A 72,089-nucleotide genomic window follows, 5' to 3' on the forward strand; every position below is an offset into this window, starting at 1 on the left:
TCCCATGGAAAGCAAAGAGCATTTATTTTGTTAACAGGGGGCGGCAAGAGTTGGTGTTGAATTTAAACTCTGATGTTGGAGGGATCCCACATCGGGAAGCTAACATAAGAGTGGATACAAAGCTGGCTTTAAATAGAGGGAACCATGAGGAGAGTAAAGGTACATTTTTTGGCTGATCCCTTTCGCTGTATGGATTAACTCCAGTCTCCTATCAGGTGTGTATTTCTCACTACTCTAGCTGTAGGATGGCTACTTCGGGCCGCGATGGGCCGAAAGGGGCCATGTGGGCCCAATGGGCCTACGGGCCCAATTGGATAAGTTGTTTGATTGTGTAGTAAATATTAGACTAGGCTAGGTGAATCTCATATCTGTGGCTAGATTTGGGCTAAAAGGGCCACACGAGTGTGTGGGCCCATTTGGGCCAAGAATAGGCTTTAGGCCCATTCGTATTGTTATCCCTGTTTAGAATACTTTAGTTTACTAAAATTACCGAAATACCCTTAGTTTGTAAAAATACTGAAATACCTTTGACTTGTAAAATTACCAAAGTACCCCGATTTACAGAATTACTGTTTTACTCCCGATTTACATAATTACTGTTTTACCCCTAATTTACATAATTATCGTTTTACCCTTGACTTATAGAATTACCGTTTTACCCTCGATTTATAGAATTATCGTTTTACCCTCGATTTATAGAATTACTGTTTTACCCTTGATTTACAAAATTACTAAAATACCATTGGTTTGTAAAATTACCAAAACACCCCTAGTTTGTAAAATTACCAAAATACCATTGGTTTGTGAAATTACCGAAATACCCTCAATTTGTAAATTTACCAAAATACCCCTGATTTACAAAGTTACAGAAATACCCTTCACTTTCTAAAAATTATAGAAATACCATTGGTTTACAAAATTACTAAAATACCCTTAGTTTGTAGATTTACCAAAACACCCTTGTAGGATGAAATGACTAAAATACCCCTATTAGGTAAAAAGACCGTAATTCCCCTGTATAGTAAAATGACAAATATGCCCTTATGTTCTGTATGACTAATGTGCTTAGGATTTACATATATTGATATTGGATTAGTTAAGTTTGAGTGACAGGTGGTGGTTATCGTAGGCGATTGATTTTGGAAATGTTTCAACTTCAACCCGTAATAGATGTGTACTAACCCTCGTAATAGCTTAGATTAATATTTGCTGAGAAGCCGAAATGCTAAAATACCGGTATTTCAGGAACTTGTAATGTTGCGTTTGGGTATAGATGTGATAAATACGATAAGATCAGTGTTTGGATCGATAGAACAGGTAAGAACTCAATTTTGTGCACGATAGTAAGTTGGACCTCAATGGGTTGAAATTGGGCCCAATGGGCTTTCGGACCCATTTGGGTAGAACTGATAGAAAATGGAATTTGGAAAAGTTGCACGTTAACACGGTTAGTATTGTTGCAAAAATTTGGGTTAAGTAGGTTAAATCAGCATTCGTAGGGCCCATTAGGGGTTTTAGGCCCAAAAGCCCGAATTTGATAAAGTGGGTTAAAGATCATTGTTTAAACACTTGAAAATATTGATAATTGTAATGAACATGGAAAACCCTGATATTTGGTAAAATTATGACAATACCCTTATAATGTGAAAAATGACTATTGTGCCCTTGTGGGCAAGTGACTGACTTGGACTGTGTGGTTGACGGATTTGATTGTGAATATATGTTGGTGATATGAATGACTTGACTATGATTGTTTAATTCAAATATGGGCATGACATTCTGCATACATGACATGTTGCATTGGGTTGGGTTTTTATATGGATGGAGGAAGTGCAAAAGGGCTTATGCCCCAGTTTATTGAAAAGGGCTTATGCCCCAGTTTACCGAAAAGGGCTTATGCCCCAGTTTATTGAAAAGGGCTTATGCCCCAGTTTACTGAAAAGGGCTTTGCCCCAATTATTAAAGAGGCTAGGCCGCCAGATATATGATAAAGCAGCTATGCTGCCAGTGGTGTGTTGGTTGGGTGGGTTGAGTTATTCCCCACATGGTGTGTTGGTTGGTACAGGTGGAGAGTAGCGAATAGTGGGTTGAGTAGTCTCCCCAAATGGGCTTGCATACATTCATTGGTATTTCATGTGATATTGAAATGGGCTTGCATACATCCATTGACATTACATGTGATATTGAAATGGGCCTATGGGCCATACCGTTTACAGTAAAGGCTTCGGCCCAGTGAAATGATTTATGAAAAGGATTTGGCCCAGTGATATGATTTATGAAAAGGCTTCGGCCCAGTAATCGTTAAACGAAAGGCTTCGGCCCAGTATATGTCAAGACTAAATAGGGCTTTGACCCAGATTGTACTGATACTGTGTTTTCACTGTTTGTTTGTTATTGGGATTACACACTGAGTTTTCGTAAACTCACCCCGTTTCTAACTGTGCAGGTAATCCATAAGCTTAGATGGTTTGGAGCTACGAGGGACTCGGAGATGGCCACACTACTGTTTCTGTTTCTTTTAATTGCAATAAGTAGCCGATTTATTTCTTTATAAGTTTTATCTTATTAATATTATTGTTTGGTCTTGGGTTGTAATAAGGCCATTTTAATTATTTTTCTGGGATTAATTTATTTTTAATAACTTTAATCTGTTTGTTAATAAATGGGCTAGACTTAGGACGTGTTTTCAAAATGTTAATTGTTTTCAAAATAACACCACGCCACGATTATCCAATTTATCAAAGATTTCAACTTAAATAAATTACAACTCAATTTAACCAAATGTGGCAATGGTTGTGGGCATGTCTAGGATTGGATCCATTAGAAGAGCTTGGTACTTAAGCAGCCTTCATGGCTCACTTCCTCTGTTACGGATTCCTACCTGGTGCCCAGCTCCCATTCACTTTGTTAGCTTAACAAAAGTCGGTTTTTAAAGAACTAAAACGAAAAATGGGTTTTTAACTTCAATGTGGCACATCAAATTCGGCCATAACGTCTGGGCCGGGTTTGGGGTGTTACAATGTAGATTTTTGGTGACTCATCCATGGAAAAATTAGAAAAGAGTAGAGACAAAATTGGAAATTGAAATAATTAATTAATTAAAGATGATAAAAGATATCATCTTATTATTTTGTCATCTTCAACCCCAAAATTATATGGACACCCTAGGAGAGAGAGAAAAAACTTTCAAGGCTTAATTAGGTAAGTTTCCTTGTCTCGTTTTTAATAATTTTGATATTTTTGAAACCGGGATAGTTTAATCTATCTATTTGGAGGATTAATTTGAAAAGTTATCATGGTATGAAATTTGGGTCATGGATGAATATGTTGAAAATTAGAAATTTATGGTAGAAAATGAAAGGTTGTTGATAGATAAACAACTTTTACAAAGTGATTTTTGATGAAAATATGATTTAAGGACTAAAATTTAAAGTTGTGAAATTTGATGAAAAATATTGAATTTTTATGAATACATGTGCTGTAAATTTTGTAATGGGATTTTGGTTAGTCTTGGAATAGGTAGTAAATTGCACAAGTTTTATTTTCTAAGCCTAGGGACGAAATTGGAATTTATGGAAAAAGTTAAGGGCAAAATGGTAATTTTGCCTAGGACATAAATTGAGTCCAAGTGAGTATGAAATGTACGAAATTGATGATTAAAGTTATTTATATAAATCCAAACAACACAAATTTGAGGTTAGATCGAGGAAAAATAAAAGTTTCGGATTAGTAGATTATATACGTGAACAAGTGTCGAGGTAAGTTTGTGTAACTTAATCGAGCATGTAAATATGTTTAATTGAATGTTGTGTTTGCATAGAATGTGACTTATATTGATGTACATTATTTGAATGCTATAATGAAAATTTTAATACATGCTTGAATGGTGAAAAAGGGTTAAGTCCCGATTGAATATTGAATTCCGATGAATATATGTGCTTTCCCTAAATGGATGAGGTCTTGCATTTTTTGCTGACGGGATTTAGCTCGGACGATTAATCCTATTGACCTCAATATAGAAAGGATTTAGCCCAAACGGGTAATCCTGATATAATACCTCTCGAGTATACATTATAATTGGGGTTTAGCCTGGACTGATAATCCTAATTGAGCTTTTTTGAGCATACGTTATATACAGGAGCCTGGACTGGTAATCCTGTTATACGATATGTGACTTGAGAGTGTGTTCCTTGATTGAGTGCCCTACTTGAGTATCCATCGAAATTTCAATGATTCAATGGACATAAAACTCTTGACATGGCATGAGAATTATGAGATGAAATGATAATGACTTGAAAGAATATTGCATGATGAGCTCATCTATGTTTACTTGATTGATATGAAGATTTTGATGACTAACATGTTTGATTGAATGCATGTGTTTAGGCAATTTTTCTAATGGATGGAAAGTATGATATTATATGCTTAGATTTAATAAACAGATTGGTAAGTTTAGTTTCTGTTATATGAACTTACTAAGCATGTAATACTTACTCTGTTTTATTTTCCCTATTTTATAGTGCTCAAAAGCTTGTGAATGGTGGAGATCATTGGAGTATTGTCACACTATCAACTAGTTTATTTCGGGTATACATAGTAAAATCATTTTGGTATAACGGCATATATAGGGCAATTTGACCATTAGTGGCTTGATAATGATGCTTGTAACCTAGCCATTGGAATGACTAGTAATTGCTTATTTTGGTATGATTAAGTAGGCTATTATGATATATTAATATGTGTTATGTTAAGTATATGTGATCAAATGATTTTAATGCCTAAGTTAATCTAAAGTAAGTTTATAAACACATATGCATAAGTTAATCTAAAGTAATTTATAAACACATATGCATGTAATGGTATGCCATGATGAATGATGGAATTTGTTTAATTTGAATGCTTGGGATGGTTGGTATTGGATGTGTGTTTCAAGTGCAGGCCTTTGGTGTGATTTTGGGTGAGAAATGAAGCTAGAAATGGCTTTATTTTGTCCACAAATGCAGACACACGACGTGTATCTAGACCGTGTGTGACACACAACCGAGTATATAAGTGTGTAGTTAGGCCGTGTGTCTCTTGCACCTTAATTTCGAGAAACAGAATGCTCAAAATTGAGCACATGGGCAGAGACACAGGCACGTGTCTTGGCTGCATGAAACCTACACCTAATTTGAACTAATTAACCACACGGCCTAGCACACAGGCGTGTGGCATGGCCGTGTGCACAAGTCAGAGAGTTACATAGGGTCGAACACGGACTCTAGCACGGGCATGTCCTAGGGTCACACGGGCGTGTGGGCCTTGCACCTGGAAAACTTTTGCAATTTCTTGAAAAATTCTTAGAGTTCCCTATTAAGTCTCGACTTGATTCTAAAGCTCATATTGGACCTCGAGGGTCTAATTAGGGGACGTTTTGAATGATCTCGTTTATGAATAGTAATTTACATAAATTATTGGTAAAATGTTCTAAAAGATCCGGTAATGCTCCGAAACATTATTTCGACGACGAATACTAGTTAGGGGTATTACACATTTCCCAACAGTTAGATATATATATTTCAAGCTCAAAATTCTTCCCCGCCTTTAAGTCGAGACTTTCTTTCTAATTCTTGGCAGAAGCTTGTTAACTTTGACGCTTTGATTGAAAGCCAATTATGTAGATTTAGTTGATACAAAAATGATCTCAATTTCGATGACACAAATTTGACCATTGTAATAAAAAAACAATTGTAGTTCATCTACTCATCTTCGTAAAAAACTTGTTTTGTAACACCCCTCACTCGTATGCAACTTCGGAAAAGGGTTCGAGGCGTTACCGGACTTAAACATTCACAAACATACAAAACCGGGTTACCAAATTTTGCCCAAAATTAAAACTTTTCAAACACATGCATATTGTCCCTTATACAGGCCTTCGAAGCCTATAACATACATCGGGGTGATTCGAGACTAAACCGAGAAGTTTGAAAATCTTTGGGCAACTTAACCAATTTTCTAGCTTTAGAGAGTCATAGCCCTTGTGGGTTAGGCCATGTGGTCGCACACGTCCGTGTGGCTTGGGACACGCCCGTGTCCTCAGCCCGTGTAACTCTCTGTTTATGATGTCAGCAACCGTTTAAGGGTACACGGCCAAGGCACACACCCGTAGCCAGAGGCTGTGTCCTCCACACGGCTGAGACACACGGTCGTGTCTCTACCCGTGTGGTCAAGACTTAGGCTAATTTCCAAGCCTTTTTTCGTCTTTACATACACACTCATACACGATTTCAATGGCATTCATCATGTACATATGTCATATACTTCTCATACATAGTGAACAAGTACAATCACATAACCACATCACAAGACATTAACACATATCATGGATAAATAGGCTTACAAGACAAAATCTTTATAAGCCACATATCATGGCTATAAACAACAAATCAATATAAAACAATACCTTTGGCTAATCACAACAATAGTCATCATAGAAAAACTAAGTCCCTATACATGCCACTCACATAAAAACATTTCACGTACACATGGCAGTACTCCAAGGATAATGGCTCGATAGTGTGATGCTGCCTTCGACGATCTCCAACCCTGAGCTGACCTGACAAAACTAAAAGAAATGGAAAGGAGGGAGTAAGCTTTACACTTAGTAAGCTCACATGAAAATAATAAGTAATGCGATAACATGCTATATTTCATATTCTTTCTATTTAGTCAAATTCTAGCTAAGTTATTTTTCTCAAGTCACAGTCATTACATTATTTATATCTAGAGCTATGGAACTCCAAATTAAGATCCATTAATTTTCCCAAAAACTAGACTCATATCACTTCTTATCTTAAAATTTTCAAAAATTTTGGTCTAGCCAATAAGTACAGTTTCTTATTCAAAGTCTCTCATGTTTTGCTGTTTGACAGCTTCGACCTTTCTTCACTAAAATTTATTTATCTCCTAGTAAAAGACTCGGATAATGTTGTCGTCTCTTTCTCCTGAAAGTATACTCATTAAATATTTAATTCATATGAATTTTAACTCATAATTATTTTTTTAAAAATTTCTAGTGATTTTCCAAATTTGAGACAGGGGAGTCTAGGAATCACTCCGACTCTGTCTCACAAGAATTCAAATATCTCATGATAAAAAATTCTTTTGCTTTCACCGTTTCCTTTATGTGAAACTAGACTCATTAATATTTACTTTCATATTTTATTAAGCTTCTAACTAAATTTCCACTATTTTTAGTGGATTTTCAAAGTTGGACCAATGTTGTTGTCTAAATTTGTTTTGGTACAATATAATGATCACTATCATAAGATCATTTCCAACTATCATGAACTTACCATTTCATGGATCCCTTACTCATTTTTCACAATGGAGCTCAATATAAAAGTTATTATTTCTCATGGGCACACTTAGTCATACATTCCAAGTATAGGATAATTCCCTATCACATGCACTCAATCATCAAATTAGTCTCATGACAATACACCATGTAAATTTGTCTTAGAAGAGCTCATCCGAACTTACTTGTCGAAATCTCGTCAAGTAAAATCGTGTAGCAATTCATACAACCCAGGTAATAGTAATTTAACACTCAATTCATGTAAGAATAATTTGCCATTCAATTTAACATGACACAAAAAGCATTACATTTTTCCATATCATACACACCATCCACCAACTTCTCTTAAACATATTAAATCATACAATTTATGTCATATCAATAGAGAATTACAATTCATGAATGGTATTGCATTATTATTAACACACGAACTTACCTCGATCCAGAAATGACAATTTACCATTTTAGTCTATAACCTTGTATTTTCCCGATTTAAGCCCGAATCACGATTTCCTTGATCTATAATATCACATTTAGCCTACTAATTAGTCACATTATTCATACGGGTCCAAAAATCACATTTTTACAAATTTGCATTTTGACCCCTAAACTTTTGCATATTTGTACTTTTTCCCCAAGGCTCGGAAATTAAAATTCATCCTATTTTCTTATGTTTTATGACATGCTGGTCATTTTTCCCTTCTATGGAAACATCAAATTCTCACTCTAACATGTGCTTATGAACATTAGGTATTTTTACCGATTATGCCGTTTTGCTCGTTTTCACGTAAAATCACTTAGCAAAAGTTGTTTAACACAATTTCAAGCTTCATATTCTACCATTAAACATCAAAATACATGCATATCATTCATGGGTAAATTTTTAAACACAAACCCTAGCTCAAAATAATGGTAGTAATGAGTAGATCATGTTACCGAGATTTCAAAAATGTAAAGAACATTAAAAAGGGGCTCGAGATCACTTACAAATGAGCTTGGCATGCTTGAAAACCCTAGCCATGGTGTTTTTCATGAGACATTCGGGCATGAGGAAGAAGATTATCAAATTTGGCTTATTTTTGGCTTTTTAATTCATTTAATTACCAATTTACTAAAATGCCCTTAAAGAAAAACTTTTAAAAACCTATCATACCATGTCCATTATTGTCCAAAAACTTCAAAATGTTCTAATTACCATTTAAGGACCTTTAATTTAAAAACTCATAACAATTAGACACTTCTAACATGTAGAACTCAACTTTTGGACTTACAATTTAGTCCTTTTGACCAAATTGAGTGCCCAAACGTCAAAATTTTTGAATGAATTTTTACGAAATCATTTCGTGAAATTTTAGACCATTAAAATATAATAAAAATGAAATTTTCCTCATCGGATTTGTGGTCTCGAAGCCACTTTTCTGACTATGCCCAAAATCAAGATGTTACATTTCTCCCCCATTTAAGGATTTTCGTCCTCGAAAATCTTACCAGGAAAGTGGTTTTGGTTTTCATTTAGATTCTTCAATCCTATAAGTGATGTCATAGAACTTTCACTCAAGCCGAGCTTTTACTGCCTATCTCTTTAAATTCCCCATACAAAAATCATAAATGGTATTCATTTTACAATACTTTCGGCGAAACTTAATCTATACTAGAAAGCTCATGTACTCAAAAGTCTGATCCATACCATCATGTTACATATACATTCGCACCCGAATCTTTTCGGATTCAAATAGTGAAACTAGTCAGTTCATCTCGGCCTCATACTCTTTATAATTCCACACAGTCCAATTCAACTCTTAGTTACCTTTCATTTCAAAGCCTCCTCTGGCTTTCCCAAGAAATCATGCTATGAACCCTGGATCTCAATTCGATTAGTGGATATTAAAATTCTATGATATCCAACATTTATAAAGACACGAAATCCTATGAATCTAGTGAGTAGACATTTGGGTATACCAGCATAATTTGCACATCTCATAACGTTTAACAACACTACATATTACTTTCCTCTTTCAAGGACAGGAACGATCCAGACAAGAAAATCCATATTAACCTTTTCTACTTCCATTCTAATTCCCAAACGACAAAAATAATTCTGATGATTCTTGCTATACATTTTTAAACTTTCAACATTTCAAGAATTTGTACTCAAAGATAAACAATGATCGTTTCAGCATTTTTAAATACCCAGATTATCTTCACATTATCAATATCAGATCTTTACACTTCTTAATTAGACTATTTTTCTTTTTACCCGTGAAGAAATAAAATCTTATTCTCAAGCATGAACATTTCATTAGATTCTAAACATATATTTCATACAGATTGAACAATCAAGTCGACCTTATTCACCCGTAATTGATATTTCAAGAAATTCTCTCTTCTAGTCAACAGAACGATTCAACATGCATCATTCCAAATTCACTCATCATGCCAATCGAAGACCATAACAAATGCATTAGCATAAGTAATATTGATATCTCAACTGAATACATTAACTCTGATTAACTTACTTGAGAAAGGAAATCCACCATACACATTGGGACTTGAAATTGCACCACATTATCAGGATCAATTCAGAGGTATAGTCATATTTGTTCTTTATACACATCAATCACAAGCTGGAGGTCATGCTCTAAATGCAAGCCATGATGAACAAGTTACAAGATAATATATTCAGAAAATCCAAGATAGAGAAATCTGAAACGGAGAAGCCCAGAATAAAGAAATCCAAGATAAAGAAATCCATGATAAGGAAATCCAATTTACAGAACTGCATTAGAAGACCGAGAACCAGACTCATAAAAATATGAAAGACCCCAATGGTTTTTCAAAGAAAAGAAATCCAGAATAACATCATTCCAAACCACTGACAACAAATACGACTGGAACTATATGCTTCTCATATATATATAAAATTAGAGCAATGATCGGTAGAAATAGAATCATGGCACCATACACAATTTCTCATTGATTCCCAACAGGAATAATATAACAAAATACCAGAGAAAAATAGGACCACGCAGATTATAATCCAATCAGACTGACAACACATTCGTCTAACGTTAAGATCAGGGAACATTTTCATAATATAAGAATTCATCAAGGATTAGATAGCGCTAATATTATTTTCGGTGTCAGATAATCTCATACCATATTTTAATAGAGATAATCACAAATTGTTCAATGTAATTACCATGCCTAGTGGTTTAGTGGTTAAGTTTTTGTATTCCTTTGGTCTTGTGTTCGAATCCTCGTGTGTGCAAAGCGGAATTTACTTTGATAGGTTAAAGTTTCTTAAGTTTTGATTGATTATATAGTTATTTAATGTAATTTTCTTTTATTTTATTCAAAAGGGAAGTTACATCCAAAATTTTGCTCACAGTTCCCTTTTGTTTTTATTTTTGTTGTCTGTTTTATTTTATTTTTCTGCACGTTTATCTTTTTCGTTTTGTTTTTCTTCTATCACTCAATTTGAAGTTTTGGAACCTCTTTCCTATTCTATTTGATTCCTCCATTAGCATCTTCTTATTTTCTTCTTTGTTCTCTTGTTCGGTGTCCAAGCAAGTTTCGAATCGAGTAAGTAAAAATACCATTTTCTCTTTGAGATTTACATTGGTTTCCTTGATTCTTATACATATGGGTTGAGATTGAAATTCTTAAGGATTTAGTACGATTGTGCAATTGGGTTATAGGACGGTAGAGTATAAGGAAATCAATCGATTGTTAGTGCATGGTGTCATCTCTCAAGTGTGTTCTTGTACATTTGTAATTAGGGGTAATTTTGTGTTGAATTTTCATGATTTGCAGCAGTTTCGGGGAGATTTTTGGACCACACGGGCTGGCAAATAGGCGGTTCACATGGTCGTGTGCCATTTAGAAAATTGGGTAAAATTGGTCAACGGGCTGGTCACACTGTTGTGTGACTCCTGATAGGAAAATTGACAGCGGGTTGCACATATGGACGTGTGTCTCTACCATAAGAACGTATGCCTTGACCACATGTTCGTGTCTTCGCTGCATTTAAATTTGACAATGAGCTACACAATTTTCCCAAACAAGTGTGTCCCTCAATCACACAGGCATGTGTTCTGTCACATGGCTCGGACCCTTCCATACGGTTGTGTGGCCCTATTTTTTCAATTTTTACACCTTTTTGGAAATTGTTCCGTTTTGGTTCCCAAGTGAATCCTAACTCATTTAATCCTTTGTAAAAATGGATAGGACACTAATTATGTTTGTGGAAGGTTTATTTAGGGGTGTGTTACCCCTCGAATGTTAATAAGAATGTGTATTTATAAGATTCAATCTATTGTTTGCATCAGTGTGTGGTGCTGTGATATACCAAATTTGGAGTATGTAAATGTATGGGTGTTTTAATTGGAAATTGTGTACAATTTCATTCCATTATTTTGTATCCAAAAACGAGTATGTCTGATTTTGTATATCTGTATTGATTAATTTGTTCAGAATAATTATGTTTGATTCTGAATATCCATACTAATTCTGTTACCTGAAAATGATTGTAATTTGTTCGTATTGATTGTAACATTTGCATTTGGGTATGGGTTTGGGATGTGAATGATATGAATACGAAGTGTGGGAAGTGCGATTTGGCAGTTTTAACTGCATTATTTGATTTGGCAGTAAAACCGCAATAATTCAAGCCGAAAATGACCACAAAATAGTGTGAATTGGTTGGATAGGTCCACCATAACCCAAAACTGGTGTATAAGGGATGGAAGGGTCTAATGAACCCTATTTAGTGTAATGGGATAGACAGAAATGGTGTGTAGCGGTTGGATAGGAGGAATTTCATTGCATTTGTTCTACATCTGAAGATGTATTATGTATACGTCTGATTTTAATATTTGCGTACTGATTCGCTTATTCATTGTGTATAGATATTATAAATTATCTAAGATCTCCGTGTGTAAGGATGTTCATTTGACATCATTTATTTACAATTGTTGTAGAGTCGCACTGGGATTTTGTAGCTCACTCCCTTAGTTTTCTCTTTTCAGGTAGAACGTGAGGTTAGGTTTAGGACTCAACAAATTGGAGAATCTCAGTATATTTCCATTATGGTTTGTTTAAATAAGTTTTCTATAGCACTTGTTCCGATTCAGTTGGTTTGTAAAAAACTTTAAGTAAACTACGATATGGGATTTTTTGTTTAAGTTAACTTAATGATTTTAGTACTTTTATGTTGTATTACTTCAATAATATGATTACCAAATCCTTTTTTTTTCAAAGCTATTATACAATTATTTTATCTGGTTTTAAGATAATTGAATGACATTTGTTTTGAGCCATCTCGGTGGCCAATGTGACATTTAGAATCAGGTCGAAACTTCTAGGCCAAATTTTGGGGTATTACAAGAACCTTCAGTGCATCCCACATTTTTCTAGAACGTCCTCAACATGCCCAATAGCCAACTCTTGGTATACTAGTCCACACACTCATTCATCTACTAAAGATGCCATTTGTTGAGAAACTGTTCGAATGGTCTCAAGATAGGCCACTTTATAACTTATCTCTTGATCAAATAGGGCAATTATTATACCCCTCCTCGGTGATGGCACATGGCAAGACATGAGATGGCCAATGAAGAACCCTTTGCTAGATACGACACATGGATGACTCCACGAGTGGCCTCCCACCTCGTATCCTTCATAGCGGACCCCCGTCCTATGTCACTTGTGACCAGCCACCCGTGAACCACCATTCAAGCCAACTAAAGAAGCCACCCACTAAAAGCAACCCGGTATAGGCCCTCCTTAAGGACCATTAAGGAACTTCTAAGGCATAACAACCAATAAGGAGAATGTCAGAGAGGAACACACAATATTATACATGGTGACAACTAACATGCAAAAAACCTGCCACTTAGTCGACCACCTAGTCAGGCCTATCATCGTATTATCAATGACATAGCACTACCAGATAGGAACCCTCCTCTATATATACCTTAGAGCATGAAGGATCAATCCTTTTTCCTCTTTAAAATGAAAACCTGGAATTCTCCTTCCATGTTTTCCTCTCCCTTCCTCTTCCCTTAGCTTTCTACTCTAGCTCTCTACCTATCATAAGTGAAGCGGCCCTCCAGTCACAACCACCTCCTCCTTGTTGATTCCTTGTATCAATAGTACAAACTCATTACCACTCCACCTATATTCATTATTAAATAAAATTTTTAAAAAATATTTTTACCATAAAATATTTTCTTCTACCCATATCGTAAGTGTAACAAAATGTAGTTTATTTAAAGTAATATATATTTCATTTTTATAAAAATATCAAAATCTTTTTAAATACAATAATATTATCTATTTGGATGGAAACAACTTAGGTTTTTCTTTTTAGCCAAATTAATTGCATCTTTATCTATTTACAACACTTCTTCCATGAATTTTTCCCTACAGAAAGTGTTTTTTGCTAGAGTGGTAAGAGACGCACTTTCCCCCATCTTGGCATGCCAACAAAAATACTATCTATATCCATCCAATTCAACTTCAAAGAAAAATATAAGAAAAATTAATTGTTGGATGGAATTTTGAAAATTCAAGAATCTAATGATGATAAAAATTTGAAGTAGAAAAATCAACCCAACAAAGTAAATTAATTCAAGTAAATTTGATGTCGTTGCTTGAATATGGTTAAGGAGTATTTATTTTTTTGTATAATATTTTTCGTTTTAATTTTATATTAAACATGTGAAACATGTAACATCCTAATTTTGGGCCTAGTTAGAACAGTGGCTTTGAGACCACAAATTCGATGAGGAAAATTTTATTTTATTATATTTTTATGGTCTACGATTTCACGGAATGATTTCGTGAAAATTTCATTCGAAAATTTTGACGTTTGTGCACTCAATTTGGTCAAAAGGACTAAATTGTAAAAAGTCCAAAAGTTGAATTCTACATGTTAGAAGTGTCTAATTGTTATGACTTTTTAAATTAAAGGTTCTTAAATGGTAATTAGACCATTTTGAAGTTTTTGGACAAAAATAGACATGGAATGATAGGTTTTTAAAGTTTTTCATTAAGGGCATTTTAGTAAATTGGTAATTAAATGAATTAAAAAGCCAAAAATAAGCCAAATTTGATCATCTTCTTCCTCATGGCCGAATGTCTCATGAAAAACACCATGGCTAGGGATTTCAAGCTTTCCAAGCTCATTTGTAAGTGATCCCGAGCCTCGTTTTTAATGTTCTTTACATTTTTGAAATCCCGGTAACATGATCTACTCATTTCTACCATTATTTTGAGCTAGGGTTTGTGTTTAAAAATTTACCCATGAATTATATGCATGTATTTTTATGTTTAATGGTAGAATATGAAGCTTGAAATTGTGTTAAATAACTTTTGCTAAGCGATTTTACGTGAAAACGAGTAAAACGGCATAATCGGTAAAAATACCTAATGTTCATAGAATGAGAATTTGATGTTTCCATAGAAGGGAAAAATTATCATCATGTCATAAAACATAAGAAAATAGGATGAAGTTTAATTTTCGAGCCTTGGGGAAAAAGTGCAAATACGCAAAAGTTTAGGGGTCAAAATGAAAATTTGTAAAAATATGATTTTTAGACCCGTATGAATAATGTGACTAATTAGTAGGCTAAATGTGATATTATAGATCAAGAAAATTGTGATTCAGGCTTAAATCAGGAAAATACAAGGTTATGGACTAAAATGGTAAATTGCCATTTCTGGATTGAGATAAGTTCGTGTGCTAATAATAATGCAATATCATGCATGAATTGTAATTCTCTATTGATATGGCATAAATTGTATGATTTAATATGTTTAAGAGAAGTTGATGGATGGTGTGTATGATATGGAAAAATGTAATGCTTGTTGTGTCATGTGAAATTGAATGGCAAATTATTCTTACATGAATTGAGTGTTAAATTACTATTACCTGGTTTGTATGAATTGCTACATGGTTGTACTTGACGAGATTTCGACAAGTAAGTTCGGATGAGCTCTTTTAAGACAAATTTACATGGTGCATTGTCATGAGACTAATTTGATGATTGAGTGCATGTGATAGGGAATTATCCTATACTTGGAATGTATAACTAAGTGTGCCCATGAGAAATAATAACTTTTACATTGAGCTCCATTGCGGAAAATGAGTAAGGGATCCATGAAATGGTAAGTTCATGATAGTTGAAAATGATCTTATGATAGTGATCATTATATTGTACCAAAACAGATTTAGACAGCAGCATTGGTTCAATTTTGAAAATCCACTAAAAATAGTGGAAATTGATTTATAAGTTTAATAAAATATGAAATTAAATCTTAATTAGTCTAGTTTCACATTAAGGAAACATTGAAAGCAAAATAATTCTGTATCATGAGATATTTGAATTCTTGTGAGACAGAGTCGGAGTGATTCCAGACTCCCTTGTCTCAAATTTGGAAAATCACTAGAAATTGTAAAAAAATAATTATGAGTTAAAATTAATATTAATGAAATCCTTAATGAGTCTACTTTCAAGAGAAAGAGACAAGAACATTATCCGAGTCTTGTACTAGGAGATAAATAAAGTTTAGTGAAGAAACGTTGAAGCTATTAAACAGCAAAACAGGGGAGACTTTGAATAATAAACTGTACTTATTGGCTAGACCAAAACTTCTGAAAATTTTATGATAATAAGATATATGAGTATCGTTTATGGGAAAATTAACGGATCTTAATTTAGAGTTCCGTAGCTCCAGATATAAATAATGTAATGACTGTGACTCAGGAAAAATAGCGTAGCAGGAATTTGACTAAATAGAAAGAATATGAAATATAGCATGTTATCGCATTACTTATTATTTTCATGCGAGCTTACTAAGCGTAAAGCTTACTCCCTACTTTCCATTTCTTTTAGTTTTGTCAGGTCAGCTCGGGGTTGGAGATCGTCGGAAGCAGCATCACACTATCGAGCCATTATCCTTGGAGTATTGGCATGTGTACGTGAAATGTTTTTATGCGAGTGGCATGTATAGGGACTTAGTTTTTCTATGATGACTATTGTTGTGATTAGCCAAAGGTATTGGTTTATATTGATTTTTTGTTTATAGCCATGAGAAATGGCTTATAAAGATTTTGGCTTGTAAGCTTATTTATCTATGATATGTGTTAATGTCTTGTGATGTGGTTATGTGATTGTACTTGTTCACTATGTGTGAGAAGTATATGACATATGTACATGATGAATGCCATTGAAATCGTGTATGAGTGTGTATGTAAAGATGAAAAAAAGGCTTGGAAATTATCCAAGTCTTGACCACACGGGTAGAGACACGGCCGTGTGTCTTAGTCGTGTGGAGGACACGGCCTCTGGCCACGGGTGTGTGTCTTGGCCGTGTGCCCTTAAACGGTTGCTGATGTCATAAATAGAGAGTTACAGGGCTGAGGACACGGGTGTATCCCAAGCCACATGGATGTGTGTGACCACACGGCCCAACCCACACGGGCATGTGACTCTCCAAAGCTAGAAAATTGGTTAAGTTGCCCAAAGATTTTCAAAGTTCTCGGTTTAGTCCCAAACCACCCTAATGTATGTTATAGGCTTCGAAGGCCTGTATAAGGGACAATATGCATGTGTTTGAAAAGTTTTAATTTTGGGCAAAATTTGGTAACCCGGTTTTGTATGTTTGTGAATATTTAAGTCCAGTAATGCCTCGAACCCTTTCCCGGAGTTGGATACGAGTAATGGGTGTTACATTTTGTGATATTAGAGCTATAGTTTAGTCGATTCTCAAACTAACCTAACATATGTATGAGAGTCCAGCTATACATGCCACCGATCCGTGATAGTGTGATGTCTCCCAACGTGTATGAGAGCCACTTTGTTTAGACAAAGGTACTCTCCAACCGAGCTACACCGACCATGTTGAATGTGATGCTAAAATATTCGAGTAAAGTATAGTCATGACAAACTGAAACTTGGAAAGGTACGAATGAGGATTCATGAAATGTGTACATGGTGAAATGAGCTTCTCTATGATTAATAGATAATTCTATGATGTAAATGGTTGATTTGCTTGAGTGAATGCATGTGTTCAGATAACTTACCAAAGATATAGATGGAATGAAGATTCATGTACGCTTATATAAAAAATCATGGTTGATAAGCTCGTATAGCTTAAGTAAATGTGTTAAATTGCTTGGACTGATTCATATGATTGTAACGATATGTCTAAATGAAAGTGTACGAGGTAAAAGTATGGATTGTGATAAGCTTATCTGTGTTTGTTGGCCCATGTATGATATCATGTGCATGACTTATATGATTAAATGAATAGATAAGTAAAGTTATCCAGAAAACATGGAATGCATGCATAATTATATTTGACAAAATGAGATAATTGGAAAGTGGGCATTAAATCAATATGAATGTTAGTTACTCGAAATGAATGATATGATTGAGATATGATTGCTATGATGAAAACTGTGTTACATGTATATGTATATGAGAGTTGAGTCAGAGGCCCTACGACCCCTTCCCCCTTACCAAAGTGGTGTTTTATAATGGAAATTCCTGAGATTTATGTTGAATGAGTTTCCAGGTGAGAAACCAAAGAGTTCAATGATGGAATGGTTATAAGCATGATTAGAGACTGAGAATGGGTTGATAAGTACAGACATGAGCTAGAAAGATGTCGGATTGACCGAAAGATTGTTTAACTTTCACAACATCGTAGTTAGTGAAAAAGGTTAATTTTGGTAAAACGATCTATCCTGGTATGATGTCGAGAAATGTATTGATTGAAATTCCCTCATGAACTGGTTTTCTTAGTGAGGGGAATATTATGGAATTTGGGACGGTAGAAATAGTTAAAGGAATAATGTTCGAAATATAAAATGTCCAAGCTCATCATTAACTCTAATTTGCAAAGAAAATCATAAAAGTCTAAAAGTAACCATTGAATCATCCCATAAACCTTAATTCTTCTAACCCCAAACTCCAAGGTGTTACAATTCTAGAATGGTTATATTAATGATAAAGCCTTACAACTGTTCATGGGGAAACGACACTAATGATAGGTTCGACTTGGTGTCCTTTTGTGAGACATGTGTCTAGACAGGGTTGGTGGTGAAAATACTTATATATATTTATATTTTATATTTTTTTAAGTTTATATATTATATATTATGAACTTTTATATATATTTCAAAATATTATAGGTTTTTATATATTTTTAATTGTACATATTTTATATATTTTTAAAATAATAACCTAAATTTGATATTTTATAAAAAAATTTAAAATATATAAACTTACTAAAAGTACATATAGAATGAATTTGAATATATAGTCGTCTAGATTCAAATGTATCTAGACAACCATGTGTCTAGATTCAAATGTATCTAGACATTCTTGAAGTGAGAAAAAGTATACTTCTTTAATTAATTTATATATTTTTAAACTTTTTAATTTATATCCACCACGTATCATACTAAGAAGCTACAAAGTGTTACCACCAAATTAACCATCAATGTCATATCAACACGAACTAACGATGTTAGTGTCGTCAAGGTACTAACGTAGATGATGAAATATATATTTAGATACCAATTAGGTACTTTTGGACTAATAAAAAGGTTAAATAATGTATTAACACAATTAAAACAGATTAATGTAATTTTATAAAATATTATTATACACTCATTTTAATCATTTTATAAGTTTTTTTATTTTGATCATTCATTTGTTTTTAAAATTAGTTTTATTTATTTCAAAAAGATGAATTTTTACAAGAAATTAAGTTATTCAAATGTGGTGATGATATTCAAGTTTTTTTACTTAAATCTTTTTTTTTTTACCAAATGCTGCATCCATTTATATTTAAGGAAAAAAATTACAAAATCCTTGTGCTTACTGGCAACTCATCCAATCAATCTAGTTTTAACCTCAAAATCTAAAACCAAACCTTATTACACAACTAAGAGAGCACAGCCATTACATCAGATGCTCTCAGAGCAATATAGTTACTACCATCATTGCCCTTGAAGTCATTCCCAGCATACTTTGAATACAGGACGGTGTTTCCAGGCGAGACCGATAGTGGCTTTAGGTTACCTTCCTCATCTAAAGTACCAGGTCCAACAGCTATCACCTATTTCATTTAATTCATGTATTTAAGTAAATACATTTTGCAACACCACAGCACAAAGTTCTATGCCCTCCTCCAAAATACTTGATTAACTGTTACTCACCGTTCCAATGGAAGGTTTTTCTTTGCTTGCCTCGGCCAGCAACAAACCTCCAGTGGTTTTCTCCTCAGCTTCCGAAACCTGCAACGGTATTCAAACACACCACCGGGTGCCTTCATAAGTCAATATCAATATCCAGACCCTTTTTTATTTTTTCATCAATTACTTCTCAATACACTATATCATCACCATTCACACGTGTGAGACTCAATGTCTTGTGATGGTGATCAAAACTTCAACAGAACATTGCAATGGCAGCTGAATATACAGATTTCGGAAGGATACGAACCTTAATTAAAACTCTGTCGTTCAGAGGTTTAAGATCTTTTATGTCATCGGTTTCAAGAAGTCCAACAATGTCATCCTCTTTTAGGAGAAGATGATTTGCACCATTGAACTCGACCTCCATCCCAGTATACTTGGAATATATGACCTGAGCACCAGTCTACATAACCATGGCATTGTTGAAGTATAATAGTGGAGCAACAAATGGAAAAGAACTGAGAAGAATATCTAGTCCATGAAAATTCACCTTCACAGAACTTTCCGATTTCGTATTCCCAATTGTCTTCCCTTCACCAACAGCAACCACCTCACCTCCTTGAGGCTTTGATTGAGCAGTTGTTGGAAGCAAAATGCCACCCTCAGTCTTCTCCTCTGTTTCTTTGATCTTCACCAACACTCTGTCACCCAAGGGCTTAACTGAAGTGTACTGCATAGGGCAATAAGATCGTTTTATGTAAGCAGAAGCAGTGTACATACAAGGAGATGAATCCACGGAAACGATTGGCTTTGCTACACTAATTGTAGCAAATTGATATTATTTTTGGAGTTCCAATAAGCCAACAGCAACCAATTTATGTCAGGTTTCATAAATTTAAAACATGTTTAAAACAGAAAAAGCATTCAGAGTCGCCCCAAAAGGTCAAGTTTCGACAAGTGAAAATATTCAGCAAACAGGTAAACATGAATTGAAAACAATACCGAAAAAAGCTAGTTTACTCAACAACAAAGCAGCGATAGCACCAATAATTATTAAAAAGAATAAAGTAATAAGAAGAAATACCTTAGGGGCAACAACGGTAGCTGCTTTAACAACCAAACCTTTGAAGGACCTGCTGGTCAAAGCCCCAGGCTTTAATGTTCCAATGGAAGAGAATTTGATAGTGGACAGCTTAAGCCCTTGTAATGAAGCCAAGTTCCTAGCTGATGCTGTCACTGGCGACGCTGTTAGCTGAGATGTAGCCATTTCTGTATTCAAATTTCACAAAAATCATTCCTGCAAATCAACGATTCTTAGGAATAAAAACCAATATATGTAAAAAGAAAACACCTTTGAGAAAGATGTAAAAGGATAAGGGGTTGTTTGGTTTGGTTGCTTGAAACTAGAGAAGTCTTAAAAGGAAGATAAAACCCTAGCATGTTAAAATGGGTTTTATTTATTTGATAAGAGACTTCTAGAAAATTGAAAATCACGCGCCTCACTCTCTAGTGAGTGGATTAGGAGTGAAACGGGTTAAACCCAACAAGACACCAGGTTAAGGATATCCTACGCGCTTTCGAGGAACAAGATGAACAACACACAAAGAGCACCTAAAAACACAGACTTCTGGAAGGAGGAAATGAAAATTAAAATTCCATAATTTTAAATTTGCAGTTTTATCGTAAGTAGAGGCTGTAAAAACTATTGTGTTCTTTGATTATATTTTAATTTGATGTTGGGGGTAAATTACATTCATCAACAGGTAAAAAAAACTTACATTTTTTAACCTCAAAATAATTACATAATCATAATTATTGGAATTATTAAGTAAGACATTTATAAAATTATTGATGAATATTTCTTTTTAACAATCATATTAACTCTTTTTTACACAATATTTAAAATTAAGTATAGCCCCTCTCTAATCATAATCATTAACATCGCTAGCTTTACTAGTCTGCTAATTTAACATGTCTTTGTTTGCTCTCTTTGACAGTTTTAGGGTTTTCTTGTTTCTATTGGTATTGGCGTGACGGCAGTGATTTTTCTTCAGTTTTCTTTCTTGTTTTAGGAAATTGATTCAAACAATTACTTTATGTACTATTATGGAGGTAGATTTCGCAGGGTTAACACTCAATGAGGAGGAAGAAACAGTTCTACAAGTACAAGTTGGAGCGAATACAGATGGAGAAGTGGGAGGTTTTCAATTTGTGAGGTGTTTCTTAACAGCTAGTATTATACACTTCCCAGCAATGAAAAACACCATGGCAAATCTGTAGAAGCCTGTTTGGGGGGTTCAAATTAGAGATCTAGGAGAGAAAAGGTATTTATTTCAATTTTTTCATGTTATGGATTTGGAAAGAGTTATAAAGGGTTCACCATGGACTTTTAATAACCACTTATTGGTTTTCCATGAGTTGCAATAGGGGGAGGACCCTTTGAAAGTCCCATTAATTTATTCTTGTTTTTGAGTTCAATTACATGATGTTCCTGTTGGTTTTTTCTCGAAAAATCTGGCTATTCAAATGGGTAATTTTTAGGCAATTTCATGGAGTATAATGGTTCAAATCTGGGAAAAGAAAATAGAAATTTTATGAGAATAAGAGTCAAAATTGATATACGGTGACCTTTGAAGAGGAAAAAACAAATAGTGTTACGGAAAGTGCTTATACATTAGATTTAAATATGAAAGGTTATCACTTTTTTGCTTTTATTGTGGTCGTTTGGGTCATAGTGATTTTTTTGTGAAGCGAGGATGACATTAGGAGTGGAAGTTATCGAGATAGGATGGGACTTATCATTAAGGGCACAATCTCACCGAGCTTTAACGATGACTAGCGTGTGGCTTCGGGATGAAGGAGAGGGGGAGTGGGGGGAAATGGCGAGGGAAGGTAAATTTTGGGTAATAATCTGAGGGGTTTAGCAAAAAACATGGGCAATAGGAATAATCTAGATCTTATATTAAGGATTAATTTGGAAGGGAGGGTATCTATTCCATGGAAAAATGGTGGAAATTTGAGTGGGAGTCTAATTCATACTTTAATGGAACATGATCTTGAAGATAAGGTGCTAATTGGTGAGGAGGGTAAAAAGAGGAATAAAGGAGAGATTGAAGACATACTGGCCAAGGAAGAGACTAACACTTTAGTGGTAAAGAATAGGAGGATAGTGGAAGTTAGATATTTATTATCGGCGGCCGCCAAGAGGCAAGCCGACAGAGTGCAATAAAAATCTTAAGCTGGAATGTCCATGGATTGGGGAGTCCATGAACAATTCGAAAACTTCAGCATGTGCCAAAGTTATATAATCCCCAAGTGGTCTTCATTAAGGAGACGAAAATTTGTAGGAGTCAGATGGAACGAGTTTGAAAAAGCTATGGGTTCTTGAACGGTATTAATGTTGACTCAAACGGATCTAGAGGTGGACTATGTCTGGCTTGGCATGGAGATAACAATATCCAGCTTCAAGTTTTTTGCAAAGACATATTGATGTGATTATAGATGAAGCAGAGGAAGGGCACAAATGGAGATTTATTGGTTTTTATGGGCCCCTTACTCACAAGATAGACCTGATGCATGGAATTTTTTACGTCATCTAGGTATTATTAGAGAGTTACCATGGATGGTTTGTGGGGACTTTAACGAAATTTTATATGGCTTCGAAAAAAAGGTGGTCTACCATGAGAAGGAAGAACGGAAGCTTTTCGTAAAGTATTGGAATAGTGTAATTTGTTGGATATAAGTTTTACTAGAAACTGATGTACTTAAGAAAGGGGAAATATGCCAGGAACTAATATTCAAGAACGATTAGACAGGGGTGTGGCGACTGAAGAATGGTTTCATTTATTTTTTGAATTTCAGCTTCAGCATCTTCCACATACATTTTCATATCATTACCCATTACTAGTTAACACAAAGAAAAAGGATAGGAAGAGAATTCATAAAAGTTTTAAATTTAAAGCATGGTGGGTTTTGGAGGAGTCGTTCTTTATTGAGGTAAAAAATATCTGGGAAAATTCTACAAGAGATTTATTAAGCTAGAAAGTGCGAAAAAAGCGATTGGCTAGTCAGATCTGATATAACAAAGAAGAGAAGAAAAAGATGTTAACTTCTAAATTGGTTCAGTTGCTAGAAGCTGAGAGAAATAAGGATAATTTGGCAGATCTTATTGATACAAGAATTCAACTCAATTTTAAGATCGAAAAGGATGAGCGTTATTGGAAACAAAGGGCGCGAGTTAACTAGCTAAAACTTGGGGATAAAAATAGCACTTTCTTCCACAAACAAGTAACATAGAAACGACAGAGAAATCTAATTCTTAAGATGCAATATGATGATGAGAGGGAAACGAATGAAATACGTGAAATGGAGTTGATAGCCAAATCATATTTTCAACAATTACTTTTTGCTAGAAGAAGAGGAAATTATGAGCATATTTTATCAGGAATTACTCTTTGTATTTCAGACGAGGATAATTCAAAGTTAAAGGCAAGATATACAAAGAAGGATATTGAAAAGGCTTTGACAAAATTGGGTCCCATAAAAGCACCAGGAGAGGATGAATTTTCGGTGGTATTTTATCAAAAGTGTTGGGCAATTATTGGGGAAAATGTTACTACTTTTTGCCTCGCTCATCTGAATGGAGGTATGGATATCAGCTCAATCAATAAAACTAATAGTGTTAATTCCGATGAATTCAAATCCAATGGATATAACGCCTTTCAGGCCTATCAGCTTGTGTAACATCATCTATAAATTGATGGCCAACGCTATGGCAAATCGCATTTGAAACGTATTAGACAAATGCATTGATCTAGCACAAAGTGCTTTTGTCCCCGGGAGATTGATTTCGGATAACATTTTGCTTGCTTATGAACTACTTCACACTTTGAGACATAAGAGGCGGGGAAAAAATGATTTATGGCAATTAATCAGGATATGAGTAAGGCATGTGATAGGATTGAATGGAATTTTGTGGAAGAAATAATGAAGAAATTGGGATTTGATTTAGAATAGGTGGCCTTACTAATGAAATGTGTTACTACAGTATCTTATTCGATGGTTTTAAATGAGTATAATAAGGAAATCTTTTTCCCTTCTAGAGGATTAAGACAAGGGTGGTTGAGCCCGTTCTTATTCTTATTCTTATTCTTATTCTATGGAGAAGGTCTCTCTAGTCTTATGAAGCTAGGAATGCAGGAAAAAAAAGTGAGAGGAGTTAAGGCAAGTAGAAGTGGGCCGTAAGTTTCTCACTTACTTTTTGCAGATGACTGTATGTTGTTTGGGGAAGCTACCGAAAGGAGCGCAATTTCCTTGAAACAGATTCTACATGAATATGAAGTCTGCTCGGGCCAAAAAGTTAATTATTCAAAATCTACAATTTTTTTCAGCAATAATACGCAGGAGGACAATAGAAGAACAATTACTAGAGTGCTCAAGGTACGAAGCTCAAACAATCTGGAAAGATATCTAGGGTTACCTAATTTGGTGGGTAGAAGAAAGAATGAATCTTTTCAGAATTTGAAAGATAGACTACAACAACGAATAGATAATTAGAGTATCAAATATCTCTTACAAAGAGGTAAGGAGGTTTTTATCAAAGCTGATTTACAGTCTATACCAACCTGTTCAATGGTGTGTGTTTTGCTTCCTAAATATTTATGCACGAAATTAGAGGGTATAATTGCAAAATTTAGGTGGCAAACAAATAGGGGAAAAAGGGGATTCATTGGTGTGCTTGGAAGGATATTTGCTCGCTAAAAGAAGTGGGTGGTCTAGGTTTTCGAAGTCTTGATAAATTTAATATCGCATTATTAGCTAAGTAGGGTTGGCGTCTTATTAGTTATCCAAATTCTTTGTTAGCCCGTATTTTAAAAGCTAAGTATTACCCGAATACAAATTTCTTAAATGCTCATTTAGGTAACTTACCTTAACTTACTTGGAGGAGTGTTTGGTCAGCAAAAAGACTTCTGGAGGAAGGATTATGCTGGAGGGTTGGTAAAGGAGACCATATATCAGTGTGGACCGATCTCTGGGTGTTGGGTAAAGAAGAAGACAGAATACAAAATCACAGCAGAAATGAAAATATCAGATTAGTGTCTGACTTAATCGACGAAGTTAACAGAACTTGGAAGAGTTAATTGATTGTCCATACCTTTCATACGGATATTGCTAGGAAAATACTACAAATTTTGTTAGCAAAGTCCACTCATGAAGACTTTCAGGTGTGGAGAGGGGAGTCATTTAGAAACTGCTCAGTAAGAAGTGCCTATAAACTATTACAGGATACTACATTGAATCCTAGTAATTATATACAGGCCGATACTAAAAATTTTTACAAGAAATTGCGGAACCTATACATGCCTTCGAAATTCAAAATTACAATGTGGAAAATTTTGTGGAATTACATCCCCACTTTTTTCTAATCTGAAGATGAGAAGAGTAATGGTTGAGGATCAGTGTATTAGATGCCATCAAGGTGAAGGAGACAGTAACCATGTCTTCTGATTGTACCCTACAACGAAGGAAGTGTGGAGACATTTAAACTTCTCATGGGTTCTTAATAATAGCAATCCAGATTTTTGGACTTGGCTTACTTTGGTTTTCAATCAAGGGACGAATGAGCAATGTAGAATCTTTTGTTGCGGACTCTGGTTAATATGGACAAATAGAAACAAGTTAATCTATGAAGGCAAATCAAGCACCAGTCAAGATATCTCAAAACAAGTTACCAGTTACATTTCAGAGTTGGATGGTATAGAGGACAAAGTACTTATCTTGGAAGCAAAAACGAGACCCATACAGAACATGTAGAGGGCGAAGGTGGCTATCTATTTTGATGCGGCTTTTGACCTACAAAATTTTAGATCTACATCAAACCTAGTTGTTAAAGATGAGGGGGTAGAATCATAGCATTAAAATCAACTCTTCATTTCAACGTTGCATCTCCGTTTGGGTGGAAGCACATGTAGGATTTCAAGCAAAAAAATTAGGGATTCATATGGGTTTTCATACTCTGGACATACTAGGAGACTCGAGAACGATAATAACAAAATGTCAAAGTGCAGATCGTGACAGATCAAATATCGGAGCAATTATCGGTGACATTCAAAGTCTAAAGACACATTTCCAAGAAATCAGATCCCATTTCATCCCAAGGACAAAAAATACATGCGCTCATCTATTAGCAAAAGCAGCACTCAAGAATGGCAAGGAACAATACCTAGAGGGAGGGATTCCACAATCGATTAGAAGAGAAATAGAGAAAAATTTCCGGGAACTTTCAAATTAAAAGAGAAGAAGAAACGACTAAGACCATCGGAATGAAAGAGGAAAAGAAGAGTTTGTGACTTTTGAAATGGAAGAAAAGCAAATGGTTCTGTTTTGGAAATAAAGTAGATAAGCAAAAGATTTTTTTCAGAAGATCTGCTTCGCTTTACAGCTGTCTCGGGGATATGAATTGGCAGTATCATTATGATGGCCAGCTGTACCCGACGACTGGAGTATAGATATAGGTTTATTATTTCAGTTCAGTTTTTATTTTTGAATTTATGGGCCAATCTGATGGCGGCCAGTTTTTGTTATTTGTTTTCTTAGGCCTACTTAGCTAGAGTTAACCGAATCCAACATATGGGATATTTTTTTGTTTAAGATTTGAATTCATTAATCCAATTGAATTTTTTTTTAAAAGTATAGTCCCTCTTAAATCCATAAATAAAAAAATAATGCATTTTAACGCACTCAAACTCATATTTTTCTATATTGACATTAATATTCATATCAATCAAACTAATGCTAAATCAACAATAGATGAATATTTAGTAATTGTTTTCAAAGTTAAAAGCACAACCATAGGTACTGAAATGCATAAAAAGCGGTCCATAATTATAACGAAAAAAGAGTATACTTCACAAAAAATATTGATGTGTGGCGCAAAAAAGAACATCATTTGTCACAAAAAGAATCATCATTCACCAGTGTACTTTAAACTTTTTTTTAAAATTTTCTTTAAATTTTTTCAATAATATTATTAATTTCCACTGATTTCTTTTCAAATTTTTAATTTTTTTATAAATTTTATAATTCATATGTTTTTTTCTAGATTATATATATATATATTCTAAACTTTTATATATTTATTTCCATTTTTACATTTTTAATGTGTATATACAATTAATAAAGAAAATAGTTATTTTTGTATATAAAGGCACCTCGTGGTATTTTTTTAATTGGCTATGAGAAAAATTGGATTAAAAAAATATCACGAAGGTATATTTTAGGTATTAAATTGAAAATTCAAGTGTTTTTAAGGTATAAAATTGAGGGAAAAAAATAAGGATTAAAACGAGAAAACAAGTATACTTTAGGAGCTAAAATGAATGAAGCCTAAAATAAATAAAAACATATTATGTGTATATTAAGTCAAGTAGATTGAGGAAACATAATGGGAAATGGAATGTATTTACTTTCTTTGGGTTTGCAAGGTTAATAATACCGTAAGTTGTGATACCTTTTTGAAGAATAACTTGGATTGAAAAAAAGAATTGAGTTTTACTATTGATGAAGTTTACTAATTTGTTTTGGCTCCTGTTAGACGATTGAACTCTATGGTTGTCCATAGGAACACATTCATACTGACATGCCTGTAATTAAAAATGCCATCGGAATTATACTCACAAAAGGATTAGCATATGCCTAAATATAGAAAAAATTGCAGAATAATGAGATCCTTTTGATGCCAATAATTGGTAAGTGTTTTATTTGATGGGGTCGCTTATAAATATATCGAAGCTCAGCTTAGATGAATTTAAGCCATAGGCTTCCCAATGAAAAACATAAAAAAGTTTCTACTTTTTTGTTATTCTTGCTGCAAAATAAATAGGTCCTTGATATGTCTTAATAATTCGTGTCAGGAAAAAAAGTGTTCTTTTATGATAAAAAACTGTCAAAAAATTTGATTAAGTTTCTGTTAGAATTAAGTGACTTGAATAAATAAAATTCATATAGAACTACACTTCTTTTCTTACTACACTCTTATTAGAATATGACTTTACAAAGCCTATAATTAGACATAGTCTATTACTCTTGTATTAATTCGAATTTGACATAGTGAATTTTCTTCTCCTCTGCCCGTGGTTTTACCGATGTTGTATTTTTTACAGTTTTTTTCTCTTGGTTGCCTTAGCTTTGTCGAGTTTATGCTCAGCAGTCAAGGTTGAATATGATGCTAATGCCATTATCATTGATCAAGAACGAAAGATTATGAATGTTGCTTCCATTCACTATCCTCGCAGCACTGAGCATGTTTAGTATAAACATATATATATTTATATATATTTGTTTAAAGACTCTGCAAATGGCTAACTATTGACATTAAAACATATGTGGCCTGATCTCATTATGAAAGTAAAAGGTGGCGGGATTGGTGTCATTGAAACATATATTATGGGATGTCCATGAGCCTAGACACCGCCAGGTCAAAGTTCTTGTTATAGTTTTATGCTAGTACAATTCCCATTAATAGAGTCTGCTGTAATTTGTAACTTGGCTTCTCTGTATTTTTCAGTATGATTTCTCAAGGAACTTGGAACTTCATAAAGTTTCTCCAGCTCGTCCATGAAGCTAGTCTTTATGGCATTATCCTGATTGGATAGAGAACAATGTTGGGTTTTAACAGCAAAGGAGGAAAACAGAAGCAAGTAATCCGGATGAAGTATGAAGCTCAATCTGAAAATAGAGAAACAAGGTAATAAACCCAGATGAAGAATGAAAGAAGTTTGAACTTCAAAGACTTGAGACTTGCAGAGAGAAACTTCCAACAAAGCAGAAATTTTTGGAAGAAATGAATTTTTCTTGCTTTCCATTTCAACCGGCTAAAGTATATATGTGTTACAATAAAATTGATAGTTTCCTAATGTCTAACTGCTACCACTAATGCATGACTTAAGCTTAGCTAAAATTACACTCAAAAGAAGCTGACATATCAGCTATTACATCAAACATAAATGAACAATAACAACTCCTACTAACTTGAAGTTACATTACAAAGAAACTAAATCAAGTTACAAATGAACAAAAGTTGTTACTGCATTGGTTAGGCTTGGATGCTGGTTTCTTGTTGCATTGCAGGCCAAAAATTTAACACTCCTCATTGGACTATATACAACAAACTCCAATTTTTCTTCTTAAAGCATCAAATCGTGTAGCACCGAGAGACTTGGTTAAAATATCAGCAAACTGATTTTCTTAGCTGCAATGAACCATATTTACCTCCCTTGATTGTTCAGCCTCTCGAATAAAATGGAATTTAATTTTAAAATGTTTCGTCTTGCCATGAAAAACAAGATTTTTAGCTATAGCAACTGTTGACTGATTATCAACCTTGATCTCAGTTGCTTCAACTTGTTCTTCATTCAAGTCACACAAAAGTTTCCTAAGCCAAATGGCTTGATTAATAGCTGCAGTAGCTACAATGTATTCTGCTTCAGCTGTAAATTGAGTAACAATTTGTTGCTTCTTTGAGCTTCAACAGAAAACTCCTGAGCCAAGAGTAAAAAAATATCCAGAGGTGCTTCTCATGGCATCAATGGACCCTGCCCAATCACTATCTGAATACTCTATCAATTTGAGCTATTTCGCCTTCTCAAAATTTACTCCATGATTCAAAGTTCCCTTCAAATATCTAAGAACTCTCTTTGCTGCTTTAAAATGGACAACATCACAGTAATGCATGAATCTGGACAGTAAGCTAATATTATACATAATATCAGGCTTAGTAGCTGTTAAGTAAAGCAAACAACCTACCAAGCTTCGATATTCCTTCTCATCAACCCTTTCTTAATCCCCACTACTAGTTAGCTTCTCCCCTTGAGCCACTGGTGTGTTCACTATTTTGCATTTTGACATGCAAAATCTATTGAGAATCTTCAAAGCAAAGGCATGTTGGCTAATGAAGATGCCTTGATCAGATTGGTTCACTTCCATGCCAAGGAAGAATGTCATGACTCCTAAATCTGTCATCTTAAAAACTTCTTGCATTTGCACTTTGAACTCATCGATCAGCTCTCCCTTGCTTTCAGTTACAAGTAAGTCATCCACATAAAGTGAGACAATCAAAAGAGTTTCATTTTCTAACTTCTTTATAAAAAATGTAGGTTCACTAACACTTTTCTCGAACCCGAGCTTAGATAGGTACTCATCAACCCTATCGTACCAGGCCCTTGGTGCTTGCTTTAGACCATACAAAGCCTTTTTCAGCTTGTAAACTTTGTCCTCCTCACTAGGAACCTTGAACCCCTCTGGTTGTTCAATAAAAATTTCTTCCTTTAGGAAGCCATTTAAGAATGCTGACTTGACATCGAGCTGGTGAATTCTCCATTGCTTCTGTGCAACCAAGGCAAACAAAAGTTTAATTGTGTCTAGCCATGCTACTGGAAAAATGTCTCCATGAAATCAATGCCATAGTGCTGACTATAGCCTTTCACCACAAGCCTTGCCTTGTGTTTGTTCAATGAGCCATCAGCATTGTACTTAGCTCTAAACACCCACTTGACACCTATGACTTTCTTATGATCAAGTCTGTCAACCAAATCTCAAGTGTCATTTTTGTGGATTATTTCCAATTAAGCTTTTGTGGCATTCTTCCAACATTTGTCCCTCACAGCTTCTTCAAAATCTGAAGGTTCAACTATTGCAACATTACATCTTTGGTAGATGTCAGCAATAGTTCTGGTGCCTCTCACAGGTTCTTCATCAAAATTATCATCAATTGGCCCTTTTTCAGCTAGTTCCAAGCTGCTGTCCAGCTGATCTTCTTCAATCAACCTTGCATCTACATCATTCTAGCTCCAAACCTTCTCTTTATCAAACCTCACATCCCTACTCACCAAAATGTTCTTTGTTGAGCGATCAAATACCCTATAGCCCTTATTGGTGCTGCTGTAACCAACAAAGATCCCAGAAACAGATCTTTTATCAAGTTTGGTTCTCTTTTCGGCTGATATAAGAGTGCAGCAGACACAAACAAACACCTTTACGTGTGACACTGTTGGTTTGAGATCATGCCAAACATCAAAAGGAGTTTTGTCCTTGATAGCAGCGGTAGGTAACCTGTTGAGCAGATACACTGAAGTGTTTGGTGCTTCAGCCTAAAATTTGCTTGGTAATTTGCTTTCAAATAACAGACATCTAGCCATATCAAGCATTGTTCAATTTTTTCTTTCACAAACTCTATTTTGCTGAGAAGTATAAACTGTTGTTAGCTGATGATGAATTCTAGCTTGCTCACACAGCTTTTGAAACTTCTCAAACAAATACTCAGCACCATTATCTGATCTCAAAGCTTTGATCTTGCAGTCTGATTGGTTCTCAACTAGAGCTTTAAATTTGCTGCATGCTTCAAACACATCTGATTTTTGCTTCAAAAAATAGATCTAACAGAATCTATTGAAATCGTCAATGAACAGCATAAAGTATTTGCTCTAATTCAAAGAGGAAGTCTTCATTGGTCTACAAATGTCAGTGTGAACTAATTCGAGCTTGCCTCGAGCTCTCCATGCCTTGTTAACTGGAAAAGGCAGTCTTGCCTGCTTACCAAGCTGGAAAACTTCACAAACATCATCATTGACCTCAATTTTGGACATGTCTTCAACCAAATTCAATCTATTCAGCAAACCACGTGATTTGTAACTAACATGGCCTAACCTCTTATGCCATAAACTAGCTAAGTCAGTAGTACTAGTATAGGCCTTCTTTTCTAGCTAATTTACATCCAGCATGAAACACCTATCAGTCATAGGCACTGTAACCAGTACTTGACCAAATGAACCCTCAACAATACAGGAGTTATTCTTGAAAACTAGTGAATAACCCTTCTCAATTAGCTGGCCAACACTAAGCAGGTTTTGGTCTATGTCAAGCACATAAAGTACATCAGAAATAACTTTGTTACTTGAATGTGTGCTGATCACTGCATCTCCTTTGCCTTTGGCCTCAATAAGGTTGCCATTTCCAACTCTGAATTTGAAAGTAAACCTTCTGTCGAGATTCTTAAACATCCTTTCATCTGAAGCCATATGGTGAGAACAACCACTGTTAACTAACCAGTTTTTACTGATTTTGTTTGAGGTTGCATAACATGATGCAGAGAAAACATTCTCCTCTTGAGCTTGAAGGTCTTCAGTAGCCTTAACTTGCATTTGTTGCTGACCGTGTACCTTCCTTTTGTTCTTACACACCTTCTCAACATGACCAAATTGTTTACATCTCCAGCACTGAACATTTGGTCTGTGCCAACAGTTCTTCTCCAAATGTGTGGTCTTTTTGCAGTGAATGCATAGTGGAAAGTTCTTTTTTTCAACTTCCCTTTTTGATTTCTCCCTTTTGTCAAGCCATGGTTTCTTGCCTTTGTAGCTTGAACTTGAACTTGAGCTTTCTTTGGCCTTTGCTTGGAAAGCTCCTTCAGGGTGCTCTTCCTGCCTATTGGCCCTCCTTTGCTCAAGTGCATATAGGGAATTTACCAACTCAGACAATGAGATGGCTGATAAATCCCTCGAGTCATCCAATGAAGAAATCTTTGACTCAAATTTCTCAGGGAGAGTTGTAATGACCTTTTCAACAACTCTACTCTCACTAAAATCATCACCAAGGAGCCTAATTTTGTTGACTATGGCCATTATCCTATCAGAGTACTGCTTGATGGTCTCTGACCCTTTCATCTTCAAGTTCTCAAAGTTTCTCCTAAAGTTGATCAGTTGTTACTGCTTTGTCTTGTCTGACCCCATAAACTTCTCCTTTAGCTTCTCCCATGCTTGATTTGGTGAGTCACATGCCATTATTCAAGTGAAGATCACATCAGATACTTCATTTTGCAAGCAAGCCATTGCTTTATGCTTCTTGGCACACTCTTCACGATGTTGCCTCATTTGAGTAATGGTTGGATTGGCCCTCAATAAAGGTGGTTTAGCATCATTCTCGACCATATTCCACAAATCATGTGCTTGAAGGTATGTCTTCATCTTAACTACCCAGATGTGGTAGTTCTCTCCAACAAACACAGGTGGTGGTGTAAAGCTCATCCTTGCAGCAAACAAATAGACCAACAAGAAAACTGTTCTGCTTCTTTTCTCTCAAACACAAGTTACTCACAAACAGAACACAACCAAGTTCCTCAAAGACTTAGGCTCTTGATACCATTTGTTGGGTTTTAACAGCAAAGGAGGAAAACAGAAGCAAGTAATCCGGATGAAGTATGAAGCTCTGTCTGAAAATAGAGCAACAAGGTAATAAACCCAGACAAAGAATGAAAGAAGTTTGAACTTCAAAGACTTGAGACTTGCAGAGAGAAATTTCCAACAAAGAAGAAATTTTTGGAAGAAATGAATTTTTCTTACTTTCCATTTCATCCGTCTAAAGTATATATGTGTTGCAATAAAATTGACAGTTACCTAATGTCTAACTGCTACCACTAATACATGACTTAAGCTTAGCTAAAATTACACTCAAAAGAAGCTGACATATCAGCTATTACATCAAACATAAATGAACAACAACAACTCCTACTAACTTGAAGTCACATTAAAAAGAAACTAAATCAAGTTACAAATGAACAAAATTTGTTGCTGCACTGGTTAGGCTTGGACGCTGGTTTCTTGTTGCATTGCAGGCCAAAAATTTAACAAACAAATAATGAAATCTACAAGGTCTTTTTCATCTTACAAAACAATTCTTTTCTTACAATGTTTATTGATTTTAATGGTAAGCATTCTAGAAGAAATCATCTTGAAATACAGAAAGAAATGGAAACTTTTACAGCCAAGATAGTCAACATGGTTAAAGTTGCCAAGCTGTTTGCACCACAGGGAGGCCCTATTATAGTGGCTCAGGTTTTCAAATAATTCCCAACAACATATTTTTTATTCTGTTTTATTAGATAATGTCTCGAAGAATTTTCATTGTAATTAAAAAAACAAAACTTGCAGATCGAGAACGAATATGGAAATATCATGAAAGGTTATGGAGCAGCAGGGAAAAAATATATCGAATGGTGTGCAAAAATGGCTGTTGCCCAAAATATTAGTGTTCCACCTATGGTATACTAATTTGCTCTTTATCTACAAAACACGAATATTATTTCCAAAAACATAAATTGCTTTATTAAAACTATTTTACTTCATCTGGTGCAGATCAATACTTGCAGTGGATTTTACTGTGACAATTTCAAGCCAAACAACCCGAAAAGTCCGAAAATGTGGACCGAGAACGGGACCGGATGGTGTGTTTTCTCTTCCTTGGCTGTTATGCCTTTCCATTATTTTGATATATCAAATAAAAAAAGAACTTTGTGTCGTAGGTTCAAACTTTAGGGAAGTAGAGACCCACATAGAACAGCTGAAGATATTGCATTTGCAGTTGCAAGATTTTTCCAAATGGGAGGGATCTTAAATACCTATTACATGGTTAGTACTCAACAACATGCTTATTTTATTTGAGGTTTTCAACTCTTGAATTAAAATTAATCTATCTATTTCTTCCCCTCTGTAAATTTTAGTATCATGGTGGGACAAAGCTTGGATGCACTTCCGATGGACTGTACATTACTACGTCGTACGATTACGATGCACCCCTCGATGAATTTGGTATATAATCAAACATACAAATATGATTATGTTTACACTCTTGAGTTTGCTTCTAGCTAAAAGTTAAAACTTTCAGGGTATCCTAACCAACCCAAGTATGGACATCTGAAGTAACTTCATGCTGCTCTTAAACTTGGAGAGAAAGCTCTCACCACTAGAGTAGCCTCAACCTAGAGTTATACTAATCATATCCAAGTAAGTGAACAATATAAAAAAGAAAATGATATAATTTTTTGTTTGCAATCAGTTAACCACATCCACCATCAGTGCTACCAAAGAGAGATTTTGCTTATTAAGCAATCTAAACATGCGCGAAGATGCCACTACCGATTGGGGACTTGACGGGTAGCACTCAGTGCCGGCTTGGTTTGTCAGCATTCTTCAAAACTGAAACAAGGAAATATTCAACACTGGAAAGGTATATATAAAGATTGATTTCATTGCTTCCCTTTAAGGCCAAAAACAATGAAGCTAACAGAACATACACATTGTATTGTCCACAGGTTTCAACTCAGACCTCTGTAATGTTGAAGAAACAAGACTATGAGGATAAGAATAGTGCCAAACTCAGTTGGACGAAGGCTCCAGAACCCATAAGTGAAGCCCTCCAAGGAAAGGGTACATTTAATGTAAAATATCTTCTTGACCAGAAATCAACTACTTCAGACATCAGTGATTACTTATGGTACATAACTAGGTAAACATTTTAACCTCAATTTCTGTTTGTTTTTTGTTCTTTTACCTAGGATGAAATGATGATTAGGTTTATACTTTACCTGAAACAGAGTTGATATTAATGAGAAAGATCATAGATCATGAAAGAATGCAACCCTACATGTCAAAACCCATGGCCATGCACTTTATGCTTACGTGAACCAAAACCTCATAGGTAAGTACCAATACAATTGGTTTTAGATTGTGGAACAATACTTTCACAAAATCCATTTTAACTCAAACGATTGATGATAACAACAGGTAACCAATTCGCCAAGCAAGCCAATGGTCTACAACTGGTAAATGGTGACGATTATAGCTTTGAATTCGAGAAACCTGTTTCTCTTGAGCCTGGGGCTAATACCATTTCCTTGCTCAGTGCCACCATTGGATTGCCAGTATGTGCTACCTTCATAATCATTTTATTTTATTTTTCCCTAGATAAGTTCCAATGTTTAAACCACTTGTAAACCAAAATGTGTTGTGGAAGAACTATGGGTCCAAGTATGACATGAAACCTATAGGCTTAGTTGGTGGAGCAGTGCTGTTGATCAACCCTGCCAAAAATATGATTGATTTAACACCGAACACTTGGTCTTACGGTGTAATTTTATGCTCTCCCTAGCTTTCATGTCTCCTTTTATTGCTTTTTCACTAGGCTTAAAACTCATCTCGTTGTTTTTATGATGAAAGGTTGGCTTAGATGGCGAATTATCCCAACGTCTTTTCGATCCAAAATCACCCAATGGAAAAGTCTTTAAGGCTGGTCAAGTCCCCGACCGGAAGACCCATGTCTTGGTACAAGGTAACAACAACAAAAGGTCATAGTTTTTTTGGTGGCTCCATTTTTTGTATGTAAATTCTAATGAATTTGAGCTGTACATGTCCTTACCAATTCCCAGGCTGCCATAGGTACTGAACCAGTGGTCATGGACTTGCTAGGCATGGGTAAGGGTCATGCCTGGGTCAATGGCAAAAACATTGGATGCTACTGGCCAGCGCAAATTGCGGATTCTAAATATTGCAGTAATATATATGATTATCGAGGCCATTATAAGAAATGAAAATGCAGGAGAAACTGTGGCAATCCTACCCAAAGATGATGACTACATATGCTTAAAATTACAGTAAAATAAAAACTGAAAATGAACTTCCAACCTGTAACTAAAACAGTATCATACTTGGACCAGGTATCACATTCCAAGAGCATTCATCAAATCATATTATATATTTGTAATTCAAATGGATGTGATGTAACATAAATGATTATTAGTTCTTAAATTTTTCAGCTTGTTAGTGATATTAGTTAGAAAATCTAGGAATTTAATTTCCCTGCATCAAAACATTTCCCTTAAATTGGATTTCCTAGTCACTTGGCAAATATAAAACATTGTGGATGTTATGTACCTTACTTTCTCAGATGAACCAATCTCAAATTCAATTTGTTTTATTCTTTTAATAAATCATATATAAATAATATTTTTTAATATTAAAATTAATTCCTCAAAAATTTAACAAATTGAGTCCTAACTACCATTAGTGTTGCAATAATTAAGAGATTGTAAGTTTAAACATGTTTTAAAAATAAGCTTTGCAGTATGTAATAAATTAAGAAACTTTAAAACACAATTAAATTTAGTATAAAAAAATATAAAACTTTGAAATGTATTGAAAGTTCAATAGAAATACAATAATATCTTAAATTATTGCTCCCTAGATTTCTCAAGTTTACAAGTACAGTTAGAAATTGTAAAAATATTAAAAGAGAGGGTAAGTTTAACCACTTAGTAGGTAAATGACATTTCCCTTAGTTGGGTTAAAGAAGCACAACAATATTTAGGCCAAATATTTTATTGAAAATGCATAATTACTAAATTCATGAGTAATCCATAATAACTTAATTTAAAACATATTTCATGTCAAAGTGTTAGCTCGAGTGATCAATTCGAAATCGTCAAGAGAGAAGGTTAATTGACTTTTAAGAATGGTGGAAACAAAGAAAGAATATTCAACAAAGAACACAACAATTTATAGTGGTTCGACCCCAATTGTCTACTCCACTACCTTAGATTTCTATAGCTAAAGATTTTCACAAATCCACTAATTTGACAACCTTTAAGGACAATGTTTAACCTTACAATCTCCTTTAAGATTTCTACCCAAAATCTTAAGATTGCAACTCGCTTAAGGTTTCTACCCAAACCTTAAGATTCAACACTGTCAAAGAGAATAACAAATAGCAGACTAAGAAGTAACTTTTATAAGATCAGGATATTTGCCAATATAGCACAAATATGTAAGAATACATTTGAGCTAAAAGAATAATAATGAAAGCTCACAAGCTTGTACAAGAAAAGTATGAAAGAATTAAGTATTAAGGTTGTTTTGATTGATCTTTAAACTTGATGATCTCTCTAGTTGTTGTAGGATTTTTGGAAGATGATAGTTATACCCTCTAATTCATTTTCAACCGCTGTGATTGTTGAGAAAATAAATAGAGCCGTAAGGGATGAAAATACCAAATCATTAAATTCACCTGTAACAAAAGGTATCAATACTTTGTCTATGTGTATCGATACTATTAGCATTTAATGCAAAGTTTAGTGACCATTTAAGCTAAAGATATCGATACAAATAGACTTTTATCGGTACCATATGAAAATTATCAATATTTAGCTGAATTGGCTGAAAATAGAATGTAAATTTGGTATTGATTTTAGAATGGGTATCGATATTTTGAAAACTATCGATTCTTGGCCAAAAAGTATATTTCTTTGGCCTGAAGCAATACTGACTTGTTTTAAAATAGTTTTAACTTATTGAAAATGTTTAATTCAATTGAAACCATTTTAACATGATTTTAACATTTTGCCAATTTTGTTCAACTTTGACTTTTATTCAAAAGCATTTTAATTTGTTATATCAAAACATATTATCAAATCAAGATTAGTTTAACACAAAGGAATAATTAAGACAGATTAGTAATTTCTAATTACACCAATAGATAAAATCAATTCCCTTTTTACTGTTATGCTCATCTTTAGCCTCGGCGTCAAAAGTCAAAAACCACAATTACCCCCGGTGGTAATGGGTTGAAATAAAAATCACAATTAACCCTAGTGACAGTGAGTCGAAAGAAAAACCATAATTCATCCTGATGACAATGGGTCAAAAACCACTATTCTAAACTGGTGGCACGGTTGAAACTGATTTCTAAGAACAAAATATATGTCAACATGATCAATGTTTAACCTCCATTAGTAGGATTGGAATATAGCATTTTAAAAGTAAGTTCAAAAAAAAAAGGTTGCTTGTTGTAGAAAGCCCATTTCGCCTGGGCTCATACACAAAATAAAACCAAAAAAATAAAATAAACTAGATTATTTAAAGGTCTAATGTCCATTTACAACAGCATTTCAAAATACCAAATTAGTCCATTCCTTACAAGCCCAATAATATATTTAACCCAGAAATATACTAGACCCAAATTAAAACCCAAAACCCCATTACACCCAAAACCCTAAATAGACCAAATTATAGTGGCCCAACTCCATAATTGGCCCAAATGGCCCAAGCCAATAACCCAAAATTCCAGCAACCCTAAGGGTTTCTGAAAGCAGTTTGTGCCGCAGCTCCCACGCACGGCTTTCTTCGCGCCTCCATGACCTCCACATTGGTCCTCCAGTTGGACACACTTACAACAAACTAACAACCACAACAAAAAACAAGCAATGGACAGCAAATAACAGCAAGGAAATTTGTATTCTCTTTTTTTCTCTTTTATTTTTATTTTTAAGGCTATAAAGCTGAATGTGAGGAAATGTAAAAGGATCCCCTCTTTTTCTTTGGTTACGAACACATAGACTGAAATCAATACAAAAATATCAAAATCATCAATTTTAAAGATGATTTTTGCTTCGTATTTCTCCATTTTTTTTGTTGTTTCTGAAGTTTTTTACACGAAAATAAAAAAGGAAAGGTCGAGAATGTACTTGTTCTTCGCGCGCTACCATCAGAGGTCCCTTTCCATCCATGAAAGCCACCGAAACCCTGGGGTTTTGAACAGGCTTCGCAAAAGGGGGGATGTGAGATGGTTTAGATGTAAGGGGCCAGAGTCAAATAGGGTTTAAGAGAGTTAAAAAGAAGGGGTTTTAAGTTTTTAAGGGATAATCGGCTAAATGAGCATTTTAGGGTAATTTTTTTAATTTATATACAAGGATAAAATGGCGTAGTTTAAGGGATAGAAGAACCCGCGCGTCAACCCGACCCATAATCGGATCCGCGCGTTTTCGTTCCAAATAGGGAATTTGTGCGTTTAGTCCTTCCTATTTGTGCATTAAGCCCTATTTATATTTCTTTGTTTTTTAAATTTTCCCCTGGAATTTGCGCGCTATTTCAAATTAGACCGCGGTTAAACGTTTCGCTTTGGTATTTGGTTTATTTGTTTTTTAGTCCTCTTTGATTTGTGCGCATTGTGTTTTAGTCCTTGATTTTGTTTCAATAGTTTATTTTATTTATTAATTATCCCTTTTAGTTTGCTTTTATTTCAATTGAGTTTGTTTATTTTAATTTATGTAATTTCTTTTAATTTATTTATTATTTAGTTTTTTTTATTAAAACTATTTTGGCATATGATTTTGAATTATATTATTGATTTTACATTTGTCTTAGTATGTTATTTTTATACTTGCATTTGTATATATTTTAATTGTTTTATTATATAGTTCATTTAATCTAAAAATTCTCTTTTATATTTCTTTGTTTTAAAGATTCATATGATGTTTATTCTTAAATACCTATTATTTTTATATATATTATTTATATTAGATTATCTTTTTTAATTTAGGTATATTATTTAATTATATATACATATGTATACATTGTTTCGTATATTACTTGCTTTAATTCTTTGCTTGCGTAATGTTTTTTTAAAAAATAATCTATATATTATTATGTTACATATGATTTATTGTTGTTCTTATTCTTATGATTTATTTTATGCTAAATTATTTTAAACACTTATTTTAGATTTTATTTATTTATTTTGAAGTGTTTCAATATTATTTTCAGACTTATATATATAAATGTTTTATATATCATTCGTTTTAAATTGTTGTATATTATTGATTCTTAAGACTACTTTTTCACATTGTTTGTTTGAAATTTATTTATTATTACTCTATTTATTTTCTTTTAATTCACCTTATGTTTATTTTCGATTATTTGGTTATAAACATATTGTTTAATGTCTCTTAAAATTTGTTTGCATGAATGTTAAATTAGTAGGTGATTATTTATGTGTCGCATTTTAAATTCATTGCTTTTATATTGCTCATATTCGATTATTTATGCTTTCCAACACCATGATTCGTTAATGCTTTGGCAATATGTTTTGACAAGATAACATGTTGTTATTCTCATGCATGTTGATTTTTTTTTTACCATGAGTGACCATTTAAAAGTTTTAGTTTCAATCAATAATCTTTTAATCACCAATTCTTTCTATTTTAAAACTACAATGAAAAGGAACTTTTCGAGAACAAGGAAATTTAGAAATTCGGGAAATCGTGCCCTAACGTGCTGGGTTTCGATTTTCCGTTGGACCAAATGACCAAATATCCTTTTTAAATTTTGTCTGTGTTTTCTTAAATAAAAAAGGAAATATTTGGAAATTCGAGAAATCGTGCCCTAATGTACTGGGTTTCGATTTACTGATTGACCGAATAATTGAATATCCTTTTAAAATTTCAATGCATGAATTTTGAAAATCAAGAATCGATCTTAGTTTCGAGGGTTTAAAAAGTCATGTCCTAACGTACTAGATGTGACATTTTATTCCTTCGGAACAAGAAAATCTTAGCATCCAATTCGAGTTATTCAAATGTTTTAAAAGAAACTATATTTCAAAATCTTTTCCAATTTCAGACATAAGGACATCATTTAATCAATTAGGTACCAATTTTGGGCGTAACGAGGGTGCTAATCCTTCCTCGTACGTAACCGGCTCCCAAACCCGTTTTCTTGAAATTCGTAGGCCAAAATTAATATTTTAATAAAATGTTTCATTAGGTGATCTGATCACACCTAAACAAAAAAGATTAGTGGCGACTCCATATTTCGTTTTAAAGTTGATCCCCGTTTTTCAAAAATAAAAAATGGTTTCGACTATTGTAATGTCTCAAATATACAAAATATTCTTCATATACAAAGTTATAATTAAATATTATATTTTCTCAAAACATACTATACATATACCAAAACATGATTTGAGTAGCATAAGTATATAAAAAACAAAACATAGTCCGATAACATATTTCTCTAAAAATAATCATACTAACATGCTTAGCCCAATTTTACAAAACATGGGCAAAAATACATAACATAAAACGTTGAAGGTTGATTTTGGGGGAATTAAACACCAAAGGAATGCTAAGTCACTTACCTGGTCTATTGAACTGACACATTTTTCACAAATCTCCTAGTAGCCTAAAATTTAAGAATGGAACTTGAAAATCAGAATTCGATCAATAAACCAGAGGCTTAAGAGGTATGGCTTTCTGTGGTAATTTTAATACATTTCGGTTGTGTGACAAACCCCTAACTGAGACACAATTTTACTATATAATGAAACTATATTTTACCTCAGTAAATCAAATTTAATAAAATACATACATATTATAAGAGAATTCAACAAACCAATACAAACCAATTTAATATAGTTTCCAACAAATAATGTGTATTTGGACTGAAAATATTTAAAAAAAATTAAAAATTGAAATTTCAAAAATTCTGAAATACTAAATATCATGATCGTTTGGCTTATTTAAAGTCGTTCAAACACAAAATTTAACTAGTATTTCAGCAGTGTAAAAATATGAATTTAAAGAGTAAATGTAATATTAGAACTTAGAATCTTGTTTCATCAAAATATATTATCAAAAAATTAAGTTTTGAAAGCCAAAACATAATAAATCATCACAATTTGCCCATAATTTTTTAGGATAACAATTTCAACTAACCTACTTTGGGGCTTGTATTGCTTAAAACAAGAATCATATGACCAAGATAGCAAGATCAAGTGAAAAATGAAAGTACAAACTTCATAATAAGAAAAAACATCTAAATTTCTAAACAAATGAACTAATATAAATAGATTTCTAGTGTACCAAAGTTGGTTACTTGAAATTGTCAAAACCCATACAATAGAAACTTCAAAAATTATTTCCGCCTAAATTAGTCAATGGAAATAGATGCCACACATACCATTTAATAGATCTTGAAGAGAACTTTCATCTTGCACCAACAATGTGCCTGAAATATCACTAGAATTTGAAAAACTATTAAAATAACCCCAATAAAATACATGGGCATATGATCTGGCTGTGTGTCCCTTGCACCTTAATTATGCAAAACATAATGCTCAGTAGTAAACACATGGGCAGAGACACGACCGTGTGTCTCAGCCGTGTGAAGGACATGGCCTCAGGACATGAGCGTGTCCCAGGCCGTGTGAAGTCTGCACTTAATTTTTGGAATTTAATTCGCCACACGGCCTAAGCACATGGGCATGTGACTTGGCCGTATGACCTTATTTGGTTGATGATGTCATAAACAAAGAGTTACACGGGCTGAAGACACGGGCGTGTGACTCTCCAAATCAAGAAAATTTTCTAAGTCTTCCTATTATTTTCAAAGTTCTCGGTTTAGTCCTGAACCACCCTCAATGTGTGTTTTAGGCCTTGTAGGCCTATATAAAGGATAGTTTGCACTTGTATGAATGAATTTGATTTGAACAAAAATTTTATGTCCCAGTTTTGTATGATTGGTTATGTTTAAGTTCGGTAACGCCTCGAACCTGTCCCGACTTTGGATACGAGTAAAGGATGTTACAGGAAAACCCCTGTTGAAGTATTTTTCTCCTTTTAAACACCCATTTGCACTTGATAGGCTTTGATCCTTGAGAAAGATCAACTAAAATCCAAGTATTGTTGGACAATAATATTGAATCCATTTCATCATTGATCACCTCTTTCCAAAATGCTACATCCCTAGAAGTCATGGCTTCACTATAGGATTGTGGATCACCATCCACATTAAACATTATGGGGATCTTCCTAATTATAGATTCTCTATTTCCCTCTACAACGAATGCTAGAGATTACATGGAAATGAAATTTGGACCAAAGTCCCTTACTTTTCTCACTCTTTGACTTTTCCTCGACTCCTATTCTTATTATCACAAAGACTTCTTTTGGTTTGATCACTTGAGATCATTGGTTGATATTATTTTTCCAAATCTATTGAATAATCGATAACCTTATTTTTAATTAGTACAACATCTTTTGTTTCAATTATCATTTTAACACTATGTCAAGAACATTATAAGCTTTAGAGTGTTGGACATATCCAACGAATGCACCTTTGATGGCTCTTGCTCCTAACTTTATTCTTCGTTGGTCAGGAACTCTATAGTAAGCTAAACACCCCTACACTTTGAAATAATCTAAGTTTTGCATCCTGCCCTTCCATAACTCATATGAAGATACTCTAAATTTTTTCGATGGTATTTTTTTAAGGATATAACACATGGTCAATAATGCTTCACCCAATAGATTATATGGAAGTTTAGCATTTAACAACATCGAGTTAACCATATCCATTAAAGTACAGTTCTTTCTTTTCGTCAAACCATTTTGTTGTGGAGTATAAGGTGTGAAACACTTATATACGACACCTTGTTCCTCACAAAATACATTAAATTCATTTGAAAAATATTCACCACCTCAACCACTACGAAGCATTTTGATTTTGTTATTAAACAAATTCTCAACCTCATTTTTAAGATGCTTAAACATATCAAAAGCCTCGCCTTTACTTTTTATGACATACACATAAGTAAATCTAGAGAAGTCATCTATAAAAGTGATAAAATATCGTTTTCCACCTCTTGTTAGAGTTCTATTTAATTCACAAACATCTCAATTGATTAAATCTAACATTTGAGAATTCCTTTCACACTTATTAGGAAATGGCTTCTTGATAATTTTTGATTGAGTACAAATTTCACATTTATCCACAAACTCATCATTACTTAGATTGATATAACCATTCTTTTGCATATATTGTAAAGTTTTAAAATTAAAATGTGCTAAACACGTACGCCACACAGTATAAGACTTCACAGTATAAGCAGAAGAATTGATTTTATTCATATCAATGCTCAACTGGAACATACCCTCATTATAATATCCTTTTCCTACATATATATCACCCTTAAGCAGGACAAACTTATCGGATTCCAAGATAATCTTGAACCCATTGTTACACAGAATACTCGTGGACACTAAATTCTTTCTTACATCGGGAACATGCAACACAATGGTCAAAGTAAATTTCTTCCCAGATGTGAAGTTGAGTTCCACCATTCCTTGACCAGGCACTTTAACCGATTAATAGTTGTCCATAAGCACTTCACAGTTTGCTACTAATTCATAACTCTTTAATTGTTGTCGGTCATTACTGTAAACTCAAAATTATATAGGGTTTTTCTATATATTTCTACCACCATTTTACTTAATAAATATGTTAATCTTAGGTATTTGTTATTAAAATAAGTGAATTATATTTAATTAGTAATATTGGGCATGAATTTATAACCTATGTGAAATTGTGTTTAATTACATGAATTTTGTACATATTTTATATTATTTCATGTTAATTTATTAATATGTGATTTTTTACTATGTAGAAGGACCATTGAAGATGTGATTAATATGAATGAAACATGGATATGCACAAATGAATTCATATGGATGGCAAGACCATGCAAACTGGGACATGAGGTTGATAATTTGACCCAATAAAAGATGTGCTAAAAGATGGACATGTCTGCTAAATTATTGGATTGAGAAACCGTCCAAAAAAGGGGAATTAAAGCCCAATTTTGGCACAGGTAGATGGCTGCCCAAAAGCAAGCTTTGGGTATTTAATTGAAGGTCTTTGTAGTTGGAAAATAATCAGAAATCAGCCCAATAATTTCGTTGTTGAAATCGTCCACCCTATGGCTTTTAATAGCCTTGGTTTGAATTTAAAATGAGGAGAGTAAGTCATCCCATTTTCCATGAATTGTGGTAGGCCATATGTGAGAGAAAAGGAAGGAATTTAAATTCTATTTTTAGCAAACTTGACCCCTTAGCTTCACCTATAAATACCATGCATCCTTTATCCTTTCATTCATCCCTTCACTCATAACACATCTCTCATTCTCTCTTCATTCCACTCTATCATTTCCCTTTTGTTTTCCCTTGCATAGCCGTCCATCACCCTTCCATCCTTTAGCCACAAAAGCTTTGTCAAAATCATTCCTTGGCTGACCACCTTGAAACCCTTAGCATAGAAGCACTGATTAGAACAGAGGAGCACATCAGTCAGAATAGATCTGAAAGGCTGCTGAACTGAATAAAGTTTACTCTTTTCTCTTGTTATTTATTTTAATTATGTTTTCTTTGAGTTTATTATTTTTGACATCAACTATGGTATTTTAAATCCTATTTGCTGAAATGATTATGTTAATTTAATAAGATTTATTTTATTCATGTTTAATATGTTTGGGCCTCAGTCGATCATGTTTTCAATTAATATCATGATAAATTTCATTCATACATGATTGGGTGGAATCAGATTAGCTGAGGGATACTAACTAAATGACGACTAGTAGACACATAATTGAGAAGTGCAATGTTCAATTTAGATCCTTAAGCCCAACTAAGTTGAGGTTCATAATATCTTTTGTTTTCTCTATTATCTTGCACAGTTTTTAGGTTTATGTAATTAAACTGTTGCGAACGTAAATGTCCATATAACCTTACATAAATGCTAAGAAACCCTTAGTCTAATATGATCAGTAAAATGCATATTTCATTAAGAAAAAGATCTGAGAGGACTTAATTTGGTTTCTTAACTCATGAAAGGGCGAGTTGACATTGAAGTATTTTTGAACATTGTTAAGCATGATAAAGCATATTGAATTGGTTAATATAATTGTCCTAGCCTATTTAATGTTGATTGTTTTTTTGCTAAAGCCATTCATTCATACATTTAGATAATTTGCATTTAGATTAAAATTTCATTAGAGATCACTCTTTACAACTAGTTAATTTAATCATCACAATTCAAAATTATTGAGTTATTATATCAAATTGTGATTTATAATTTTACAAATAATTGATTAGCATACATAGTCCTTGTGAAGATGATAACTTGTTTTACTTACTTATTACTTGAATGACTATGTACACTTGCACAAATCGTATTACAAGTTTTTGATGCCGTTCTCAGGGACTGTTGCCTTAGTCATTCTTTGTGAAATTATTTTTATAGTTTGGTTTTTTTTTAAAATTACAAATTTATTCTTTATTTGTGATTTATTTAGCAAGTGTTTATGAGCATAGATCGAATCATTGATCTATTACCTATAGACCCTGAAATTGAATGAGCATTTAGACAGAGAAGACGCAAGAGATTTGCTCAAAGACAAGTCGAGATTGACCTTGGAAATCAAATTGATGGATAAGGTAATGGAGTCAATAATGTGCATAATCCAATCCTTATTGCGGATGATAGGGATCGTATACACTGTACCACTCTTTAATAAATTAAATCTGGGAATCAAGAGGCTAGATATCAAGGCATCCCAATTCGAATTGAAACCAATGATGTTTCAAATGCTCCAAATAGTGGGCCAATTTAGCGGTAAGCCCATGGAAGATCGACATCTTCACCTTCGATTATTCATGGAGGTGAGTGGTTCATTTAAGTTAGCTAGTGTGATTGAAGAAGTATTAAGGTTGAAGTTGTTCCCATACTCGTTGCAAGATCGAGCATAAGTATGGTTGAATTCATTGCCACCAAGTTCAATATCTACTTGGCAAGAATTAGCAAAAAGGTTTTTGGTAAAGTATTTTCCACAGAGCAAAAATTCAAAGATGCGAAATGAGAAACTACTTTTCAATAATTGGATGACGGGTCCTTATACGAGGCATGGGAAAGATTTAAGGAATTGCTTCGTAAGTGTCCTCATCATGGAATTCCCCATTGTATCCAATTGGAGTCGTTTTATAATGGTCTCAACTTATATACAAGATTAATGCTGAATGATTTGCGAAGGGAGTGATTTAGTCTAAGTCTTATAACGAGGCTTATGAGATCATCGAAAGGATTGCTAGCAATAATTACAATGGCTGAAAAATCAAGCAATTTTTAGAAGACGAGTAGTCGAAGTGCATGTACCACTAATGGTTTGAAGAATTTTGCAGCTTAATCACCAAGTTAGTATGATGTTGTTTCCTATGTGTATTATAGGGATGGTTATTATTTTAAGAATTACTCTTCAAACCTAGAGTCTATTTGTTATGTAAGGAATCAGTATCAAAATAGAAGTGGATAAGGACCACAGTCCAACTTCTACAATCCATCATGGTGGAATCATCCAAGCTTTCCTAGAGTAACCAAGACAATGGACTGAACAACCATATGCAGTGTAGACCCAATTAATCCTAAGGGTTTAATCAACAAGCTCCAAAACTACCTTAAGCTAAGTCATCAAATAGTTTGAAGGACTTGTTGAAGGTGTACATGGAAAAAAATGATGCTTTGATCCAAACTCAAGTAGCAACACTGAAAAATCTAGAAAACCAGATGGGTCAGTTAGTTACTAAGCTTCATAGTAGACCGCAAGGTGCTTTGCCGAATGATACAGAAAATCTAAGGAGTTTGGGTAAGGAACATTTCAAGGTAGTTGCATTGTGAAGTGGAAAGATTTTGGAACCTAAGGAGGTTGTGAGTGAAGATGAACCTACTGAAAATAAGGAAAGTCAACCAATAGTTGAAGTTCCTACACTAGAAAAATCAGATGCTAAAAAATCTGATGAGGTAAACCTTAAACTAGTAAATTTTGAGAAGCTAACACCTTCTTTTGTAGATTTTCCTCTTCAGAAAAGTTGTCCGTATCAACCTAGAGTTCTATAACCTCAAAGGCTCTAGTAGAATAGGTAGAAACAAGAGGTGTACTTCAAAAAGTTCTTAGATGTTATCAATAGTTGGTTGGTGGAGCTTTAGAAAAAATGCCCAATTACATGACGTTTATGTAGGATATTTTGTCCAACAAGAAAAGGCTTAGTGAGAATGAGATCGTTGCTTTGATGAAGGAGTGCAGTGTTCTTACAGAATAAACTACCTCCGAAAATGAAAGACCTAGGAAACTTTACATAACTTGTAACATTGGAGAATCTTACCACGATAAAGCTTTGTTTGACCTTGGAGCAAGCATCAAATAAATGCCCAAATCTATTTTCAAACTGTTGTGAATAGGTGAAGTAAGACCTACTACTATAACACTTCAACTTGTGAATCGTTCGTTAGCATATCTTGGGGGAAAATCGATGATGTTTTTGTAAAAGTTAATAAATTTATTTTTCCTGCTGACTTTATTATGTTAGACTTTGAAGTAGATAAGGAAGTTCTAATCATCCTTGGGAGACCTTTCCTAGCCATGGGAAGAACGTTGATAGATGTGCAAAAAGGAGAAATCACCATGCGAGTTCAAGATGATAAGGTAACATTAACTTTCTAAAGGCTATGAAATTTCCTGATCCGTCAAAAGAGTGTTCAGTAATAGAGGAATTAGAAACCTTAGTTTCTATGGAAAGCAATTCTGAAGAAGACCTATTGGAGAACACTTTAGGGTCTAAACCATTCAAAAATGGAAAAGGTAATGAAGGTTTGGCTTTGATGGAAGTCAATCCAATGAGTTATGATCAACCATTTTAGTTTGAACCGCTAGAGTTGGAAGTTTAGGAATTTACACAACCAAAGTCGTCAATTGAGGAACCACCCAAGCTTGAACTAAAGATACTTCCATTTGACTTAGAATCTATTTATCTTGGTAATAGTTCTACTTTGCCTGTGGTTATTTTAGCAGACTTGATCGAACATCAAGAGGAGCAGTTGATTGTCGTTTTAAAGAAATTTAAAAAGGAAATTGGTTAGACCGTAGATGACATACGAGGTATAAGCCCTTCCTTCTGTATGCATAAGATTATTTTAAAGAAAGGTGAGAGAGGTCGAATCGATGGACAAAGGAGACTTAACCCTATCATGAAAGAGGTAGTACAGAAAGAGGTAATCAAATGGTTAGATACGGAAATTAGCTACCCCATATCAGATTATTTTTGGGTAAGTCCGGTACAATGTGTACCAAGGAAAGGTGGAATCACGATTTTGGAGCATGAATGTAATGAGTTAATCCCGACAAGAATTGTTACGGGTTGGAGAATCTATTTTGACTATAGAAAATTAAACAAAGCCACTCGTAAGGATCATTTTACATTGCCTTTTATGGATCGGATGTTAGATCGACTAGCAGGTAATAAATTTTACTGCTTTTTAGATGGATATTCGGGATACAACCAAATAGTTGTAGCCCCAGAAGGCCAATATAAAACTACTTTTACTTGTCCATACGGTACATTTGCTTTTAGGTGAATGGATTTTGGCTTATGTAATGCACTTGCCACATTTCAACCATGTATGATGGCACTTTTCACTAATATGGTTGAAAATTATGTTGAGGTTTTCATGGATGATTTTTTTATTTTTGGCAACACTTATGATATTTATTTGTATAATTTGACTAAGGTACTAAAAAGATGTGAGGAGACGAGTCTTGTCCTTAACTGGGAGAAATGTCATTTTATAGTTAACGTGGGAATTGTCTTTGGACATAAATTTTCCAAGAATGGGATTGAAGTGGATAAAGCATAAGTGGATGTAATTGAAAGATTACCACCTCCAGTTACTGTGAAAAGAGTTAGAAGTTTCTTAGGCCATGCTAGTTTTTATCGTAGAATTATTAAGGATTTTTAAAAAATTTCTAAACCTTTATGTATTTTTTAGGAAAAAAGATATTGTTTTTTATTTTAAAAAAGCATGTTTAGAAGCTTTTGAGAAATTGAAAACCGGTTAATTTCAAGCCCAATAATTGTTACACTTGATTGGATTTCACATTTTGAGCTGATGTGTGATGCAAGGGATTTCGCTGTTAGTGTTGTGATGGATTAAGGAAGAAAAAAAAGTTTCATCCTATCTACTATACAAGCAGAACTTTGGCAGGAGCCCAACTCAATTATAAGGTAACCCAAAAAGAACCTTTTGCTATAGCTTTTACTTTGACAAGTTCCACTCATATCTCATAGGTACCAAAGTTATAGTGTTTACCGATCATGTGACTATTAAGTATTTACTTACGAAGAAAGATGCTAAACTGAGGCTAATTCGTTGGATACTTTTACTCCAAGAATTTGACCTTGAGATCCAAGACAGAAAAGATGTTGAAAATCAAGTAGCTGATGATCTGTTGAGTGGAACAAAATAAGGTAACTTCTTCACTAGTTCCAATTAATGAGAATTTCCTTGATGAACATATCTTTGAGGTAAGTTAAATCTATGAAACACCTTGGTTTACTAATTTTTCCAATTATTTAGCACGTGGAATAATTCCTCGAGAAATGATGTACCAACAATGGAAGAAATTCTTTCAAGATAGTCGGTATTATTTCTGGGAGGATCCATTTTTGTTTAAACAATATACATATAACATAATCAGAAAGTGCATAGCTAAAAGTGAGATTGACGAGATTTTGTACCACTGCCATTCATCTCTGAGTGGAGGACACTTTGGTGGTTCTCACACTGCAGCAAAGATTTTGCAAGCAGGATTCTTTTGGCCTACAATATTTAAGGATGTGTATGCATATGTGAAAAACTATGATAGATGCCAAAGAACAGGAAACATATCAAGGAGGAACGAGATCCCCTTGACAAATATTTTAAAGGTAGCTGTGGACTACGTATCCAAGTGGGTTGAAGCCGAGGCATACACAACAAATGATGTTAAGGTAATCATGCGATTCTTGCATAAGCATGTATTTACACAGTTTGGGACACCTAGAGCTATAATTAGCGATGAAGGATCTCACTTTGTAAATAGATGGTTGAAGTGATTACTTGATAAGTACGATGTGAAGGATAGGATTGCTCTGCCTATCACCCACAATCAAATGGGCAAGTTGAAAGGGAGAATCGTAAAATCAAAGGTATTCTTGAGAGGGTGGTGCGCCCTAACAAAAAAGAGTGGTCTCGAAGGCTCGATGATGCTTATAGGCCTATCGAACTATTTTTAAGACACTGTTAAGAATAACTCCCTATCGGTTAGTTTTTCAAAAGGCATGTGATTTGTCGCTTCTATTGGAGAATAAAGCTCACTTGGCTTCGAAATAATTGTTTAACAACCTATTTTCAGTGAAATCAGAAAAGTGGTTTTGGGACCACAAATATAACAATTAAATTATTATTTTATTATTTTTTTAATGTCTATGGGATGTTAGTATGATCGTATAAAAATTTCGTTAAGAAATTTTGACGTTTGCATGATTAATAAAATAAAAAGGACTAAATCGTAAAAAGTGTAAAAGTACAATTTCATTAGTTAAAAATGTCAAATGACTATGGATCCTTGAATTAAGAGGAGTTAGATGGTAATTAGACCATTTCTATAGTTAGTGGATGTTTATAGAAAGGTTTTATTGAAATTATTAATATTTTTAAGGGTAAAATGGTAAAATGGTAAATAAAACATAAAAAAAAAGTAAAGAAAAAATGGTATCATCTTCTTCATTTGATAACTGAACCAAAAATAAACCATTGGAGGTAGCTAGGGTATTTGGCCAAACCTTCTTGCTTGCATGGTATGTTTTTCAACCCTATTTTTAATGATTTTTATGTTTTTTAAGGTCGTTTTAGCTTAATCTATCTAGCCCCGGGATCAATTTGTAAAACTATCAAATATTGAGGTTATCATGAATGTTTTTGTATTATTTTTTATGTTTAATGATAGATTATGAGTCCTTTTTGATAAATAAACAAGTTTTGTAAAGTGATTTTTGATGAAAATGGCATTGAGGGACTTGTTTGTAAAAATGGTAAAATTTCATGTTAAATTTGTGAAATTATTGTTTGTATGGATTGGTTTAAGTCCCTAGAGAAATTGGTTAGATTTAAAAGAGGATTAAAATGCTTAGATTTCAATTTATGAGCTTAAGGGCTAAATTGTGAAAAGTTAAAATGATAGGGGAAAATAGTAATTATACAAAAATATGAAATGTGGACTAAATTGAATGCTAGGAATTTTAAATTGATTAAATTTGTCTATATAGATCAAGATAGATATGCACGAATCTAGATCAGGGAAAAGCTAAAGGCTTGGATTAATATATCTCGTTTCTACACCCTAGTCGTCGAGGTAAGTTCGTAGTGTTTTAATATGTAAACGAATTTCAATTTGTGTACTTATATTATGATTCTTTAGTTATTATGTTTTAGAACATTATTCTTAAATTGCACATATGTGCCCTTGTTTGTACTTTAATATCCTTGAATTGCACATACGTTCCCTTGTTTGTACTTCGGTACCCCTAAATTGCACATACGGGCCCCTGTTTGTACTCTGGTAGCCCTAAATGTATTTTTGTGCCCTATTTAGACTTTGATAACTCTGAATCATATTCAATTATTGTTAGATTAAATGATATACTATGTTCTTACAAAGTTCTAGTAGCTTATTCGTTCTTGTGGATTGTTTTGTATATCATTGCTGTTGATATTTTGGACGGATCAAACCTTCATCTCACACTATCCATCAATATTGGTAGCTTTTGTATCTCCTAGGGTAGTGGCATGCATAAACTTATGCAGTTGAATTTGTGGTTGAAATATATATAGGATGTTTTAAAGTGGTGTTTGATGAATATGTAAATAATAACTAAATGTGTTTGTGTTTTGGTGTCATTTATGCATAATAGGTTATAATGTTTGCTTTAGAAAATACTTTTGGTAACTTTTTGTAATGGATGAAAATGGTTTATTAGTATCATTTGATGGTTTGTGTCATTGAGCTACCTTATGTTGTATGTTTAGTAAGTTTTTGGAACTAGTAGTTGATGAATGGTAAGTAGTAAAATATTCATGTTTAGATAGGTTTTGATTATTGCAATTGAGGTGCCTTGAATGGCATATTGGTTAGTTGATTTAGGACTCTTGAATTGGTATTTATATGTATGTTTTGATAAGGTTTTGATGCCTTGAATATGCGCACAATTGGCCCAAAGGATTATGCATGAATTGGTATTGGAAATGGCTTGATTTTATGCAAATTTTACGTCCACACAGTTTGAGACAGGGGCGTGTGTGTAAACCCCTAGCACAGCAAGCACTCCAAGAGGCTCGGCAGAGAGAGGGCCTGAAAATGAAGAAAGATTGATGAAAGCTAAATAACTTCATCAAATCTAATAATCCCCATTTTTAGTCAAATCAGAAGTGGTTTCAGAACCAAAAATCTATGGTCAAAATATTTATTTTATTATTATTTCAATGTTTACAACATGATTGAGTGATTGTGTGAAAGTTTCGTTAAGAAATTTTATCGTTTGATTGCTCAATTTGATAAAAAGGACTAAATCGCGTAAAGTGTAAAAGTGTTGCTCTATTAGCTAAAGGTGTCTAATAGATATAGAACCTTAGTAATTGGGCCATTATAATGGTAAGTGGACAATATTGGTCATTAAATGGATGATTTAAATGGTTTATCATTAAGGTTATTTTTGTAATTTAATTATTAAAGTTAAATTAAATGAAACAAAAACAAAAATATGGTTCATTCATCTTCTCCACCACCGAATTTAGAAGAAAGAAATGTCTATGAAGGCTTGCTAGGGTTCGGTCACTTTGATACTCAATTATCAAGAAAAGCAAAATACGAGCTTAGATCGGGGAAAGAATAAATTCTCGGATTAGTTGACCCGTGTCATCGTTTTTACGTCCGAGGTAAGTTCGTATATTATAAGTTTTAATACAAATGTATTTCATATGCTTTGATGTTGCATAAATTGTGAATATGAGACTATGAATATGTTTGATAGTGATTCAACGATGATTTGACATTCGAAATCCCGGTTGAACCTGAGGAATAGTTTAGGATACTAGTTACATGTCATTAGGGGATACATGGATTTGGCCTCGGGCCATGATATTAGCACTTCGGGTGCGAGTTATACCAATTTGGCTTCGGGCCATGAATATCGACTGATTTGGCTTCAGTCATGATATCAGTATTTCAGATATAAGCTACCTTGATTTGGCTTCAGGCCATGGTATAAGTGTGTGAGACTCTTGAGTATCCGATTTCTATTCTGAATGGTTCATCAGGTAAACGAAAGACGTGATCGAGTATGAGAATGATATGAGATGGTACAGGTACATACATGACATGTATAAGCTTTGGTTCAAAGAAACTTGTGAAGAATGTGATTGATATCATAATTGTGTATATGAAAGATTTGTTAGCTAATATATGCTCAATGTTGATATATTCAAATTTTTGTATTATAATATTGATATTGAATTAAGTTTATTGTATACGAGCTTACTAAGCTTTATAGCTTACTTTGTTTATTTTTCCCATGTTTTATAGTGTTATAAAGCTAGCTCGGATTCAGTGATCATTGGAGATCGCTTCGCACTATCCACCTATTACTTGGTACCTATAAACTTTGGTATTTTAAGTATATGGCATGTATAGGGACTTTGGTCATGTTGATTACGTTTTGGTTATGATTTTAGTCATTTAAATGGGCTTGTAAATGTCTAAGGTTTGGTTTCTATATTTGGCCATGTGAGTTGGCTTATTTTGGTTGATTTAGGTTATGTTTATATGTATACAAATGACCTATGTTGTGTGAGTGAGGTTGGATTCGTGATGCTTATTGATAATAGGTAAATTTGAATGTCAATTGGTTGATAATTGGGAACTTATGTGCTTGTGAATTCAAGAATGATGATGCATGTTTGGAAAGGTTTAATTAGTTGATTTAAATATGTGAAGCTATTATGATTTGAATGAGTAAAACATGAGATAATAAACATGTTAGTTAATGGTATGTTTTAGCCTTGATTGTGGTTGGATTGGATGTTCATTTATGCTATGAATGAGAACTATTTGAATTGTAAAGGTGTGTATAAATTTGGGTGGAAATTGGCTTGGTAAATAGCCTATTTTTGTCCACATGTGCAGAGACACGGCGTGTGTCTTAGCTGTGTGTGACACACGGTTATGTTACACGGACGTGTGTCCCTTGGTGTTGAAATTGAAATCAAGTCAGTATGCTCCACACGGCCTTACACACAGGCATGTGATGTGGCTGTGTTGCATAAGTCAGTATACCTTACAGGGCATGGTCTAGCACACAGCCAAGCACACGGGCATGTATAGCCATTTTTAAGGCACACAAGCTAGCCACACAGGCGTGTGTGTTGGCCATGTGACATAAGTCAGAGAGTTACTCGGGGTCGAACACTGGCTGGGACACGACCATGTGCTTCCATTTCGAATGTCCCCACGGCTTGTGACAGGGGCGTGTCTGGTTGCCGTGTGACGCACACGGGCGGGCCACACAGTCGTGTGTCCCCTGTTTTTGAGAAAAATTTTCAAAGTTTCGTAAAAGTTTCCAAAGTTATCGGTTTAGTCCCGAACCACTACCAAAGCATGTTTATGGCCTCAGAAGTATGTGTTACTGTTTAATTTCTAAAAGAATTCTTATCATATGAGAACATTAGCTAAACATATTAATAGATGGAAGCATAATTGATCTGTTTGAGTTATGTTCGACATTGCTTCATCTTTCTCTGGTATTTATTCCATTGTGTGGATATGAAAGTCACAGTAAAACTTGAATAAGGCTAATATTTTGTTTCTACTGGCTATTGTCTGTTGAATATATGTGAAGATTATATTACTTCTGTTATTATGGATTTCAGTATTTATAAGCGACATTATTCTTTCTGGACCTTTTTCGGGATATCATAGGAATTGATATCATTTTTTATGGGTTGTAATTCTCAGATATTGAAATTTCACTATTTTGGTTTTCTTATGATCCCATGTGATTATCTGCAAGAGATCTCTATTTGACAGAAATGGCTATATCTATTATAATCATAATTTCTGTTATGAAATTTGGGAATACTGCAGTATGATTATTAGAGTTATAAAAGTTATGCTTCTGTATTGGTTGATGTTCAAATCATATTTGATTTTCTTCTAGGTTCAAAAGCTTTATTAACAACCAAAATATTATCTATTGTTACGGGTAAGACATTGGTCTTATTATGACATTATGAGTCTTTCTGATAAAGGTGACTTCAGTATAATTCAGAACTTTGATGATTAATATAGGAGACAACTTTATTATAAACTCTTTCTAGTTTTCATGAAAAATTTGATATCGATAAAAGTGAAAGTGATAGAAGATCAAGACTAAATTTGTATAATGATATGTCTGGGGTTATCCTTTTAACGAGAAGAAAAAGGTTTCTTCGAAAAGACAGATTCAGTGATTTAGTCTGACTCAAACTATTTGATTGAAAAGATGATTGAATTATATGTGTTTGAATCTATCCACTAGACTGAAAATAAGCTTTGAATGTATAAATGTAATTTGAGGGATAATCTTAAAGACTTGATATAGACCTATATCTATTGAAATAACTCTAACTGAGAAATGTTTTGATAAATTAAAGTTAGTTTGATTATTGAAGTTTCTTTTGCATGAAGATATTAACAATCGAAACATCAGCTCTAGTTCAGCCTAAGTTGAAGAAAATGTTTATGATTTTTAGTTATGCGCCAATGAACGGTTTGAAGTGTGTTCTAATAATAGAGTGTACAGAAATATCTTGTGATTCCATAAGTTAAAGCTACATGAAAAGAGTTATGTGACATTTTTGATGACTATAAGAGTTTAAAATGTTTGATGTCAGAAAAAGATTTGAATTTGGGGACAACAAAGATAGTTCGAACCGTCGAAAAGTTTTGAGTTAGTAAGTGATTATTATTTGAGGAAAATGATTATAGTTTTCGATGTTCCGAAAACTTTTTTACGCATTACGAGTGATAAATACGTGATTAATTATATCAAATGTTGAAAATATGTTAGCTGAATTAGAAGTTAAATTGATGCTTACTAAGTGATTTCGTGAATTTATCAGATTTTAATCTATAAAGGATTCAACGAAAATGGGTTTCTGATTTAGAACTTCGGATATAGAATCATGGTTGCTTGTTTCTTTGAGATAGAATGTCTATACTGAAAAGCTCTGAGATTATATAACCATTGTTACAGGTGGCTCACAGTGTCAGTTAGTCTACTCATATAAGAGTAACAAGATGTATGATAATCTGAGAAAGTGGTATTGATGAATGAGTATAAAACATGATATTTTTGACTTTGCGTTCAAATACCGGAACTATCTGAGTAGTAATGAAATAAAATTTTAATGAACTTTGCATCGAGATTATTCTTATCATTGAAAAAGATAGAGTGATCTGAATTATTATTATCTATCTGAAAAAATCTCTCAGTACTTGTGGATTTTCTCTTTTGATAGAATAGCTGAGTTATCCGTTTCAGAGATGATAAGTCTGCACTTGAAACTAGTCATTATTATTTCGGATTGAGATTTGAAAATCATATTGTGATTCTGGGAGAAATTACGATATTCTATGAGTATGAGATTGCATTGAAATTGGGAAATGCAATACAAATTCTCGAAATATTTTTTTGTTACTGTATTTTAGAGTTTCAAAGCAACTAAGAAAGATTATTGCTGTCTGATAAGCTATCATGTGATTATAAAAACGATATTGTATGAGTTATCGTATGGTTACAGTTACCGTACTCTGTTGTTTCAGGACTGAGCTTTGTGAGAAAATAATTCACGGGATTAATATTATCAGAGAAATTGCGCAGAAAATTAAGGTAATTCAATACAGTTAAATAGTATACCTTGACATGATGTATAGCGGAAGACAGATCAGCATCTTTCCTGTGAGATTAAAGAGATATGAAATCTGAAACCATGTGTGAATTTGAAATGTGCTATGTGGGAACAAATCATTGATCTATTTCCTGGAAAGATTTTTGGGGATGAAAATTCCTAAGGGGGGAGAGTTGTAACAGCTCGGTTTAGACCCTAGTCGAAACAGTGGTTTATGAACCACAAATTTGAGGTAGTAAAATTATTTTAATATTATTTTATGTGTTTACAGCATGTTAGAATACATGTGTAAAATTTTCGTGAATTCTTTTTTTATCGATTGGTTGTCTAATTTGATAAAAAAGACTTAATCGGGTAAAATGGAAAAGTGACTTTCTATTTGTTAAAATACTAATTTGCTATGGCTTATTAATTGATAAGTCCTTAAAATGATATTTGGCCACTATATAGGTAAGTGGACGGTAATGGACCACCATTAAAAGGTTTTGTTATTAAATTACAAAGGTTAGTTTGGTAATTGGCTTATTAATATGAATTATAATAAAACAAAGCCACATTAGTGTTCATCTTTTCTTCATTCTCTTCAATCGATAAAAAAAAAAGAGTATATGGAAGCTAGAGAAGAGGCCGGCTGCATGCAGTGGAAAAATCGTGAAATTGTTTGCTTAGAAGCTAAAATTTTGAAGGGGCAGGGTAACACTTCTAAACTCTTCATTATATATAGCTTTTTATTGATAAATTCTGGTTAAATTGTTGATTTAATTTTGACCGAATGTGTGAGGGAAGGGACAAATTGAATAGTTATAATCGGTGTTGGGAAATATTAGCAAGCTTTCCTTGAATATATTTTTTTATTTTTTAATGTTTGATAATTTTTAGAATCAAATTGCTGCTTGAATTTTAACCCCATTAATATTGTTAATTGCTGCTCTGTTTATACTGTTTGGTGGAAGTATAAATGCTGTTGAATATTGCAGTGATAAGGATGTTCAAAAAATGGTGTATGTATTTTGTTTTATGGATTGTCGTTTGGTGTGTTAAAGTAGCAATAAATTGTTGTTTAGATGTCAATAAATGTGGTCTGAGTGACTTTAAATTATGTTAATAATGGTTGAAGTTGCAAATGAATAAATGGTGATGTATTTATTATGTCTGAAATTTGAGGTAAGGAGTGTTTGATGTTGCAGATGTATGACCGAATGCCAATTGATGTGTTAAAGGGGTTAGTGCAATCATTATTGAAGTTATTAAATGAGAATAAAAGCAAAGTAAATGCTACAGAATTTATGTTTTAAGTGTTAGTTAATGAGTTAGTTATATGGTGATAAATATCCATATGTTTATATCATTTGGGTGGTTTGTGGATTATTAATTAATGTTAATTAATGTTTTCCAAATTGATGTCAGATTAAGCTATTGAAGAGTGTAATTAGTAATTAATATGTACAGCATCCATAAGTTAACTGTTAATTATTATTAAAGTTGGTTTTAGTGGATTAATTGGGCTACTGTAATGTGAGATTTGAATGCTGTCTGAATTGATATTAAGTACTTAATTATACTGCCATATTTTGTATATTAATGTTGTTTATTAAAGAGTAACTTAATGTTATCCAAATATGTAAATCTTTAAGACTTTAAGTTTCATGAACTAATATAATTTCCTATTGTATTCATGTTGTCCAAATTGGAATGAATTGAATAATGGTTGTGTTTATGTTGACCATTTGTGGGGAATAAAGATGTTTTTTTTCTTTTACTAATTGTAATTAAAAGATAGAATGGTTTGAGTTTGAACATGAGTTGATATTTGAGTTAGTTAATATATTGATTTATATTATGTTTTAATCATGAAACAAATAGATCGATTATTAGATCGGGGAAGAGAGAAGGTCATGGAATAATCATCTACGACTTGAGGTAAGTCACAAGTAAATAAATGTTGTTAAATTGAAATGTATATGTATTATATATGCTAAATTGATTTGTGAATAAATATATGTGTATGTCGAATGGTAATGCAAATGTATGTAGTAAGAATAAGTTATGTATGTATATATGTTATTATGATATTGAATTGTTTGAGAAGTAGAATATATGAATACAAGAAAGTTCTGATAACGTGACGACGTCCAAAAAGCCCCGTACAAACTCTAGAAATAGTAGAGGATTCATATGTCATGACATTGGATTCCTAGATATGATTTCGTGTAAGACCACATCTGGGACGTTGGCATCGATTTGAGATATCGTGTAAGACTGTGTCTGGGACACTGGCATCGATTTGAAATATCGTGTAAGACCATGTCTGGAGCACTGGCATCAATTACAGATTTCATGTAAGACCCTGCCTAGGACAGTGGCATCGATATGTGATTACATGTCAGACCACGTTTGGGATGTTGGCACCACGTCTGGGACGTTGGCATTGTATAATATGTGTTTGTGAGTAAGACCACGTTTAATACGTTGGCATCGATATGTGATTTTGATATGTGTTTACGAATAAGACCCTGTCTGGGACAGTGGCATCAATATGTGATTACATGTGTGACAGCCCAAAATTGACCCTAGTCGGGAAGTGGTTTCGGGACCGCTAAACCGAGTCGTAAAAATTATTAACCGTCATAATTGATGCTCATTATATGTACATGTGCATGTGTGAAAATTTCGTGTTTGAATTTTGTTAATTGTAAGTGAATTTCATCGAATAGGACTTATGTGAGAAAATTTTAAAATGTGATAGGTCAATGCGTAAGGACCTATTAGAGCATGTGGAAAAAGGGGGGACTTGCATGTCAAATTCCCCCCTACTAGTAGTGGCCGGCCATGACAAGCATGGTAGACCAAGTGTGATGGGCAAGACATGTCATAGACATGTCTTGTTGGTGCATCATGGGTGGAAAAAATAAAATAAGGAGCATGGGCATAATAATGAAAGGAAATGTGATGAAAACAAAAAAAAAGGGGTGTGTGGTTGTCCCCCCCCATTTTGCCGAAACTAGAAAGAAAAACAAAGAAAAAAATGCTCATCCTTTGGTTCATCCTTGGCCAAAAATTTTAAGGAGGAAGGAAGAAGAAAGGTTGAAGAGGTTCGGCCATGCATGTGACTAGGCTAAGGTATGTTTGGTGATGTTCCATGAGATGCATGCATATTTTAGTTGTTAGCTTGAGTTCTACCTAGCCCATGGTCTAAATCTTGCTATGTGATGGAAATGACACTCGGCCATGGATGCATCATTCTTGGTTGATGTTTGATGTTGTGGTGATGAGGCATGAAGATGAGTTAAGTTTCGGCCTAGGTGGATTTTGTGTTAATGCCATTGCATGCTAAATATGAAGCTTGTTAATGATGCATGTGATGGTGGATTGATGATTCTTGAATCTCCTTTTTAGAATTTTTGAGTGAGCACATATGTGCATTGGTTGCTAGGTGGGGAAGAATCGGCTAGCAAGTTGTGTGCTAAGGCCGAATATAATTTTTGTAGGATAATGAGTAATGCATGTGCTAAATTGATGGAAAGGGAGAGGATGCTTTACTAGTGTATATATGTGTGTATTAGCCAAGTTTTGAACTTGAAACAAAAGGGTGTTTAGTCAATACAAGTGACCATACTTGTAGAATGTATTAAGTGTTGAAATCGGCCCCAAAATAGACATGCATATTCGGCCAAGGGGGAAAAATTAGCAAAAATGTTGAGTTTGATTCATGATTCCGTACATATGTGACCTTAATGTCTAATGTATAAATATGGGCTAAGTGCCTTGTGTTCCTCTTTTCGATGCTCAAATGATTAAATCAATTTATTTATTTAATTAAGCTCAAGAGCAAAGGGAAACTAAATCCGATAAAGGGAAGGAAAAAGTGGTCGAATAGCTATCGGAATCGTTCGACAACACCCGAGGTAAGTTCTTGAGTAAGAGAGCTTAAATTAAGATTTGATTAGATCATGTTTTAAGCAAACAAAATCATGCTCTTTGTGTGTGGCTATTGAGCCGAAATTGCAAGAATGATAAATGTCTTGTGTTTGAGTTTTGCTAACGAAAACGAAATACGAATGTGCCATGATTTATTGTTAAATGTGCATGGTTATTTGAATGATGTCCGGGCTAAGTCCCGAAGGCTTTGTGCTAAGTGACCATATCCGGACTAAGATCCGAAGGCATTTGTGTGAGATACTAAATCCGGACTAAGATCCGAAGGCATTTGTGCGAGATACTAATTCCGGGCTAAGCCCGAAGGCATTTGTGCGAGTTACTAAATCCGGGTTAAGTCCCGAAGGCATTTGTGCGAATTACTATAACCGGGCTATGTCCCGAAGGCATTTGAACGAGGAGCTATATCCGGTTAAATTCCGAAGGTACGTGATTTGGGAATGAATGATCTTGCTGTAAAAATTTCAGTTAATACTCTAGAAACATCCCAACATTGAGGTATGTTTCGTATGTGCTTGAATTTAGTTGAGCCCTTACAAATAAGTATTCGCTCAGTTGATAAACGAGCTATCGGCCTTTGGCTAAGTTGATCTTTTGTGTATGTACATAAGGGTTGATAATGTGAAGCAAGTATGATATCGAAAATTTGTGCATATGAAATTATCCGTTTAGCTATTTGAATGCTATACTTTTGTTGTGCTGGAATTCCTTGCTCAAAACTTACTAAGCATAAATTACTTACTCCGTTTCATCGCTCCTCTGTTTTATAGATTTGGTTCTCCAGCTATCGGACTCGGGATCTTGAGGTCAAAGTCGCCCACACTATCAAAGCCCCCTTTTGGTACAATTTTGGTTGAACTTCGAAATGGCATGTATAGGACTACCCGTTTGTTGTGGGTCGTGGACCCTTTGGACTTGTATAAATTTTGGATAGCCATGCGAAAATGGCTTATATGTGTTTGAGTATAATGTTATAATCATTTGGTGTGGATATGCTTGACAAGGATTGGCCATGGGAATGGTTAATCACTTTCATAAATTGTGCTATTTATGCAAAAAGGGCTAGTTGAATCATGGAAACCATGAAATAGGTAAAGTCTACCTTAAAGGCAGATGCTGACAGCAGCAATGATGTAGATTTGGAAAATCACTAAAAATAGTAGGAATGGAATTAAATAGTAAATAAATTATGTAAACGAACCTTGATGAATATATTTTCATAGGAAAGTAACGAAACAATCATACGGACAGTATGTTAAGAGATATTCAGGTTCTTGTGAGACAGGGCCAGAACGGTTTCTGGATTTCCTGTTCCGACTTTGGAAATTCATTATAAATTAACCAGAGACAATTAGGAGTCAAGCCATATATGTATAGATTCCTCTCTGAGTCTAGTTTCTATAGAAAGAAACGGTATCAGTATTTAAGCCCTGTACAGAGAGATATCCAAGTCGTAATGCGCAAAGGTCAGGGTAGTCGATCCCTGTAACATGGGAGACTTTTACTAATAAACTGTAATAATTGGCCTGACCAAAAATTCTAGAAAAAAATATGTAGATGGGCATATGAGTCTAGTTTCAGAGAAAATTTACGGAACTGGATTCCGAGTTTCTGAACTCAAGATATGATTTTTAAAGCGACTATTACGCAGATTGGCAGTGTCTGGAAAATTTTTTAAAAGTCTGTTAACACCTCGTGTTCGACTCCGGTGACGGTCTCGGGTTCGGGGTGTTACAACATGTAAGACCACGTCTGGGACGTTGGCATTGTACAATATGTGTGACTATCCGAGTATCCTATTTAATTTCAAATTATTCAACAAGCAATGTTAAGTAAAGACCGAATACGAAATCGAATTAAAAGGTTAATGTATTGAAATTAAGGTAAGTTTTGGTATTTGAAATAATGATATGAATCATGTTATAAAGTTGGTTATATGTATATTGAATGGAAATCTATATTTGGAAAAATGATATAAGTATGTGATATTGAAGTGTAAAACATGTGTATAAATATATGATGTTTGGTACGTGTGAATTGTATGTGAATTCAGAAATGGTAGGTGAATATGTTTCTAATAACAGTATGTGACATATATTATTATGAATGAAAGAAATGTATATAAATGAATGTGTGTTATATGTGCTAGTTATATGACCTTGTGATTCTATGATTCAAATATGAGAAATATGAAACAAGAAACATGGTTTTGAGATATACTATTTTGATATGAAATAGATATCGAGACATTGGTGCTATGATGTATGGTTTGTATATATGTAAATCGGCTTAGTGATATTGATTTATAAATATTATTGAAATGAATTATTTGTTTATGGTTTACTAAGCTTTTAAAGCTTACTCTATGTGTTTTTCCTATGTTTATAGAGTTTGAAGACTTGCTCAGGTTGGAAGTTGTAGGAGACCTTATCACACTATCCAGTTTTGGTTTCGGTAAATTAATGCTTTGAGATTAGGTTATGTGGCATGTATAGGCTAGTTTTGATATTTTTGGTTTTGAAATTTGTATATATATATATAGCCATGCGAAAATGGCTTGTTTAAGATGTTAATGTTGTGTATATTTGGTCAAGTCTTAAGGTTATTATGGAAGTGTGTTTCATGGTATATATATGTGTGGTATTTGGTTATATGGTTTTGCATTAAGAAATGCTAATGAGGATGAATAATCAGCCATGAAAGTAGTTCTTTTTGGAAAGTATGAAAAGTGTTATGTTTTGGCTTGATAATAAGGTAAAGGGATATATATATTTGATTAAGTATTAATTATGTCGATTCGGTTTGCAATGACAAATTTTATACTTATATTATGTTTGAGTGGTTATGTTTTTAGGTACGATTCATGATGGAAATTGATAATTATGTTTTGAGTATGCTTGATGGCCACTTAAATAGACAGAAGAGACATAATTGTTATGATATTAAGTTTTGAGATAGTATATTAGCTTCAAATGTGGGTGATGGAAATGTTGTGTCTTGTTGAGGTAGAAATTGATGTTCGAATGGTTGTTTATTTGAATGGTTAGATATATGAGATTTAAACATGATAATTTTGTATGATAAAAATGGATAAATTTGAATTATTATTTGGGCTCAAATTGGTATATTTAGCTTATGAAATGGACATGTACAAAGGGATGATGTGATATATGCACTTGTATATGTAATGAAATATGCTTAACCATAATTTATGTATTCAATTATTATTAAGGTGGTGATTATATGGTTTGAATTTTGTAATTATGAAACATGTACAATTTGGTTTTGGTATTTGATAGCTTGGTTTCAAATTTTTAAGTAAGCAAATGGTATGAAAATGGGTAAATATTAAAACATAGTTTGTGTAAGTGAATGTTCGATAAAGCATGATTGTTTGAATATGTAATTCAAATATATGAATTTGACTTGTATGAGTAAGAGGTCGGTTATGAATTTATTTTCAAAAAATAACTTTTATAAAGGAAATTATATTACAAGGTGCATGATTTGTAATGACTGTCTGTTTTGAATTGTGTTTTGATCGGTAATGCTTCGTAACCCTAATCTGAAGATGGATATGGGTTAAGGGTGTTACAGAGACATGAGCGTGTGACACGGCCGTGTGACCCTACTTAGAGAGTTACACGGGTGAGGACACGGGGTGGGACATGGCCATGTGTCCCTAGTTCGAAGGTTACACGGCCTGAGAATCGGGCATGTGTCTCAAGCTTGTGAGGCATATGGCCGTGTGTGTAACACCCCTAATCCGTATCCGTTGCTAGAATAGAGTTACAAGGCATTACCTATCAATCTACATCATTCACATACATTTATACATTCATAATTAAAATCCATTCAACATATTTACATTGTCCCTTATGAGGATCTACGAGACCTTAAAACATGCTTAAAATAGGTTCGGGACTAAACCAATAACATTTAAAACATTGGGAAACTTATAAACTTTTCATGCATTTAAGGGTCACACGCCCGTGTGAACAGGTCGTGTGCCTCACACGGCCATCAGACACGCCCATGTCACAGGCCGTGTGAAAACAGGGCATACATTTTTACTTGCACAACACGATCGGAGACACGCCCGTTTTCCATGGCTGTAGGAAAACTGGAGGGGTTACTGACTTGGGTCACATGGCCAGGCACATGCCCATGTGCCAGCCCGTGTGCCACACACGGCCAGTAGACACACCCGTGTGTCTAGGTCGTGCCAAACCTATAGGGTATACTGAGTTAATTTGAAAAGGTACCCTAAGGGACACACGGCCATGCGTCACAAAGCCACACACCCGAGTGCTTGGCGGTGTGGAGTGAAAATAGGCTTGGTTAAAGCCACATTTCTCACCCTCCTCATGCCTTCCTACAACAAGACACTTTATACCATTTCAATACATTTATAGGAATCCAAAACATCATCAACTCATGCACAATTCATGCTATAATAACACTAGCTGATAAACCGTAATTCATACATATTTTTATCCCATGCTTAGCACATTTTATGGATGATTTTTCCTTAAAATTTTGTGAATTTGATGCTCCTAATGCCTTAATTTCATGTTTTATACTTAGGTGAGCATAGGAGAGTGAAAGGAACGAGAAACGGGCCAAAAATGGAAAAAATGGGCCAATGTACGAAATCAATATAGCCTGGACCTCCTCACACGGGCAGACCACACGGCCGTGTCAATTTGGAAGAATCAAAGCACGACTCACACTGGTGGACCACACGCCCGTGCCTATTTAACAAGCTTGCCCACGGCCTTAGGCAATCGTACACGGGCGTGTTCCTGCTGAGCCAAAGTTTAATCCAATTTGGAAAAGGCCAATTTTGAGGGTTCTTAGGCATTCTAAAGCCTATAATTACACCCTAGAAAAGAGAAAAAGAGGGACACGCAGAGAGGGAAGTAGGGAACTGCTCAAGGAAAGCCGATTGATCCATCTCAGAAGCCAGATTCACCATCAAGAATGAAGATCTCCCCTCAATTTCCCTGCAAGAGTTTTGTGTTTTTCTTTATGTTTTGTATTCATTATTCTTCTGAGATGTTTACCTTTTTAATTATGAACTAAAACCCCTAAATACCTAAGGGGAATGAAACCTAAGGCAGATCTTGTTATTATCTGAATTGTATGATAAATATTTGACTTGTTCTTAATTATGTGTTCTTAATTCTTGTTTTGATATTCCAGGATATTGATTCAAGTTAAGCTTTGATTCAGAGGAGGAATAGACCCTGTCTAAGAGTACATTTGTCATAATTAAGCAGAGTTGGTTGCGTGCCTAGAGATAGGGTGACAAGATTTTGCTGGATTAGGGTGAAACCTAATAAGGGGATCCACAGATCGAGTTAATGCAACCATAGGGAATTAATTAGAAAGAGATTTCAATTATTTAACCTAGGGTTAGGCATTGTTAGTCTCGAGAGGGATAATAATATAACTTAGGGATTTCTCCGGATCAAGTTAAATGAATAAATCGTCCGATTTAGAGTCAAATAACAAGTGAAGTCTAGGTGGATTTTTCCTTAGGTATTGTCTTAATTCAATCGTTTTTCTAAAAGTAATTCTCCAATTCTATTTTCTGTGAATCCTTAGTTTAGTTAATTAGTTAGTTAATTTAGTTAATTAGTTAGTTAAAACAAACCCCATTATTATTAGGCTAGATAATAAAAAGACAGTCATTACTAGTACTTTTACTTCATTTGGGTTCGACAATCCGGTCTTGCTAAAGCTATACTACTATTCGATAGGTACACTTGCCTTCATCGTGATAATAGTTAGTTTCAAGAACGATTCATTATAAATATTTAAAACCTGTCACGAATATCACGTATCAAGTTTTTGGCACCGTTGCCGAGGAACTAAGATATTAGGAACACTCGATTTTTATTACTTTAGCCATTTAATTTTACTGCAATTTAATTTTTATTTTTATTTTTATTATTAATTCTTCTTTTTCCCTTTTTTTGGCAGGTTCTTATAGTTTATGACTAGAATAAACCCGTCAGGACCATTACTTTTTGACAGTGAGATCGATCGAACAGTTCGCAGAAACCAAAGAGAAATAAGGCGAACCTTAAGATACACAGAGAACGAGCAATATAACGATATTCAAACCACGATCGAGGAGATAGCTGAAAACCAAGAAAATCCGCTACCTCCTACAATTGCTGTTAATCAAAATCCTGCTTCGCGCACTATGTATGATTATGCTAAACCTAATTTGACAAGAACTGAGTCAAGTATAGTTAGAATTGCTATTGCTGCAAATAATTTTGAACTAAAACCTAACACAAATACAACAATTTGTTCAATTTGATGGTTTGCAGGACGAGGATCCCAACGCTCACTTGGCAAATTTCCTAGAATTTTGCGATACGTTCAAAATTAATGGCGTTTCTGATAACGCCATTCGCCTTCGGTTGTTTCCCTTTTCTTTAAGGAATAAGGCTAATCAATGGTTGAACTCGTTACCACGAGGGTCAATCACTACTTGGGAACAAATGACCGAAAAAATTTTATTAAAATATTTTCCACCGGCTAAAACAGCCAAATTACGTAATGATATCTCTTCTTTTGTGCAGATGGATTTAGAAAAACTCTATGATGCATGGGAGAGATACAAGGACCTTTTAAGAAGGTGCCCTCACCATGGGTTACCGTTTTGGCTAAGGTTCAAACATTCCATAATGGCCTGAATCCTTCGACTCGGCAGATGATTGATGTAGCTGCTGGAGGAACTATCAATAATAAGACATCTGAGGTGGCTTACGAATTTATTGAGGAGATGTCACTGAATAACTATCAGTGGCAAGTTATGAGAACAAAGCCGACGAAAGCAGTCGACGTTTTCAAACTCGATGCGGTTACTATGCTATCTAAGCAAGTAGAACTCTTAAATAAAAAGATTGACGGTTTGTGTGGTTCTACTCAGGTGCATGTAGTGATGAGGTGCGATTCGAATGGAGGAGGAGCATGCACAAAATATCAACCCTTCAACCCTAGCATCAAGGAGGAACAAGTCCAATAAATGGGTAACAATAACTCTAGATTCCAAAATAACCCATATAGCAATACTTACAATGCAGGTTTGAGGAACCACCCAAAATTTTCATGGGGAGGCCAAGGAAATCAGAGACCACCTCCAGGCTACCAACAACCACCTTACCAGTAGGAGAAAAAGCCAAACCTTGAGGAGATGCTAACCAAATTCATCTAGGTGTTAGAGACTCGTTTTCAGAATACCGAGACGGCACTCAAAAATCAACAAGCATCGATCCAAGGGCTCGAAACTCAGATTGGACATCTTGCCAAGTTGATTTCTGAATGACCACAAGGTAGCTTGCCAAGCAACACAGAATATAACCCAATGGAGCAACGCAACGTGATTACTAGTCAAGATGAGGAAGGGTTAGTCACACCTGAACCAAAACCAAGGCAAGAAACTAAGATAAGCAAAGGTAAAGGTGAGGTAGACCACAATGAGCAGAAACCAGTAAGTACAGAATACAAACTTCGCATGCCATACCCTAATGCGACAAGGAAAGACTGCTCAGACGAACAATTTGGTAAATTCCTTAAACTCTTAAAAAAATTACATATTAACTTACCGTTTATTGAAGCTCTATCGCAGACGCCAAATGCAATGAAATTTTTAAAGGAGCTTTTAGCAAATAAGCGGAAATTGGACAAGGCTTCCCATGTGAAGCTAAACACAGTTTACTTAGCTATTCTATAGAATAAACTATCCAACAAATTGAAAGATCTATCGAGTTTTACAATTCCTTGCTTAATTGGTAGTTTAGATGTTAATAATGCATTAGCTGATTTAGGGGCTAGTATTAACGTCATGCCTTACAAAATTTTTAAACAACTAGGTCTTGGAAAACCCAAATAGACTAGGATGAGCATTCAATTAGCAGATAAAACTATAAGATTTCCTAGGGGTATTATTGAAGATGTGCTAGTTAAAATTGATAAATTTATATTTCCCGTTGACTTCGTTGTTCTAGACATAGAGGAGGATAGCAACACTCCTTTCATTTTAGGAAGGCCCTTTTTAGCAACTGTTAGAACGATTATTGATGTTGGCACAGGTGAGCTCACACTTCGTGTGGGAGACGAAACAATCACCTTTCAAGCTCGCAATTCTGGCAACACATCGAAAATTAAAGGTGATTGTCTAAACCATTCTACTAAAACTGACAATATGGTGCAACCTACTTTGCAGGAAATGAATTTGCAGGAAGTACATAAGTCATTTTCAAGCAATAGTAGAGGACCTATTCATGAAGGACGAAAGCAACAAATCGAGGAGCTAGATAATGGCAGACACATAAACCGAGAACACACGATAAACCAAAACTACGCTAGAACAAGCTCAATACCTTTCCAAATCAACTTAAGGTTGGAGATAAAGTTTAATTAGATGCTGCAGATCCTCACATTGTCACTGCCAAACCGAATGAAGAAATTTCTCTTACGGTACTTAGCATTTTCCCATTCGGTACAGTCAAGGTAAGTCATCCCAAGTTCGGCACTTTTAAGGTAAACAATACCCGCCTAAAACCTTATTTTGATGAGATTCACAGTAGGAATGAGGAGTATAAACTCCTCGAACCACCATGACCATTCAATGGAGAGGTAAGTCGAGCTTAGACTATAAATAAGTGCTTCTTGAGAGGTAACCCGAGCACTAATAATATTAATTTCTTTAAATTTTAGTTTTAACATCTAACATACTAATCGACTCATGGAACACAGGCTTTCGAATGCACACACGGCCAAGCACACGGGTGTGCTTAGGACCGTGTGGAAACAGGGAAAAGATTTTCCCCAACACGGGCTACGACAAATCGCCACGGCCATGCGATAGGGCCGTGGGCGAACCTGCCAAAACAACACGGGCGTGGACCTTTATATACGGGTGTTGGAGAAGCGAACAAAGACAGACACGACCGTGCGACATGGCTGTGTGCACCAATACACCCAAGGTACACGGGCGTGGGGAAATTGTCAGACGAGCCCAAATTTAAAATTCGCGAATCACACGGGAAAAAATTGGGGAACACGGGTGTGTTCCCTGGCCATGTGTCCCAAAATCTATAAATACCCTTCACTATTCATCATCTCCCTATACGAGCATATTCCATATCGTTTCTATGGGGTTCATGCTATTAACCCCACACAAATTCATGCTTTAGATATCTCCATTACTTATTCTCATAGGGTTATTTGGCACATTTACTTTGGCTGTTATAGTATAGGTTAATATGTAAGCCCTATGGAAAGTATTCGC

General features: G+C 34.2%; 1 protein-coding gene, 2 non-coding genes and 1 pseudogene across 16 annotated transcripts; 1 reads left to right on the forward strand and 3 right to left on the reverse strand.

Annotated features, from left to right (window-relative positions):
- Positions 1 to 19,252: 19,252 nt before the first annotated feature.
- Positions 19,253 to 27,052, reverse strand: LOC107961637 (20 kDa chaperonin, chloroplastic). 14 transcript variants are annotated; one of them, XM_041115853.1, is made up of 10 exons: positions 26,770 to 27,052; positions 26,144 to 26,399; positions 25,702 to 26,061; positions 25,486 to 25,578; positions 24,805 to 24,889; positions 20,632 to 20,844; positions 20,098 to 20,277; positions 19,855 to 20,010; positions 19,569 to 19,646; positions 19,253 to 19,468 (listed from the first exon to the last, which is right to left on the reverse strand). In XM_041115853.1, exons 6-10 carry the CDS (start codon positions 20,812 to 20,814, stop codon positions 19,295 to 19,297), a joined length of 771 nt encoding a protein of 256 aa, XP_040971787.1. In that variant the 5' UTR covers positions 20,815 to 20,844; positions 24,805 to 24,889; positions 25,486 to 25,578; positions 25,702 to 26,061; positions 26,144 to 26,399; positions 26,770 to 27,052; the 3' UTR covers positions 19,253 to 19,294. The 14 variants fall into 14 exon arrangements, with proteins under 14 accessions (XP_040971787.1, XP_040971792.1, XP_016753186.2 ...); XM_041115858.1 differs by having other exon boundaries at positions 19,855 to 19,998; positions 20,632 to 20,816; positions 25,476 to 25,578; XM_016897697.2 differs by having other exon boundaries at positions 20,632 to 20,816; positions 25,476 to 25,578.
- Positions 27,053 to 34,342: 7,290 nt separating this feature from the next.
- LOC107963002 (beta-galactosidase 15-like) lies at positions 34,343 to 36,960 on the forward strand (annotated as a pseudogene).
- A 10,917-nt stretch (positions 36,961 to 47,877) lies between these two features.
- Positions 47,878 to 47,983, reverse strand: LOC121230959 (small nucleolar RNA R71). The gene has a single exon (XR_005929031.1). It is a non-coding gene; the product is annotated as a small nucleolar RNA R71 (small nucleolar RNA).
- Positions 47,984 to 69,342: 21,359 nt separating this feature from the next.
- LOC121231457 (small nucleolar RNA R71) lies at positions 69,343 to 69,449 on the reverse strand. The gene has a single exon (XR_005929516.1). It is a non-coding gene; the product is annotated as a small nucleolar RNA R71 (small nucleolar RNA).
- Between the last annotated feature and the right edge of the window lie 2,640 nt (positions 69,450 to 72,089).

This window comes from Gossypium hirsutum, chromosome A06 (assembly GCF_007990345.1).
Source record: "Gossypium hirsutum isolate 1008001.06 chromosome A06, Gossypium_hirsutum_v2.1, whole genome shotgun sequence".
Taxonomy (NCBI): Eukaryota; Viridiplantae; Streptophyta; class Magnoliopsida; order Malvales; family Malvaceae; genus Gossypium; species Gossypium hirsutum.

Excerpts from the sequence above, each read along its gene's own strand:
- LOC107961637 (XM_016897698.2), bottom strand. The coding sequence starts at position 20,814 with ATGGCTACATCTCAGCTAACAGCGTCGCCAGTGACAGCATCAGCTAGG. Across the intron at positions 20,278-20,631 it reads CTACCGTTGTTGCCCCTAAG|TACACTTCAGTTAAGCCCTT; the intron begins GTATTTCTTCTT and ends TGCCCTATGCAG. Across the intron at positions 19,647-19,854 it reads ACGACAGAGTTTTAATTAAG|GTTTCGGAAGCTGAGGAGAA; the intron begins GTTCGTATCCTT and ends ATACCGTTGCAG.